Below are 70614 nucleotides of genomic sequence, written 5' to 3'. Positions count from 1 at the left end.
ACACTCCTTTCCTGAGCACACACTACTGACTACAGGTACCTCAGAACGTCGTCTGCTTCATTTTGGTTATCTTAGCACACAGCGGCGATTGTCCGCTCCTTTGTTACAGCGCTCAAATATACAATATTTGCGCAAGAACCTTAGCCGCATTTGATTGAAGTAGCATGACTAATACTCTTTCAATCTCTTTAATCTCTCCATCTTTGAGCCTCAGTCAGTTGCTGGATCCACAATTCTGATAACGTCACAAAACCCTGCAAGCGTCTCCTACCACCGGTTCTAGGCAGGGTTGCAGCACTGCTTCCAATATACGACTTGATATTGTGCAGATCTTGTGACAGCCATGTATCCTGGACCGATCGATATCTCTGCTGAGAATATCGGCGCTCTATTGCTGTGGTGGCAAATCTAGTTTCCTCGCAATTGAATGACGTGATATAAATACGATATTAGAGATAATGCTAGTCACAATTTTTTCCAGAAAGTGCAAGGACACTTGCAAGCAGCACTTGTGTTAGAAGGTACGTCGCCGTACTTGTTGTGTGTTCATATTTGGTGGTGTGTTTTCGTAGGAGTGAAAAAAGCAAGCGCAGACATTAAAATGCCTTTACTAGATTATTAGTCTAGCCATTTTCCCTTCGTATCACTGCCGTTGCGTGTATTCCGAGCAGTCATCATACAACAAGATCTTTGCCTCGATATGTACGCAGAGGACTAAATGTCATACACTGCAGTTCCGGAGGTATATTTGAAGCGCTAAAGAAGACAATTGAACGCATTGCCAAGATGGATGCAGCAAGATTAGTGAAAATTCCACGCTTCTTGAAGCGAAACGCATCCTGCTGCCTCCAAGCGGCATCAACTCGATGATAATGATGAATGATGCAAAAAGACACCTGCAAACTATGTTACCAAATATTAAAGTCTAAAAAGTGCGATTACTCCAAAAATTAGAAAATAACTATATTAGTCGCGCGCACAAATAAAGGCAGTTTACATTTTCTACCTAAAGAAGTGTCATATTTGTAATGATGATGATGATGATGGATTTTAATGGCGCAAGGGCGACTCAGGCCAAAGAGCGCCAAACTCAAGGTTAGCGGTGTACTCATGTTTATGTAATGAGATAGCTGTGATGTTTCCTGAAGGGATAAAAAACAGTGGTGTATAGGGCCTAAAATGTATTTGCTCTGTAATATCACTAAAACAATGGTGTATAGGGCCTAAAATTCATTTGCAATATATAATAGATGTGCGACGTATATGTAGATGTTTTAAAAGATCTCACCCGTCCTCTCAAGGAGGAGCGGGCTGAGACCCACGTCGATAAGAAATTTCATGTAAAAAGCCTACTTGTGATAAAAATTTAAGCACCTGTTTTAAAGGATTTTAAAGGATGTCTTTTATTGTGGGCACGAATCCAAGAGAAGGAAGGTGGTCGCTCTCATAGTAAACAGAAGAATGGGCAAAGCAGTGCTAGGGTACAACCCCAAAAACGACCGAATGATGTCACTTCGGATCCAAGGTCACCCTTTGAACATAACAGTTATCCAAGTCTATGCACCGACCACTACTGCTGAAGAAGCTGACGTTGAGAGATTTTATGCGGACCTACAATGCCTTTTAGACCGCACCCCATCATCAGACGTCGTTTTTCTCACAGGAGACTGGAATGCTAAGGTAGGGAGTGAAGAAATATCCGGAATTACAGGCAAGTTCGGTCTTGGTGAGCCAAATGAAGCTGGGCAGTGGCTAGTAGAGTTTTGTCAAGAAAACAACCTGACCATAGCGAATACTCATTTTCAACAGCACTAGAGGCGCCTGTACACATGGCCTTCACCGGACGGACTGTACAGGAATCAGATCGATTATATTCTTTGCCGGCAGAGATGGAGAAGCGCTATACAAGCAGTAAAAACAAGGCCTGGGGCCGATTGTGGCACCGATCATCAGCTTCTTGTTGCGAAAATTAAGCTTCGATTGAGCAAACCCAGGAAACTAGAAGGCCTTTCAGGTATGATCTGGATCAAATTCCATTAGAATACGCTGTGGAAGTGAGGAATCGATTTCAAGAATTAGATCTAGAAGACAAAGAGCCCGAAGAGACGTGGACTGATGTTCGTGATATAATACAAGAAGTTGCTACTAAGGTAGTTCCAAAGCAAAAGAAATGCAAGAAAGCAAACTGGTTATCTGAAGAGGCTTTGCAAATAGCCGAGGAGAGAAGGATGGCAAAAGTTATGGGGGAAAGAGAAAGATACAAGGTCCTGAATACGGACTTTAAGAAAATAGCAAGGAGAGATAAGAATGCCTTCCTGAACATACAGTGCCAAGCAGTTGAGGACAACAGCCAATTAAGGAACACAAGAGCTCTGTATAAGACAATCAAAGATATCAAATGAAGCTTCTGTGCTAAGCTTGGCGTAATAAAGGACAAACGAGGCAAGGACCTCACTGAAGCCACAGAGATAAAGAAGAGGTGGCAGAAATACACAGAAGAACTGTACAACAAGGACCCGGATGTGCAAACCCAACATAAGACGGTTGTGATTACTGATCTCGAGCCGGGCATCCTGAAGAGTGAAGTTGAATGGGCCTTAGCCAGCCTTGCTAAGAACAAAGCCAGCGGAATTGATGGTATTCCAGCTGAGTTGCTTCAAAACCTCAACCACGACGCTGTTAACACTCTGCATACATTATGTCAGAAGATTTGGACAACCCTGCAGTGGCCACAGGATCGGAGGAGGTCAGTTTACATCCCCATTCCAAAGAAAGGAAGTACCAAAGATTGTTCCAACTACCGCACGATCGCGCTTATTTCGCATGCTAGCAAGGTGATGTTCAAAATCCTCCAAGGTAGGCTGCAGCAGTATGTGGATCGGGAGCTTCCAGACGTGCAAGCTGGGTTTCGCAAGGGCAGAGGAACTAGAGACCAAATTGCCAACCTTCGCTGGATCATGGAAAAAGCAAGACAGTTCCAGAAACCCATCTACTTCTGCTTTAATGATTATGCGAAAGCGTTTGACTGCGTAGATCACAGCAGATTGTGGCAAGCTGTCTAAGAGATGGGAGTTCCAATTCACCTCAACTGTCTCCTCAGGAACCTGTATGAAGGGCAAGAGGCCACAGTCAGAACGGGGCATGGTCTTACTGATTGGTTTCCGATTGAGAAAGGAGTGAGGCAAGGCTGCATACTGTCACCCTGCCTATTTAACCTATATGCAGAGTGCATCATGAGGAAGGCCGGTCTGGACGAGTCTTCAGCTGGAGTGAAGATTGCTGGAAAACGTATCAACAACCTTAGACGTGCGAATGATACCACTTTAATGGCAGAAAGTGAAGTGGAACTCAAGAGACTTCTGATGCGCGTACAAGAAGAGAGTGAGAAGTTTGGGCTTAAACTTAACATTAAAAAGACAAAGATCATGGCGTATTGCCCTATCAAGTCCTGGAGCATCAAGGGACAAGAAGTGGAAGCTGTGACAGATTTTCTCTTCTTGGGCTCGAAGATTACTTCGGAAGGAGACTGCAGCCATGAAATTAGGAGACGCCTGCTTCTGGGAAAGAGAGCAATGGTTAGCCTTCACCGCCTAGTAAAGAGCAGAGACATTAGCCTGCCAACCAAGATCCGTATAACTCGTGCTATGGTCTTTCCTGTTGTGATGTATGGATGCGAGAGTTGGACTGTAAAAAAAGGCTGACCGCTGAATAATTGACGCGTTTGAATTGTGGTGCTGGCGAAGACTCTTGAGAGTTCCTTGGACTGCCAGAAGATCAAATCAGTCGATATTGTCGACCATAAACCCTGACTGAAAGTTAAAGCTCAGCTACTTTGGTCATCTGATGAGAAGAGAGGAGTCGCCGGAGAAAGATTGGATGTTGGGAAAGGTTGAGGGTCGCCGGAGAAGGGTAGGCAGCGAACGCGATGTTTAGATGGCAGCAGATGAAGTTATTTGATGTTAGGAAGATAGTGAATGACCGGAAAGCGCGGCGTGACATGTTCCATAGGGTCACGAAGAGTCGGACACGACTGAACGCCTGAACTGAACTGACTTTAAAGGATTGTCGCCTGTAAAAATGGATGGGTGTGCAGGTATTCGATGATTTGAGGTACAGGCATTTTGGGATTCAAGATGCAATCAGCACACGTGAAAATGCTAGCATGCGCTGATGACATAGCAGTGTTTTGTGCAACTAGAAAGAGCATCTGTGAAGCCACGGGTGTCGCCCAAACAGTTTGTGATCAAACCGGATGTAAGATCAATTGGGAGAAAAGCTCTGGATTTTGGCACGGCGATTGGGACGTGACACCTGAATTCTTCTGTAAGCTGCGATGGTCTGCTCTCCCGACACGATATCTAGGCGTGCCTTTAGAATGTTATCAAGATCCCAACGTGCACTGGATGGAAGAAACATCCAGAGCGAAAGAAAAAGCGGATGCCTGGCAAGGAAGGCAACTCTCAATGTTTTCGCGCGCTTTTATTTGCAATGTTTTTCTTATTTAGAGGCTGTGGTACCTCATGAATGTGTTATGTGTCTCACGAACCTCAATTCAGAAAATGCGCCGCGTTTTTGCTGTTTTTATTTGGGCACCACATGGGAAAAAACCGCCCGGACGAATTTGTTTATTTCTGTTAAAAGGGGCGGGCTTGGCCTTGCACATCTGTTCTTGCGTCAGGTGGTTTCGCCATTTATATTCCTCCGTGATCAAAAAGATACCTTTCTAAGAACTGTGATGCAAGTGCGATTACAGAGGCTGCTCCCTGAATGGATTGTGTCATGTGAAAACATGCCTGGTACTGGGACTGGCTACCTGCGCGAGGTTGTTTTTTCGCGCAAGTTGCTTGAAGTGCGGTTTTCTTTTGGTTACCTTTACAGATTTCCTAGAAGAAATCTGTATAAAGATCTCATTGACGTGATGCTGCCGGTGCCTTTTTACCGGGCATTACACTGTGGAGGCCCAGGGCAGGACGTTTTGAAAAGAGTCAAGAAGATGCCCGTGAGGCCATCTGCTAAAACGTTCCTTTTCAAACTTCACTCTAATACGCTCCCTGTTAAAACCTGGCTGAATGAAAAAGGTATCTTCGTCCCATGGACAACAAATTGCCTGTTGTGCAAAAAAACCGGAAACAATTGAACACGTTTTCTTACAGTGTTGGGATGCTGTCTTTCTAAGGGACGTCCTCCAAAGGACAATTAAAAAGGAGCTTCCATTAACTCCTTACGGTATAAGATTCCTACCAGTGCAGAACGATGATGCACCTTTTGATTTAATTATGCTTCTTGGCCTCCATAGTTTGTGGAAAACACGAATGCAGGTGCGTCATGCAGATATAGATACACGATCTGAGCGTGAAAACTTTATTGAAAGTGCTGTTTATATACGTGAAACTTTCAGGAGGCAGCAGGATCCGCCACAATTGCATTGTCTCTTTGATGAGTTAGTGCACTTGAAAAGATTTTAGCCACCTACGCGTTAGCTCAAGTGTACTTGACGTTTTTTTATCATGCGTATTTTTGTTTTGTGTTTCACGGCAATAAAGAAAAAAAATGTCAGGATGACCGAGTGGTCTAAGGCGGCAGACTTAAGGTTTAGTACCTTACCGGCTATGCGAACTAACCGAGGCTTCTGGTCCACGGATGTGGGCGTGGGTTCGAATCCCACTTCTGACACGTTTATTTTTGCCGTACTTCGAGAACGCAGTGTAGTGCAGCAACTAAAATCTGGCTAAAACAATGTCAGGAGGCCGAGTGGTCTAAGGCGGCAGACTTCAGGTTTAGTACCTTACTCGCTATGCGAACTAACCGAGGCTTCTGGTCCACGGATGTGGGCGTGGGTTCGAATCCCACTTCTGACACGTTTATTTTTGCCGCACTTCGAGAAAGCAGTGTAGTGCAGCAAATAAAATCCGGCTAGAACAATGTCAGGATGGCCGAGTGGTCATTCTACTTCCGGCTACCGTTTGGTGCGGACGCAGGATCATGGGCTCCACCGGAGCGGCGATAGCGGCTCAGGCTGGCCGCGGAAACAGGTCCGACGCAAGTACTGATAGCGAGTATCAGATCGTTTTGCCTCAGCTGCCTACAGGACGTGTCGTTAAACACGCTTTTTTTACACGGAGATGTTAAAGCTAGACCCTTCCGAGTCGAGGATTTCCGCGATGCGCTCGCCGAGACGGACGCGCTCCCCGAGGTTGTCGCCTTGGGGGCGTATGAGGTAAATCACGTATGGGCTGTCACTTTCAAGACCGCTGAAGCCACAAAGCGCATCTGTGCTTTGAAAGAGCTTAACGTTAAGGGGCGACGATGCATTATTTTCGACCCTCAAGACCAGCAAGTCCGCCTCCGACTTCACTGGATCCTCCACGGTGTCGCTGACGAAGATATTCGGACGGCTTTCGCCCCATTCGGCAACGTAACCGAAGTCACCTGTGAACGGTGGCGCGTCTCGGGTGTAAGCGAAAAAGGCTCCACAACACGGTCCGTACTCCTGAAGTTGAAGACAGGGATGAAAATGGATGACCTTCCCCATCAACTGAGGGTAGCAGGCGAGTTGGCCCTCGTCATAGTGCCCGGAAGGCCTATGCAATGTCTACGTTGCCACGGCTCCGGACACGTGCGACGCGAGTGTAAAGTGCCGCGTTGCTCTCGCTGCCGGCGCTTCGGACACGCGGAAGTGGAGTGTGTGCGCACGTACGCGGCGGCAACGGTACCAGCTATGAGAGAGGAGACGCCCGAGGACATGATGGACGTTGCCGAGGCTGAAGAAGCAGCGAAGGGAACCCAAGACAACACGGGAGGTTCCGAAGTGCCAGATAATGGGGCGACATCGCATGGCACGGATAAAGAGGTGTGCGTGGACACCAGCACTCATGAGCCAGCATCAGCTGTATCGGAGTTGTCCTTGAAAGAGGACGTGTTCAGTCAAGGCGACCACAACAGGGACCAGCAATGAGTGTGAGTGCTACCACGGAAGTCCGAGGTCGGCCAACGGGCACCGCTTGTGCGCCAAAGCGTCCGCATGCCGAGGCCGGCAACTGTGCTGACAAAGGGAACCCGAGCAACAACGAGGAGCCACCAGCGAAAGCGACACAGAGCCGACGACCACCGTTCAGGCCCAAACCTAATACCTCGGCAGACAGGAAAACCGCTGAAAAGCCTTCCCCGCAAAAAGTCGGGCCCACCACAAGTGAAGGCGGTGGGACCTCAGGAACTGTCTAGCGGCACGCTAGACGTGAAAGGTAAGCGCCTTGCTCCCGGTGGCCTCCTTATGCATGAAAATGGCGATGAAACAGGCCCTGAGCGTAGCAACGCTTAACGTCCGTGGGTTGGCAGGGAGACGAAAACAAATCCAAGTACAGCGCCTTTTGACAGAGCTAGACATAGACGTGCTAGCGGTTCAAGAAACTAAGGTGGAAGGGGAGGAGGCGACTGGGAGCATGGTGCAGCGTTTCACGTCAAGGTATGATGTGGCTGTTAGTCACGCGGTGGGTGCCTTCTGCTTGTTAGGCGGTTGCCAGGGCTGACAGTGCAGGCCGTGACCTCATCCGCATGTGGAAGGCTCATTGTCTGCGACGTCGTTTTTCACAATAGCGAATGGCGCGTTCTGTGTGTGTATGCACCCAATACTGTTGAAGAAACTTTCAACTTCTTTACAAGCATGCAACGATATTTAAGTTCAAAGAGGGAGCTCGTGGTGATGGGGGATTTTAACTGCGTGTTAAGCGCTAGAGATAAGTCCTCGAACCGTGCCTACAAAGACGCAAGCACTGGCCGTTTGTCCCAGATGATTGGTGAATTTTCGCTGGAAGACGTTGCGGAGTGTTTGGATGGTGCGCGCAGTGTGCTTTACACTCATTTCCAGGGATCCAGTCATGCGCGACTCGATCGGATTTATGTATCGTTGGATGCGATACCAAACTGTCAAAATTATGCCGTTATCGCGATTTCGTTTTCCGGTCACTGTCTTGTGAAGTGCAGTATTGGACCTAGAAATCAAAGCAAACATTTTCTCTGGGAACTCTGGAAGTTAAATTCTAAACTCTTAGATGACAAGATTAAACGTGATACTATATTAGAGATGATAAAAGAAATAGAGAAGCGAACTAACCGTAACATTGGGGAGCAGTGGGAGCTATTTAAACAAGAAATAAAGATGAAAGCGATAGAAAGAGGTAGTTGCATTCGTCATAATGAAAAGCGAGAAGAGGCAGTACTAAGGTCAACACTAAACATGTTAGTTGCTCAGGAAAGCAAACAGCCGGGGGTGTATAAAGATGACATCAAAAATATTAAAAAGAAAATAGAGTTAATGGATGAGGAACGATATTCTGGAGCGATCGTTCGTGCAAGGTTTGAAAGATTGACAGCTGGCGAGGCCCCCACTAAGCGGGCCCTCAGTCTCGAAAAAGCACGCGCTCGTCGAAAGGAAATACTAGAAATAGAATGGAACGGCAGCCGTATGACGGATAAGGATGACATAGCACGTGCGTTCTATGATTACTATCAGCAGCTGTTCGCAATAAGGGACATAGAGTTGGAGAAGTTTAAGGGGGTGTTTGTTTCTTCATTACCCCGACTGAACAACTGCACAAAAGAAAGACTAGAGCAGGTAATTTCCGAGCAAGAAGTAGCACGAGCAATAGAAAACCTAAACCCAGGGAAGTCGCCTGGGCCTGACGGTTTGAGCCCACCTTTCTACTAAGCATTTAAGGAAGAGCTATCCCCGCTGTTGGCAGAAGTTTTTAACGAAGGTTTCCACCTTAAAGTGTAGCCGCCTTCGTTTGCCACGTCACACACTGTTAATACCTAAAACTAATGAAACGGAGAAATTAAGATTTGTGACATCATACAGGCCTCTATCACTAACAAATGTCGATTACAAAATTCTAATGAAAGTTCTTGCGGCCAGGCTGCAGACAGTAATTCAAGAGAGTCGGCACCCATCAGACTTGTGGCATCAAAGGACAGTCCATAACTACTAATATACATAAGGCGAGGTGCGTGCTGGAGTGCTGCGACGCTGTTTGCGCTAGGGTCGCGGTTCTCCAGCTCGACTTGGAAAAGGCTTTTGATTTTGTTTCTCATGACGCTTTGTTTTCTATTTTGGACTATATCAACGTGGGTTCTGTTATCAGAGTGGGCGTGGCCCTGGCGTACCGAAACTGCACCACGAGATTGATTGTCAACAAGGAACTGGGCGATCCAATAAATGTGCAACGCTCGGTGCACCAGGGCTGCCCCCTCAGCCCTCTTCTGTTCTGTATTTATATAGAAACTTTGTGCTTGTCTACTATACGAAGCAAATTTGTCCAGGGCTTCCAACTGCATATGTGCGAGGTGAAACTCTTGGCGTACGCAGATGACGTAGCAGTTTTCTGCTTGGACAAAGAAAGTGTACTCAAGGCTGTTGAGATAGTGAAAGAATTCAGTGCCATCTCAGGAAGCCCAGAAAACTGGGGAAAGTGCTTAGGGTTCTGGTATGGGGAGTGGTCATCGACACCCAATGTTTTTGCCAACGTAACCTGGACCACGACACCGGTGAAGTATTTGGGCGTACCTTGGGAGTGCTATGAAGACAGTGATTCATTCTGGCGTGCCCAGGCTCAAGAGATAGGCGAGAAGGTGGACAAGTGGAAAGGGGCGCCGCTATCTATCTTCGCACGAGCCACTGTGTGCAATCTGTATTTTGTGGCAAAGTGTTGGTATGCCATGCAGGTGCTTCATTGTTCCAGGTTGAATGTGCAAAAGCTTCATCGATGTTTTTCAGTTTTTATTTGGGCATCCAAATGGGAAAGGTGTAGCCGAGATAACTTGTTTCGCCGGGTTCGAGAAGGTGGACTTGGGCTTGCTCATCTATTTGTACGCCAACTGGTTAATCGTTTTATTTTCCTCCGTGACGTCTGAGACTCTTTCTTACGCACTGCGGGCCAAGTAAGGCTCGTGCGGGCAGTGCCCAATTTTGTTGTCTCTACGAGAAGTATTCCAGGGCGAATTTCCAAGTTTTTTAAGAAATAGTTAGCAGTGTCCGAATTTTAACTGCTCGTTTTTTGGTAGAATACTTGAGTACAGTCAAAAAGAAGAAACTGTACAATGATATTTGTGACAACCTTTTTTCTCTTCCTATGTACAGAGCCTTGTACAGCGAGAGTCTAGGTCAAGACATATTAAAGCGCGTGAAAAGAATGCCAGTTTCTCCGGGGGTAAAGACGTTTTTCTTTAGGCTACATATAGGTACATATCGGTGAAAACATTTTTCGAAGACAAGGGTTTTTATCTGCCTTGGGGTTCACAATGCCTAATATGTAAACAACCAGATAAAATAGACCATGTTTTTCTGCACTGCTGGGAGGGGGTTTATTTTTGGGACGTATTACAAAGAACACTTAAAAAAGAATTACCTTTAGATCCACACGGAATCAGGTTCCTGCCGACAGATAATGAAGATGATGTACCCCTAGACACCGTAATGTTGCTAGGATTACACAGTCTTTGGCGGTCCCGAATGGCGGGCTTCCACGTTGACCCTGAAGCTCGCCCTGCAAGGCTCTACTTTCGCGAGTGTATGTACACCTTTGTTGAAATGCACAAAGCGATGAGTGCAGCCCCAGCATGGGTGGTGAAAGTTGAACCATTGGTAGAGTGAAAGAATTTGAACTCGACAACGTCAACCCCAATAGGGTCAACGGCTTTTTTACCTGTGTCATATTTATGTGAACATCACGAGCTGGAGTGTTCAGTCCAATTTGTGTGTCAACCTTGGTTATGTGTATGACAGCCGGCAATAAAAAAAAAGGATGGCCGAGTGGTCTAAGGCGGCAGACTTAATGTTTAGTACCTTACTCGCTACGCGAACTAACCGATTCTTCTGGTCCACGGATGTGGGCGTGGGTTCGAATCCCACTTCTGACACGTTTATTTTTGCCGTACTTCGAGAAAGTAGTGTAGTGCAGCAACTAAAATCCGGCTAGAACAATGTGAGGATGGCCGAGTGGTCATTCTACTTCCGGCCACCGGCGTGTACGGACGCAGAATGATGAGCTCCGGCGGAGCGGCGATTGCGGCCCAGGCTGGCCGCGGTAACAGGCTTGAGGAAAACGACGACAAGGAATATCAGATTATTTTGCCGCATCTGCCCACCGGACGTGTTGTTTTCAACACAGTTTTTTTGCACGGTGACGTACGAGTGCGACCTTTCAGGGTTGAAGATTTCCGGGACGCCCTGGCCAAGATTGGTACGCTCCCAGACGTGGTGGCCTTGGGGGCTTACCAAATAAACCATGTCTGGGCGGTGACTTTGAACAGCATGGAAGCAACCAAGCGGCTGCTAGCATTCAAGGAGCTTCAAGTGAAAGGTCGACGGTGTATCGTCATTGACCCGGAGGACCAACAGGTGAAGCTACGGCTCCACTGGATGTTGCACGGCGTGGCGGATGAGGATATCCGAACAGCTTTTGCGGCGTTCGGTGAGGTGACGGAAGAGACCCGTGAGCGGTGGCGAGTCCAGGGAGTGCACGAAAAGGGCTCAACAACGAGAACCGTGCTTCTGAAGTTGAAGCCTGGGATGAAGATAGAAGATCTGCCTCACCAGATAAGAGTAGCAGGGGAGTTGGCCCTTGTTGTGGTGCCTGGGCGGCCCATGCAGTGCCTGCGCTGCCGCGGGACCGGTCATGTGCGCCGGGAATGTAAGATTCCGCGGTGTGCGACGTGTAAGCGGTTTGGCCACTCGGAGGAAGACTGCGTACGAACGTATGCAGTGGCTACTGCACCAACAGCGAGGGCGGACATGACGGAACACCGAATGGACGTCGCAGAGACGGAGGAGGCCGCAAAAGGGGTCGGAGAGGATGAGAGGATGGCAGCAACGACAGGCATGTTAGTGCCCCCGGGGGGTGGCGACGAGATGCTCGGTGGACCAGACAGGGAAGTGGCACTGCCAAGCAACGGACCGTCGGAGAAAGAAACGGTGAGCGATGCCGAGAGCTCAAAAATTGAACTTCCGGAGTCTGCGGGCAGACGGGGGACCCTCGAAGGGAGCAGCGGCCGAGCGACCAACGTCCAGGGCCCTGCGAAGCGTGCCCACGACGGGAGCGCCAGTGAGACGAATGAGGCAGAGGCAGCTAGCAACGACGAGCCGCCGATAAGAACGCCAATAGGGAGGAGGGCGACCTTCAAACCAAGACCGAATGTCTCGACGGACAGGAGAGCTGCCGAAAAGCCGCCCCCGTCACAAGGTCTGCCAGTCCAACCTCATGGCTCTGGCGTCAACGAAAGCGTCTAGCGCCATGCTAGACGTGAAGGGTAAGCACCAAGCTCTTGGCCTCTTTTCACTCTAAGAAAATGGCTTGTGTACTGTCACTAAAGGTTGCGACCCTTAACGTGAGAGGTCTAGCAGCAAAAAGGAAGCAGAGCCAGGTCCTGCGCCTTTTAAATGAAAATGACATCGATATACTTGGAGTTCAAGAGACAAAAGTCGAGGGTGAACAAGAGACCGAGAGCATGGTGCAACGTTTCACGTCGCGGTTTTACGCAGTTGTCAGCCATGCAGTCGGTAGTTCTGCTGGATGCGTCCTGTTTGTGAAGAAGTTGCCGGGTCTTGTAGTGCAGTCGCATGCTTCTTTTCCGTCGGGTCGGGGTGTGGTCATCGATTTTAGTTTTTGCTCGGCTGAGTGGCGTGCTGTTTGTATATATGCACCTACGGTAGTTGATGAGAGGGCTGCTTTGTTTGATTTTGTTGAAGGGTATTTAAACACGGATAAGCAACTTGTCTTTCTGGGGGATTTCAATTGTGTACTGAGCTCCGGTGACAAAACTAGCCTTCGTACATTTAGGGATCGTAGCACAGAGGTGCTTTCGCGCTTGATTGACGAGTTTGCACTGGAAGACGTTGCAGAGTGTCTCACGAGCGAGCGACGGGTTCAGTATACACATTTTCAGGGTGCTAGCCACGCCCGCCTTGACAGAATTTATGTGGCCGCAGAACTGGCTCCAAAATGCCAGGATTATTATGTTTTGGCGGTAACGTACTCAGATCACTGCATGGTTCAGTGTACAATTGGACCAAGAAAGGGAGGTAGCGGTTTTAATTGGGAATTGTGGAAGTTAAATAATAAACTGCTGAATGACGAGCAATTCACCAGACTAGTAGAAGAAGAAATTGGTAATATTTGTCAGGAGGACACCCACGAACTGGGTCAAGAATGGGAACTGTGTAAGCAACAAATTAAAATCAAAGCTATAGAAAAGGCCAGCTGCATACGATTTCAAGAAAAACAAAATGAAATGCATTTAAGATCTTTGCTAGATAAATTGTTAGCCCTGGAGTGTAACACGCCAGGGTTATACATGGACGACGTTAGAAAAATAAAACAAAGACTTCAACTGAATGACGAAGACCGTTATCGCGGAGCACTGGTGCGTGCGAGAGCGGAAAAATTGGCCATGGATGAGACGCCGACAAAAAGATCGTTGGGAATAGAAAAAGCAAATGCAAGGCGAAATCACGTGGCAGAGGTAGATTGGGCAGGACGCACAGAAACCGATAACGAAGGAATCGCGAAAGCTTTCCGGGAGTATTATGAAGAGCTATTTTCGTCCCGAGAGGTTAATTTGGACCGTTTTAAAGAATCCTTTCTTGACGCGATGCCAAAAATTGATGACGAACAAAAAGAAAGACTGGAGCGGCCAATAAGCGAAAAAGAAGTGCAGCAGGCAATAGAAAATTTAAACCCTGGGAAATCACCCGGGCCTGATGGCCTGAGTGCGGCTTTTTATAAAGCGTTCAAGCAACAGCTATCTCCTTTGTTGTGTGCCTTATTTAATGAAGCGTATGAGCTGAAGGCACTGCCTGCGTCTTTCGGATCGTCGCACACAGTACTTATTCCGAAAACTGACCAACCAGATAAGCTTAGGCAGTTGTCGTCTTACAGGCCCATTGCTCTGACAAACGTTGATTACAAGATTTATATGAAGGTGCTTGCTGGCAGACTACAAACGGTTATATGCGAACTAGTGGGCCCTCACCAAACGTGCGGTATCAAAGGGCGATCCATCTTTCAGAACATTCACAAAGCGAGAAGTGTGCTCGAATGCTGCGATGCAACTCATGCGTGTGTTGCTTTACTGCAGTTGGACTTGGAGAAAGCTTTTGATTGTGTGGCGCATGCTATTCTGTTCAGTATATTAGACCATGTTAATGTCGGCTCTGTTATTCGAGAGGGAGTGGCCTTGGCGTACCGTAACTGCACTACGAGATTAATTGTCAATAAGTCACTGGGGCCCCCCATCAACGTACGACGTTCGGTGCGCCAAGGTTGCCCCCTCAGCCCTCTTTTGTTCGGCATTTATATTGAAACATTGTGTTTAAGCATCCTACAAAACAATGACATTGATGGTTTTCGACTGCAGGAGTCAGAAGTCAAATTGCTGGCTTACGCAGACGACGTTGCGGTGTTTTGTGTGAATAAGGAGAGTATAAAGAGGACAGTGGAGGTGGTAAAACATTTTAGCAAAGTCACAGGGAGTAAAGTTAACTGGGGTAAGTGCCTGGGATTGTGGCACGGAGACAGGCAGCTGACCCCCGACACTTTCGCTAATGTGTCGTGGGTTACAACGCCTGCAAAGTACTTGGGTGTGCCCTTGGAATTTTACAAGGAAAGCGAGCCTTACTGGCTAGAGCAGGTCAGAGAAACCCGTGAAAAAGCGGAGAAATGGAAAAGCGCTCAATTATCAATATTTGCAAGAGCCGCAGTTTGCAACCTGTTTTTAATTAGTAAGTTATGGTATGTAATGCAAGTGTTGCATTGCTCCCGTGTAAATGTGCAAAAATTGCATCGAGTTTTTGCGGTGTTTGTTTGGGCCTCGAGTTGGGAGAGGTGCAGTCGGACAAATTTGTTCCGGCAGGTGAAGCATGGAGGGCTTGGTCTGGGTCATTTGTTTGTGCGACAGATTGTCAACCGGTTTATGTTTTTTAGGGATGCCAGTGATCCATTCCTGCGCACAGTGTGTCAACAAAGACTTGGTCGAGCGTTGTCTGATTTCGTAGTTTATACGCAATGTATGCCGGGATCTCTTTTTGGATTCTTTAGGGAAATTGTTTTGAGCGTGAAATTCTTAAGCGCACGTTTTTCGAAGGAGTATTTAAGTAATGTTAACAGGAGAACATTATACAAGGATGTTTGTGAAGTGGTGTTCCCGGTGCCCTTGTACCGAGCTTTATACTATGGAGGCACAGGAAGTAATGTATTAAAACGCGTAAAGAAAATGCAAGTTGCTACGGGAGCTAAAACTTTTTTCTTTATGCTACATACCGGTACTTTGAGTGTAAAATCATTTATGGAGGAAAAGGGTATTTTCCTACCGTGGGGGGCCCAATGTCTCATCTGCAAACAGCCAGAGACAATAGATCACGTGTTTTTGCATTGCTGGGAGGGGGTATATTTGTGGGATGTTCTGCAAAGGACAATTAAAAAACAGTTGCCACTTGATTCCCATGGCATTAGGTATTTGCCATTGGATAACCACGATGATATGCCGTTAGACCAGGTTATGTTAATGTGCCTCCACAGTATATGGCGCGCACGAATGGCTGGTTATCACTGCGATCCAGATGCACGGCCAGCCCGCATGTATTTCCGTGAAAGTGTGCAGCGATGGCTCGACGTGCTTAAATTGCAACCATGTGCTCCTGAGTGGCTGTCAAAGCTGGAACCTTTGACGGTGCTCAAGGAATTTTAAAATGACAATGCCTGCCCCTCAGTGGGGGATAGGCAACGCGAACTAGCTTTGTGTACATATATTATTCCTTTGTTCCTGTTGTTTTGTTTTCCAGTGCGTTGTATTTGTGTCAAAGTCAGGCAATAAAGAAAAAAAAAAGAGGATGGCCGAGTGGTCTAAGGCGGCAGACTTAAGGTTTAGTACCTTACTCGCTCTGCGAACTAACCGCGGCTTCTGGTCCACGGATGAGGGCGTGGGTTCGAATCCCACTTCTGACACGTTTATTTTTGCCGTACTTCGACAACGCAGTGCAGTGCAGCAACTAAAATCTGGCTAGAACAATGTCAGGATGGCCGAGTGGTCTAAGGCGGCAGACTTAAGGTTTAGTACCTTACTCGCTATGCGAACCGAGGCTTCTGGTCCACGGATGAGGGCGTGGGTTCGAATCCCACTTCTGACACGTTTATTTTTGCCGTACTTCGGGAACGCACTCTAGTGCAGCAACTAAAATCTGGCTAAAACAATGTCAGGATGGCCGAGTGATTCTGCTTCCGGCCACGTCAGGGAATGGACGCAGGATGCAGGGCTCCCCAGGAGCGGCTTCAGCAGCCATGTCAGGCCGCGGTAACAGGACTGCTGAACAGGATAGTACTTATCAAGTTGTTTTGCCTGTACAACCAACAGGTCGGTTTGTTTTGAATACGGTTTTTTGCATGCCGATATCAGGGCCCGCCCTTACCGGGTGGAAGATTTCCGCGGCGCTTTGGCACAGCATTCGCTGATCCCCGATGTTGTTGCGATGGGGGCGTATCGGATGAGCCACGTCTGGGCTGTCACTCTCAAGGATTCTGAAGCGGTGACCAAGCTTGTTAGTGTAGGCGAGTTGTGTGTGAAAAACGGTCGCTTCTTGGTAATTGACCCGGCGAACCAGAATGTGCGGCTGAAACTTCACTGGCTGCTACACAAGGTGCCAGACGAGGATGTTCGTGCTGCCTTTGCGCCGTACGGAAAGGTATCCGAAGTTACACGGGAGCGCTGGCGAGTTAAAGCTATGTTAGAAAAGGGCTCAACTACTAGACTCGTCACTCTGAAGCTGAAAGCAGGCATGAAGCTCGACGACCTGCCGCATCAGCTGAATGTTAGCGGTGAGCTGGCGCTCGTTATTGTGCCAGGCAGACCCCCGCTGTACCTACGCTGCCGGAGTACGGGTCACATCCGCAAAGAGTGCCGGGTTGCTCGCTGCAGAACCTGTCGACGGTTCGGGCATGAAGACAGCCAGTGTGCTCGTACCTACACTAGCATTGCCTGACCTGGGACCAGCGAAGACTCGTTGGAGTTAATAATGGACGAGGTGGACGCGGAGGAGGCTGCCGACATTAGAGGTCAAGTCAACAAAACGGGACGCGCCTTTCATGACTGTTATAACAAAGCATAAGGTGGCGGTGCCCAGTCAAGAGAGTGAAACTCGGCGAGCCTGCAGGATCCGTCACAGGACCATGAAGGCGCGTCAAAGGAAGCATCAGAAGATGTAATCAATTTTTCTGACGCTGAGGAGCATCTCAGCACTGAGCCTTCCTGTACTGATGCCATGGAGGTTGGGCCGCAGACAGCAGCCTTTATTGAAGCGAAACTGCCAGGCGGTGTTTGTAGTGAGCCGCCGCCGAAAACTTCGGGCATCCGAAGAGCAACGTTAAGACCGAAGCCGAACTTCTTGGCCGACACGCGGCAGGCGGGGAAACCGCCTCCGTAGGTTTTGTGGTGTCCTGAACGATTTGTGGGTCGGCTGCCTACCGACCAGCGTCAGGAATATTCTGCAACCAAGCGGGGCGTGTGTGAGCAAAAATGACAGACGGTGCTTGGACTTCGTTTGTATGCAGCCCGACGTTCTGCTGGGAGGACAATACATGCATACATATGCCACTGTTCTTCAGAAGCGGAGGCCACGCAATCATGAAGGTGGGCACCATGCGGATACGGACGTCTCTCGCTAATACATGACTCTCAAGGTTAATTCGCCGTTACACGTAGATACTTTGAATTGCAAAGGGCTGGGAGCGAGAAGGCGACAATGCCAGCTCAGTCGCCTCCTTTTAGATAATGATATAGATGTAGCAGCTGTGCAAGAATCAAAGATTGAGAGCCAAGAAAGCACTGACCGTATGGTGGCTTCTTTCCAAACAAACGTTTATGTGCGTGTATGCCATTCTGTTGGTGTATCGGGTGGATGCCTTTTATTTATACGTAACACGCTGGGAGTAAGTGTAGAGTTCGTTTTTGCCTGTCCAAGTGGTCGGCTTTTGGTTACTGATTTTACCTACTGTAATTTATGCTGGCGTGTGTTGTGTTTGTATGCTCCCAATTCAGAACGCGAACGTGAGTTGTTTTTTGAGTCTATTGAATCGTGGTTGAAGGTCGACAAAATCTTGCTTTTACTTGGTGACTACAACTGTGTGTGCGCAGCTGTGGACCGAGCGGCGAAGTGTAAAGCTTGAAGAGACAGAAGCTCCGAGCAGTTGAATGCACTTGTGCATGAATACGGCCTTGAGGATGTTGGTAGTGTGTTCTCCACTGGAAACCAACCAGAGTTCACGCACTTTCAGTGAGATAGCCATGCTCGATTGGACAGGGTGTATGCCTCGGTTGATCTTGTTTCCCTATGTACTGCATATGAGGTCAAACCTGTGTCTTTCAGCGATCATTGTCTCGTGAGTGCAGTGTTCGGAAGGACAGGAAAGAAATCGCGCTTTAACTGGCACCTATGGAAACTGAATGCCAAACTTCTCGCCGATGAAGAGTTCCTTACGGAAGTTAAGACCGAGTTTGAAAGTCGTCTGGCTATGCGACCAGTAAGTTTTGCAGCGGAATGGGACAGCTTCAAAGAGTGGGTCAAATTGAAATCCATAGAAAAGAGCAGTAAGGTGCGGCATAAAGAGAAATAAAAAGAAAAAGAACTGAATGAACAACTTCAGGTTTATTTGAGCATGGAAAGTACGGTGCCAGGGCATTTCGCCAATAAACTACGAGAGATTAAAATTGAGCTGGAAACAATCGACAGCGAAAGGTACACAGCGGCTGTCATACGTGCAAGGGCTGAAAAACTTTGGACTGGAGAAGTGCCGACAAAACGAATGCTAGCAGACGAAAAAAGATACGCCTGCCAGAAAGATATAAGGAGTATAAGGTATGCCGGCCATATCACTGAAGATGCGAAACATATTCAGCGTGCGGTAACAGAGCACTTCGAAGAACTGCTTAGCGCTAAGCTTGAGACTGTAGGCGGCTTTCAAACAGATTTTCTAAGACTGATGCCTGCACTGGATGACGAAAGTAAAGCGCGCCTAGAAACACCGATAACGTTGCAGGAGATAGAATCTGCAGTAGATGACCTGACACCTGGGAAAGCCCCTGGGCCGGATGGTCTAAGCGCTGCCTTCTTTAAAACTTTTATCATATGCGGCTCAGTTTATGCTCGATGTAATCACTGAAGCTTATGAACGTAATACTGTTCTATTGTCTTTCTCTACATCGCACATTGTGCTAATACCCAAGACAGATGATCCGGAGAAACGACTGTTGGTGGGGTCATATCGACCGATTAGCCTCACCAATGTTGGCTACAAGGTGTACATGAAGGTTTTAGCAAAAAGACTGCAAACCATAATAAAAAAACTGGTTTGGTCTCATCAAACATGCGGCATCAAGGGTCGATCCATTGCCACGAATATACATGTCGCAAGAACCGTACTAGAATGTGTTGATGCACTCAGTGGTCAGATAGCCATGATGCAGTTAGGTTTGGCGAAAGCCTTTGACCGTGTTTCTCACGAAATTCTTTTTTCCATTTTGGAGCATTCTAACCTTGGTGAAGTCATAGTGGAGGGTGTTAAAATGGCTTACGCGAACTGCACGACCCGTATTATAGTGAATGGTGAACTGACTAACAGCATCGCAGTACGTTCATCGGTAAGGCAGGGCTGCCCGCTCTCACCCCTGCTTTTTGCACTGTATTTAGAGCCACTTTGCTTGGCTATCGTTGATAGCGATCGCATTTTAGGGTTCAAGCTGCAATCAGCACACGTAAAAATGCTAGCATATGCTGATGACATAGCAGTGTTTTGTGCAACCAGAAAGAGCATCTGTGAAGTCACGAGTGTCGTCCAAACATTTTGTGATCAAACCGGATGTAAGATCAATTGGGAGAAAAGCTCTGGGTTTTGGCACGGTGATTGGGACGTGGCACCTGACTTCTTCTGTAAGCTGCGATGGTCTGCTCTCCCAACGCGATATCTAGGCGTGCCTTTAGATTGTTATCGAGATCCCAACGTGCACTGGATGGAAGAAACATCCAGAGCGAAAGAAAAAGCGGATGCGTGGCAAGGAAGGCAACTCTCAATGTTTTCGCGCGCTTCTATTTGCAATGTTTTTCTTATTTCGAGGCTGTGGTACCTCATCAATGTGTTGCGTGTCTCACGAACCTCAATTCAGAAAATGCAGTGCGTTTTTGCTGTTTTTATTTGGGCATCCACATGGGAAAAAACCACCCGGACGAATTTGTTTATTTCTGTTAAAAGGGGCGGGCTTGGCCTTGCCCATTTGTTCTTGCGTCAAGTGGTTTCACGATTTATATTCCTGCGTGATCAAAAAGATACCTTTCTAAGATCTGTGATGCAAGTGCGATTGCAGAGGCTGCTCCCTGAATAGATTGTGTCATGTGATAACATGCCTGGTACTGTGACTGGCTACGTGCGCGAGGTTGTTTTTTCGTGCAAGTTGCTTGAAGTGCGGTTTTCTTTTGATTACCTTTACAATGTTCCCAGAAAAAAACTGTATAAAGATCTCATTGACGTGATGCTGCCGGTGCCTTTTTACCGGGCATTCAACTGTGGAGGCCCAGGGCAGGTCGTTTTGAAAAGAGTCAAGAAGATGCCCGTGAGGCCATCTGCTAAAACGTTCCTTTTCAAACTTCACTCTAATACGCTCCCTGTTAAAACCTGGCTGAATGAAAAAGGTATCTTCGTCCCATGGACAACAAATTGCCTGTTGTTCAAAAAAGCGGAAACACTTGAACACGTTTTCTTACTGTCGGGATGCTGTCTTTCTATGGGACGTCCTCGAAAGGACAATTAAAAAGGAACTTCCCCTAACTCCGTAAGGTATCAGATTCCTACCAATGCAGAACGATGATGCCCCTTATGATTTAATTATGCTTCTTGGCCTCCACAGTTTGTGGAAAACACGAATGCAGGTGCGACATGCAGTTATAGGGACACGATCTGCGCGTGAAAACTTTATTGAAAGTGCGGTGCATATACGCGAAACTTTCAGGATGCAGCAGGATCCACCACAATGGCAATGTCTATTTGATGAGTTGGTGCACCTGAAAAGATTTTAGCCGCGTACCCGTTAGCTCAAGTGTAGCTGACGTGTTTTATCATGTGTATTTTGTTTTTGTGTTTCACGGCAATACAGAAAAACAAAGTCAGGATGGCCGAGTGGTCTAAGGCGGCAGACTTAAGGTTTAGTACCTTACTCGCTATGCGAACTAACCGAGGCTTCTGGTCCACGGATGAGGGCGTGGGTTCGAATCCCACTTCTGACACGTTTATTTTTGCCGTACTTCGAGAAAGCAGTGTAGTGCAGCAACTAAAATCTGGCTAGAACAATGTCAGGATGGCCGAGTTTCCGCTTCCGGCCACCGAGTGCGACGGACGTGATTATCATGGGCTCCCAAGGAGCGGATTCAGTGGCCCAGCTGGGCCGTGGTATCAGGAGCACGGAGATGCCTACCAAGGATTATGAGCTGGTTCTACCGCATCTGCCTACAGGTTCGAATATTTTGCACACTGTTTTTTTGCATGGCGACATAAAAGCCAGGCCGTACCGGGTGGAGCACTTCTGAGACTCCCTCGCTCGTCTTTCACTGCTGCCGGAAGTGGTTTCCCTCGGGGCATATCAAATGAATCACGTGTGGGCGGTAAGGTTTAAGGGTGAAGAGGCGAAAGCGAAGATTTTACAAGCCCAAGCTATTGAAGTGAAGGAACACCGCTGCGTGGTCATTGACCATAGTAACCAAGGCATCAGGTTGAAGCTTTTCTGGCTGCTTTACGGCGTGCAAGACGATGATGTGCGAGCAGCGTTGGCGGCTTTTGGAAAAGTGACTGAAATTTCAAGAGACAAGTGGAAAGTGCAAGGGTGTGTCGACAAGGCTTCAACGACACGAACGGTCACGCTGAAGCTAAAAGTGGGCGTGACCATTGAGGACCTGCCGCATCAGCTTCGGGTCGCCGAGGGCGTCGCACTCGCTCACGTCCAAGGCAGAGCCCCGCTTTGCCTCCGGTGCCGCGGGAAAGGTCATATACGGCGTGATTGTCGTGTGCCGCGCTGCTGGCTGTGTCGTCGCTTCGGCCATGACGAGTCACAGTGTGTGCGCACGTATGCCAACGTTGCAGTCCCCGTGCCGAATGAAGTGGCAGGCGAGCACTTGATGGACGCAGCGGACGCCGAGGAAGCGAGCAGTGGAATCACTGAGGAGGCAGAACAGAAGGAGCAATCTTCTGAGAAGACCCCTGACCTCGAAGAACACTGTGAGTCAGTTTTGATAGCTCCGTTGTCGAATGTTGCTGGGACAGAGACACCCTCGAAAGAAAACGGCAATGCCAGTGCCGCAAGCCCAGCTTCGGCTACGCAACACAATGAAGAACAGGGAGACACTGAAGCTGAGATGCCAGCTGCTTCTACATTGCCTGTGAAGCGTGTGCACGAAGACAGTGTCCACGAGGGATCAACCCAAGGAGGAGCGGAAAACGGACAGCCTCCACTGAAGGCGGCCCCCCTTTGCCGGTCGTCCTTCAAGCCAAGACCAAACGTGCCCCCAGACCGGAGAACTGTGTCACCTGTGCCTCCGCCATAGCTGGGGTGGCCTTTTCGGTCGACACGTCACAAGCCCGGTTCATGATCGGGAGTAGCGCTTGGAACGACGGACAGACTCGCCAAAAAGGAAGGTCATCCCATGCAACAGTTAAACCGCAATGCTGTCTTTCTGCAAAAGAGATGAGAGTGATATGTTTCGCGATTTGTAATTTCTTGAGATGGCGACCTATTTATCCACTAGCTTGCGCGTAGCCACGCTAAATGTGAGGGGGCTGTCAACGCGTCGGAGACAACAGCAATTGAACCGCCTTTTGCTGGAAAAAGAAATTGATGTGCTAGCAGTTCAAGAGAGCAAAATAGAAAGCGAACAACAAACAGATAAAATGGCTGAAATATATCGTTCTAGATATAGTGTTTGCGTTTGTCATGCTGTTGGAAGATCGGGGGGGGGGGGGGTGTCATTTTCACCCGAAATTGCATAGAGTGTGTACAGTGTGTTCTCGTGTGAAGTGGACGCGGTTATTGATATGTGATTTCGGTTTTTCTGGATTGGACTGGAGAGCGATCTGCGTTTATGCGCCGACTAGAACGTTTGAGCGCGAAGGATTTTTTCACTATATGAAATCCTTCCTAATGCATGAGAGGCGTGTTCTCCTGCTTGGAGACTTCAACTGTGTCTGTAGACCGGAAGATAGAACAACAGACCGTGTCCTTCGTGACAAGAGTGCAGAGTTACTTATTGACATTGTTAATGAGGCAGAGCTTGAAGATGCTGGCTGTATACCGACGCATGAAGGCCAAGCAATGTTCACGCACTTTGAAGGTAGCTGTCATGCAAGGTTGGACCGAATATATGTTCCTATTGATTGTGTGCCCTTGTGCTCGGAATATCAAACACTTCCCATGAGCTTTAGTGACCACTCCCTCGTAAAGATTACTCTAGGTATGAAAAGTAACGCAACAAAGTTCAATTGGGAGCTATGGAAATTTAATGAAAAACTGCTGCTCGATGAAGAGTTTACCACTAAAGTGAAAGAATATATTACGCATATGTTACAAAATGACTAATTTGATACAAGCATGGGAGCAGTTTAAGTGTGATATAAAGATAGCTGCTATTGACCGAGCATGCACTCTCCGACGTAAAGAAAGAGAACAAGAAAAAGAATGAATGAATGAATGAAGCCTTTATTGAAAGGAAGGGATGGCTCTCGGCCGCTGTTTGGGTTCTTGGGGAGTTAGGAGGGATGGGAGTGTAACTTCTTCGTCTTAACGGTTCTTCAAGCTGTTGCTTGTTGCTTGCCATGCGGCCGATCTTCGGGCTCTAAGTCGACCTCTCTCACACTACTCGAAGCAGGCCGCTCTCACTGCCGTATGTAGCAATGGAGTGTTGTATTTCGGCGCTTGATATAACCTGACCTGCTAATGTGGGCATGTCGTCGTGTGGAATATGCGTAATTTTGTTTCTTCCTTGTGAAAACGATGGACATTGCCATATAAGATGTTCTAGGTCTGCTGTACACTGTTCCTGACAGTGCGTGCAGATGTTGTGTTTGAGTGTTTCGTGTCTTCGGAGAAACCACTTGTCAAGTATGTGCGGTGTGTAAGCAGCGTTTGTTATTACTTTGTTGAGAAATATTTCTTGTGGTCGAGTGAGCTCTTTCGTGTCCTCAAACACCGGCGTTGGTGTCGCCTCATATAATCTAAGCTTACTGTCGTGTTTTATTTTGGTGCGTACATAGTGCATCATCGATCTGCCAGAGGAGCCAGAATCCTGCCTACAGCAACCACTCTAGACAGTGTTTGGCACGATTTTTGCCGGGCTCCACAGTATTTGTTTGAAATCCGGCGAATCATATGCAACATCGGGGTCCTGTTACGTTGCAATGTACGAATCTATTTACGAGGACTGTTGCAACTAGAAATCTGTGCCCCCAAGATTTTTGTCTGCCCATTTGCAGACGTGATGTTGTGTTGTCCAAGATGCAGTGTAATCTGCTTTTTGGCGTTTGTAGAATTCTTGCCGTCTATGCTTATGAGTTGTGTCTTTTCAGGTGAGAGCTGTAGCCCCAATGCTTCCAAGCTGTCAGTGAGGCTGAAGATTGCTGCTTGGAGCTCCGTCTGCATGACTTCATTTGGGTAATCCACTGCTTCTGTCCATATGGTGACATCATCTGCGTAGATGGTGAAGCGGGCCGAAGTGTCTCGCTCGAGCGCTTCTGTTACGCGGGTCATGGCCAAGTTAAAAAGCAAAGGCCCGAGGATAGAGCCCTGGGGCACGCCCCTATCCAAGTAATAGGTTCTGGGGCTCCATCCCGAAGCTTTGCCATGAAGCCTAATAGGTCTACTTTGAAGGAAGCTGCATATCCAATTGTATGCTTTTTGGCTGGGATATCTTTTTGCTAATTCTTGTAGGATTACCTGTTGGTTTACATTGTCGAATGCTTTGCGCATATCAACCGCGAGGATGTAATCTGGTGTCTGTTTGCGAGACCTGCGGTTGATTACCCTGCGGAGCAGCCAAAGGCAATCATGCGTGCCCATATTCGGACGGAATCCAGCCTGGGCTGGATGCAACCCAGGCTGTACGTATTCGATATAATGCTGTATTCTTGCGGCTATCATTCGCTCAATCAATTTGCAGATAGTGGATGTGAGAGCTATTGGCCGTAGGTTCTCTGGTTTTGTGTGGTCCTTCCCTGATTTCGGTATGGGGTATATCAATGATAGCTTTAGTGCATCTGGCACCACTCCTGATTCCCATGAATCGTTTATGATAGTTAAGAGCTGATCTTGGGCTTCGTCGCTAAGATTTCTGAGCTCCTGCCATATTACTCCGTCGTGTCCTGGAGCCGATTTCGGTTTGCCGTGGACTAATGCTGCCAATAGCTCGCCAAATGTAAATGGTTTGGTTTGGTTTGTGGGGTTTAACGTCCCAAAGCGACTCAGGCTATGAGAGACGCCGTAGTGGAGGACTCCGGAAATTTCGACCACCTGGGGTTCTTTAACGTGCACTGACATCGCACAGCACACGGCCACTTTGCTTTTCGCCTCCATCGAAAAGTGGCCGCCGAGGCCTCGGAACAGAGAAAAGAAAACCGAAATTTAACTGCTATTTGTGGAAACTAAACAGCAGTCTCCTTAAAGATGAAAACATGGTAGAATTAGTGAGGGACGCCTTAGCAAAGCTTTACGAGAGTACAAATTGTGACTGGTGCGAGAAATGGGAAAGTCTTAAACAAACCATTAAAATGAAAGCCATAGAAAGAAGTAGCATACTTAATTACGAAAAAAGGAAACAGAGATGAAACTGAAAGTACTAGAGACGCTGTGTAATAAAGATGGCGCGTGCCCAGATTCATTTATAGAAGACATCAGAGGTGAAATAGTGAACATGCTGGAAAGTGAGTCGAAAAATTTTGTACATGTATGGGAGCAGTTCAAATGCGAAAATAAAATGGTTTTTCAAGTTCCATCACTGTGTTGTCAATCGTGATCGCCGGCAATGATGGCGTGGGTATCTCAGAAGCATGCGGGAAGAACGTGTGGATCACCTTTTCCTCGAGTGCAGCTGGGTTCTCGCGCAGGAACAGCTCTGCCAGTGGTGGTGTGCTCTTCTTTTTCCCCAGCAGGCTTCGTAGAATTCCCCACAGCTTTTTAAGGCCGGGTTTGAGTCCGAGCGTCGCACAAGTGCTGCGCCATGAATCTGTGTCGAGCTGTTTTTGGTACTCCTTGATGAGTCGATATTGGCGCTTAAGGCTCATGAGATCCCTGTGGCGCTTTCCTTTATATCTGTATTGTTGCGTAAGGATATTGACCTTTCGCCACAAGTTGGTAAGGTGCCTATCCATGTGTGTGGTAGTGTCGTCACATATTATTGTGTCTCGTGACCATGGCCGTGCTTCCGCAACCATGGCACTGAATTGCGCGAAGTCCATGAAGTTGCCGCCAGTGGCTGTCCGAAACTTTTCCCAGTCAATGGTAACCGTTTGCCTTTTTTCACGAATCTTTTTTCGGTTAAGGGTGATCAAAATTGGTAAGTGGTCGCTTCCCCATGTTGTCTGTTCGACTTCCCATTGCCTGATGAATCCTGGTGTGGCCAACGTCAGGTCTGGTGTCGTATCTCGTTGTCGGGCGTGTACTCCTATGCGCGTTGGTGTGTCCGGGGTGTTGTATATGTATAGACCAGACATTTCTACAGTGTCGTGCAGCATACGTCCCCTTGGGTCAGCTGTGGCGTAGCCCCAAGTCGGGTGCTTAGCATTGAAGTCTCCTCCCACCAGGATGGGGAGGCTTCCTGACAGGGCCAGGACTTTGGCGAGCCACCCGTATGAGTCGGTATTATGACTGCCAGCCAGAGGCCTGTAATAGACGGAGACTGCCACCATGGGCCGCTGCCCAGGAGGACACATTTTAACAGCGATTACTTCTCTGAACTCATTACTTAGATCAGGAATTTGTAATTCGGTTGCTGTGCATTCGTGTCTGACAAGGAGAGCAGCTTGACCCTGTGCATGTTGGTTTCCTCTGTTCTGGTGAAGTATGGTAGGCTGCTGAAATGTACGGTAACCCCGAATAGTGCAAGGTCCCCTTGTTTCTTGCAAGAGGATGACCAGAGGCTTCAATTTTCTGACTTGTTCCCTTAGGGTAGGTCCAGTCTGCGTGAAACTTCTGCAGTTTCATTGTAGACATATTGATCTGATTCTTATTGCGCCTCTGCGGGCTTACGTCTTTTTGGCTCATCGTTCTGGTGTTGGATGCTTTTGTGCAACTCTATAAAAATTGCTTCAATCTGAGTCTGTATCGCGTTTGTTATCGTTTGAAACTCATCCCGCAGGATTTTTTCTAGGCGCTGTGTCTCGCTGTGTCGCTCTTGCCTCATGATGCTCAGCATTTGCGCATACGCCGAATCTTGTGCGGTAAGTGCCTTTGTCGTCTGGTGAGTCTTTGGCGTTTGAGTCAGTGTTGTTTCGGTATGTTGGTGCTTTATGGAGTTTGCAGTTGTTTTACGACTGCACGACCGTCCGGGCCGGCTTTTCGAACGCACGCGTTGCATCTGCCCAGTGGGCGAGGCTGAAGCATGTTGCCGCTGCGTCTGAGATGCATGAACGTCTTGTTCCGGTGGTAGCCTTGCAAGGACTTTCTCCAGCATTTCTCTAATTTGCTGATTTTCTTTTCGCAACTCTTCCAGTTGTTGTTGGTAAACAGGGGGCAGCGCAGTTTCTGTCGACGAGTTCTGTCGCGCCTTGTCTGCCCATGTAACTTCTCCCTTAACTGCATCAGGGTTCTGCTTATTTTCTTTAGGCTCTTTTGGTACACGACTAGGACAAGCCGAATAACTCTTGATCGCATTCTGTGTCTTTAGAGTGCAGCCGTCCGCACTCCTTACAAACCTCTTCTGCTGGACAATACCTAGCAATATGTCCCAGTCCGTGGCAGTTATAGCAGGCAATAATTTTCGGTCTGTACTCGTAGACCCTTGTGATTTCTTAATCAAAAACGAGCCTTTTGGGTAGCTGCTCTGTATCGAAATTTAACAGCAGCATGTTTGTCTTTCCTAGGAGACGCGCGTCAAGAATAGTTGCAGTTTCACATCTTAGGTGGTCCTTGATGTACTCAATGGTTTGACCAGGACGCACCTTGATAACGCCCCGACTTTTTTCCTCGCCTCGTGTTGGCGTTCGTTCAATCGTGACCTCGTACGTGCAGACGCGTCCGTTCACTTTCCCGGCCAGTCGCGTTAATGCGGTGAGCCTATTTGCGTGTTCCTCATCTCTAACAGTGACCTTGACGCGATTTGCTACCACATCGTAGCGGAAAGCAGCCAATCTGCCAATTCCCAACTTTTTGCGGTCATTTCTAACGCCTCTGTAATGGCTTGTTTAGGTATATCATGCACATGTACTCGGTTGAGTGGCCTGATCGAGAGTGGAAAGAGAGGTCGACTTACCCGTTCAAGACGAAGCTGTTCAGGCTTCACTTTCCTTTGAGGTTTCCGTTTCTTGATTAAAGTCCAGTCGCCGTAGTCGCCGACGTTCTCACTTTCGTCTTCAGTGTCCATTTGGTCGCTTGCGTGCTGCTCCTTAGTCTTAGTGAGTCCCACAGAAAGACCACTCTCAGCGTCCGCGTTCGGCAGCTGATGCGTTCCGTCCTCTTCATCGCGCGTTGGGCGTCGGAACGCCTTTTCTTGGAGGCTGCTTTCAGTTTTTTTGGTGCCTACACTTTTTGATGAACCCACAGCTCCCGCACTTGCGCCACTCGGGTGTGAGCGAACCGACGCCGGCTTCGGCATGGTGCGTCCTGACAGCCCGGCCAGGGCAGCAGCTGAGCTGCGTCTGGGTGTTGTTAGGGTTAGCAGTCTGTCGCAGAAAACGTTGTTGCAGGCGGAAAAACGATGACTTCAGATCTACGAAAATCACTCCGCACTCACCGGAGGTACTCACTGGGTCATTGTCCTTTGTCTCGTACACAAAAGAACAATATTTCCGCACACAGTTAAAAAAACATTGAAGAGCCGAGGTGCCACACGGTTGCAACCTGCGGCGATCGCAGCGCCTCCTCTAAGAAAAAGAACTTCGAAGCACACTTGAACACATGCTTAGCATGGAGAGCGTTAAGCCTGGCTTGTTCGCCAAAGATATTAAAAAGATAAAAACCAAACTTTAGGTGATAGACGAAGCGTAGTATCGCGGTGCGGTGATAAGGGCACGCAGCGAAAAATTGTGGCTCGGAGAGACGCCCACGAAAAGGTCACTTAGTGACGAAAAAAGGTACGCAGTGTCAAAAGAGATAAAAGAAATCTGCTATCAGAACGTAGTTACATCGGAAAAAAAACGATTGAACGGGCGTTTGTAGAATTTTACAGCGAATTGTTTAGCCTGAAAACACCAGACATTGAACGCTTCAGAAAAGACTTTCAGTCGCTGATGCCAAGAGTAGAAGACGAAGTGGCGCAGACACTTGAAGAATAGATTACTTCCGAGGAAATTGAGGCCGTTATCGAGGAATTAAATTCCAATAAGTCACCCGGACCAGATGGTCTTGGTGCTGCCATATACAAGGCCTTTCCAACTGAAATGGCTGTTTTACTGGAAAGAGTTATTAGTGAATGCTACGAAAAGAACGTACCTCCTTCGTCTTTTCGAATGTCACATGTTGTACTAATCCCGAAAACAGATGACCCAGTTAAGCTTCAGTCTGTAGCGTCTTACCGTCGTGACTCTAAAATTTACATAAAAGTATTAGGGCGACGACTCCAACGTGTAATTACTTCTCTTGTAGGCCCACATCAGACATGCGGTATAAAAGGAAGGACCATTTTTACTAACATACACGCAGCAAGGAGTGTACTCGAATGTTGTGACGCGATGCATGACCACGTAGCCATGATGCAATTAGACCTCCACAAAGCATTTGATAAAGTGGTACATGAAATTTTGTTCTCTGTTTTAGAGCATGTCAATGCTGGTTTCGTGATTACAAAGGGCGTGAAAATGGTTTACGAGTGCTGTTCAGCGAGACTGGTCGTGAATAAGCATTTAACCGATCGTATACCTGTTCAGTCGTCAGTGAGGCAGGGCTGTCCTCTGTCTCCCCTTTTGTTTCCGCTTTATCTGGAGCCTTTCTGTTTAAGATTGCTAACAAGGCCAAACATACGCGGTTATAGATTTTTTCAAAGTGAATTTCGGGTTTTGGCTTACGCGGACGATATTGCGGTTTTTTGTACTGACCATGAGAGCGTGCAAGAAGTTGTAAAAGAAGCCACTGCTTTTTGCACTGCATGTGGAAGTGAAATTAGTTGGGCAAAGTGTTTAGGATTTTGGCACGGAAACTGGCAATATGCGCCTGAACTGTTCTCCAGTATGCAATGGACAATAACGTCAGGCAATTACCTTGGTGTGCCTCTAAAGCATTACCGTGAAAGCAAGGAATGTTGGGCCGGTGAAGTTGGGCAAGTGAAAACCCAAACAAACAAATGGGGAGGACATAACTTCTCTATGTTCGCAAGAGCTACTGTTTGCAATATGTTCCTAGTTGCAAAAATTTTTTACATGCTGCAAGTGTTATCCATCTCAAGAATCTCTGTTCAAAAACTGCATAGGGTATTTGCCACGTTTGTGTGGGCTTCAGCATGGGAGCGTACCAGTCGATGCAATCTGTTTCATGCGGTGCATAATGGTGGACTGGGATTGCCACATTTATACTTAAAGCAGATTGTAAACAGGTTCTTTTTTTTGCGCGAACAAAGCGATGTTTTTCTTAGAACGGTAATCCAAGTGCGATTGCATGATTCACTGCCGGAATATGTAGTTTCGACTATGTCTACAGGGCCAATGGCTCTAAGTGCTTTTCTTCGTGAAGTTGTCGCGTCCTACCAAATAGGGAAGGCGAGATTTTCAATTGATTATATGTGTACTGTTACGCGAAAACGGCTGTACAAAGATTTATTGGAAACCTTTTTACCTGTGCCTCTTTATCGCGCTGTATATGCTTTGGGTCCGGAGCGGGACGTGTTGAAAAGAGTGAAAAGAATGCCCATCAGATCGTCCGCTAAATCTTTCTTTTTTCAATTGCATACCGGCATCTTCCGGTGAAGCCATGGCTGGAAAGCAAAGGCCTTTTCGTGCCTTGGTCTGCTGACTGTTTAATTTGCAAAAAGGTGGAATCCATAGAGCATATTTTTCTTGATTGTCACGATGCGGTTTTTTTGTGGGACGTGCTACAGCGTACTATTAAAAAGGACTTACCAATAACGCCGTTTGGCATACGCTACATTCATTGCGCCCAGCCATGAGAAGTGCCCAGTGATTTATTAATGGTCTTGTGTATGCACAGTATATGGAAAACGCGGATGGATGTTCGCCATGAGCATGTTGTCGTACACCCAGCCCATCAGTACTTTGTTGAAAGTGTAATGTACACGCGTGATGTTTTCGGAGGGAAATCTGAACCCCCGTAATGGCCGCCAGTCTTGGACAAGCTCATGTCACTTAATCCATTCTATCACAAGAAACCTGTAAGAAAGTGACTTGTGTTTTTAATTCCATGCGACTTTTTATCGTTATTTGTAGTTGCCAAGTGGGTAATAAAGAAAACAGGTGTCGTGGCAGAGCGGTCTAAAAAAAAGAAAAATAAAGGATGGCCGACTGGTCCAAGGCGCCAGACTCAAGGTTTAGTACATTACTCGCTATGCGAACTAACCGAGGCTTCTGGTCCACGAATGTGGGCGTGGGTTCGAATCCCACCTCTGACACGTTTATTTTTGCCGTACTTCGAGAACGCAGTGTAGGGCAGCAACTAAAATCTGGCTGAAACAATGTCAGGATGGCCGAGTGGTCTGAGGCGCCAGACTCAAGGTTTGTTACTTTGCTCGCTATGCGAACTAACCGAGGCTTCTGGTCCACGAATGTGGGCGTGGGTTTGTTTGCCATATACATAGAGACACTATGTGTGAATATTATCCAAAACGAGGCAGTTAAAGGTTTTAAGTTGCAGGCAGCTGAAGTCAAGTTGCTCGCATACGCGGATGACCTAGCGGTCTGTGCTGTGGATCAGCATAGTATACGCGAGGCAGTGCAGTGTGTAGACAGTTTCAGGAAGGCAGCCGGAAGCAAAGTGAACTGGTCAAAGTGTCAGGGATTTTGGAATGGCAATTGGCCATCGACCCCAGAGTTTTTTGGAAATGTGCCCTGGGTAACAACCCTACAAAATACTTAGGAGTTCCATTAAACAGCTACAGGGATAGTGATGCATACTGGAATGGAGAACTGAACGAAATACAGGAAAAAGCAGATAGACGGAAGGGGGCATATTTATCAATTTTTGCAAGAGCGATGGTGTGGAATGTGTTCTTTTTAGGCAAACTCTGGTATGTCATGCAAGTGTTGCACTGTTCCCGGGTAAATGTACAGAAAATACATCGTATTCTAGCTGTGTTTCTTTGGTCATCGAGCTGGGAACCGTGCAAGCGGACGAACTTGTTTCGAAGTGTGAAATACGGTGGTCTCGGGCTGGGACATCTATTTCTCCGCCAGCTTGTCAACAGGTTTTTCTTCTTCCGAGATGTTAGTGACCCTTTCTTAAGAACTGTGTGCCAACTAAGATTGAACCGCGTTTTGCCTGATTTTGTTGTGAGTACCAAGAGTTTACCAGGGAGAATCTTCGGTTATTTTAGAGAAGTGGCTGACAGCGTGAAATTTCTTACAGCGTGTTTTTCGACAGAATTCTTAAGTGAAGTGAAGCGGAAAAAGCTATACGTAGATCTGTGTGATGTTTTTCCAGTGCCAGTGTACAGAGCCATGTACAATGGAGGCAACGGTGGGGACGTTTTGAAAAGAGTTAAAAGAATGCAAGTGCAGCCAGGAATAAAAACTTTCTTCTTCAAATTACATACAGAAACACTACCAGTTAAAAAGTTCTTAGAGGGGAAAGGTTTATTTTTACCATGGGGTACGCACTGCCTAATATGCAAACTGCCCGAAACAATTGATCATGTATTTCTTCACTGTTGGGAGGGGGTGTATCTTTGGGATGTTCTACAAAGAACCATTAAAAAAGAGTTTCCGCTTCATCCGTACGGCATCAGATTTTTGGCCATTCAAAATGAGGATGGTTTCCTGTTGGACCAAGTAATGCTCTGGGGCCTCCATAGTATATGGCGCTCCAGGATGGCGGGTTATTACTGCGACCCAGACGCGCGACCGGCCCGCATGTACTTTAAGGAGAATGTGCACAGATTCGTGCAGGTGGTGAGATCACAATCCTGTAACCCCGATTGGCTACCCAGGATGGAAAATTTGAGCCTGCTCAAAGAATTTTAAACAAGACAAATCCTGTCAAGGAGCTCTGCAGGTTGCTGGTGTCAAGATTGAATGAAGTTTTTTTTGTGTGTGTGCAGTGTTTGTCAAAGTACGGCAATAAAGAAAAAAAAACAGGATGGCCGAGTGGTCTAAGGCGCCAGACTCAAGATTCAGTACCTTACTCGCTATGCGAACTAACCGAGGCTTCTGGTCCACGGATGTGGGCGTGGGTTCGAATCCCGCTTCTGACACGTTTATTTTTGCCGTACTTCGAGAACGCAGTGTAGTGCAGCAACTAAAATCTGGTTAAAACAATGTCAGGATGGCCGAGTGGTCTAAGGCGCCAGACTCAAGGTTTACTACCTTACTCGCTATGCGAACTAACCGAGGCTTCTGGTCCACGGATGTGGGCGTGGGTTCGAATCCCGCTTCTGACACGTTTATTTTTGCCGTAATTCGAGAACGCAGTATAGTGCAGCAACTAAAATTTGGCTAGAACAATGTCTGGATGGCCGAGTGGTGGCGATTCCACTTCCGGACGCGCTAGCGAACGGACGTGTTCAGCATGAGCTCCGTAGGAGCGGCTTCAGCGGCCCACCAGGGCCGCGGTAACAGGATTTCTGACTCTGATGAATCGGAATACCATGTGCTCCTGCCTCAGCTACCAACAGGGCGAGTTGTTTTGAATACCATTTTTTTGCATGCCGATGTACGGGCAAGGCCATACCGGGTTGAAAACTTCCGTGATGCATTGGCGAGCCTGGGCTTGCTGTCTGAAGTTATCGCCCTGGGGGCGTACCAGATGAGTCATGTATGGGCAGTGACCTTCAGAAATGAAGACGGTTTAAAAAGGCTCTTGTCTAGGAAGGAGGTGATGGTGAAAGAACGCCGCTGCCTTGTGGTAGATCCTGCCAATCATGCACTGCACATAAAATTACATTGGATGCTTCACAACGTGCCGGACGATGACATACGAGCGGCGTTTTTGCCGTATGGCAAAGTGACGGAAGTGACCCGGGAACGGTGGCGTGTTCAAGGCGTGCACGACAAAGCATCCTCGACGCGCCTGTTGACTATTATTTTGAAGACAGGTGTGACGGAGGACGACCTACCACATCAGCTCCGTATTGCAGGTGAACTTGCTCTGGTTGTGGTGCCGGGCAGGGCCCCGTTATGCCTGCGCTGTCGCAATACTGGCCACATCCGACGCGAGTGTCGTGTTCCGCGCTGCGCTCTTTGTCATCGTTATGGACACGAAGAGGAACAGTGCGTGAAGACGTACGCTTCTGTAACACATAAAGTGGCAAAGGATGATGTCACCGACCTGCTCATGGACGAAGCAGACGTCGAGGAAACCTCTAAAGGAGCAGGACCGAATAATGAAGATGCAAAGCCTCGAAAGCAAAAGTTTGGAGTACAGCACGAAGCTAAGCCCAGCAATTCTCCAGCTGCCCCGACTTCTAAACTGGAGCCGCCTTCAACACACTGTGAGAGCGATGAAGGATCTTCAGCTTCAAAAGGCAATGATATGGAGGCAAGCGATGATGGCGCAATGGATTCAAACGAGCAGGCACAACTGGTACTGTCACGAAAAGGACGCATGAAGAGGCGGATATCCAGGATGGACAGCAAGGCCAACCGGCTGATGATGAACCCCCGGCAAAAACAACGGGGGGACGTCGGGCGACATTACGCCCAAAACCGAACATCCCGCTTGACCGAAGACCGGCGGCGACGCCCATTTAGTGTACAGAATCGGTGCCGTCGGAGGCGCCTAACCGCTCCTGAGTCAAAATGGATGGATTCAAGGGAACTTCGAGAGGCACCTTCAAGGTACAGTTGAGGACTTTGCCTGATGTTCTTTGTTCGTACCATTTCGTGAGTTTTTACTACACGCACGATGTGGTTGTGGCAGTCATGTGTATAATGACATCACACGATTCTATAAGCATGCTTTAAAATGGCGAAAAACTGCAATTACTCGATAAATGTAGCGACAATTAATGTCAGGGGCTTGTCAACGAGGCGAAGGCAATATCAGCTTAGCCGCCTATGCATGGAAAAAGAGCTTGACTTAATTGCGGTACAAGAGACAAAGGTGGAAAAGCAAGAGCAGACCGATAGTATGGTGTCGCCTTTTAAAACCAATTACAACATCTGTGTATGTCATGCGGTCGGAAAATCTGCTGGCTGTGTTGTGTTGATACGTAAAAGTGTTGGAATTATAGAGGAAATGATTACTGTGTCTGAAACGGGACGCCTTATCGTTTTGGATTTTTCGCTAGCTGAAAAAGGGGTGGCGCTTGATTTGTGTCTATGCTCCCAACAGTGTATGTGAGCGATGTCATTTTTTTGAAGACCTTAAGCAATATATGCAATGTGACAGGTACGTTATTTTGCTTGGAGATTTTAACTGTGTTTGTTGTGCCGAAGATCGGTCTAAACTGGTATATACAAGTGACCGAAGCGCTGACTTGCTTCTATCCTTAGTGGCTGACTATAACATGGAAGATCTAGGTCGCACGATAACGATCGGTGGGCGGCCACAATTCACGCACACCCAGCGAAATAGTCAAGCAAGGCTTGACACAGTTTACGTATCGCTTCCGTTGGTGCCACACTGCAATAGGTATACGGTTATACCTGTTTCATTCTCCGATCATTGCCTTGTGAGTTTCACCATTGGCAATAAGCTAAAGCAGCAGCGATTCATCTGGAACCTCTGGAAGTTCAACGCTAAACTACTCGATGATGAAGCTTTTGTTAACGGAGCCAAGGAAAAACTGGGGTGGCTAATGAATAATGAGCCAGAAAATTACGGATTTGCATGGGAATAATTTAAAACTGAACTCAAAATGGCTGCGATTGAAAGAGGGAGCATCAAGCGTCGAAATGAAATGAAGAAAGAAAAAGAACTTCAATGCCAGCTGGAATTTTTGGTAAACACAGTGAGTTCCGAACCGGAAAAAGTGGCAGCCGAAATAAGAAGAACCAAAGGTGAACTGGAGGTTATAGAAAACGAAAAATACAGGGCAGCTCTAATTCGAGCGCGGAGCGAACGCTTATGGCTTGTGGAAGCACGAAATAAACGATTTCTAAGCGACGAGAAAAGGCATGCATCAAAAAATGAAATCAGACAGATCCGCTATCAAAACGAGGTGACGGGTGAACAAAAATTGACAGAGCAAGCTTTCGTGGATTATTATAGCGAGTTATTTAGCAACGTTACCCGAGTCAGTGACGATTTCATGACGGAGTTTATATCCGATATGCCAAAGATAGAAGATGACGACAAAGAACGGCTGGAGGAAGCGATAAGCGTGCGCGAAATTGAGACTGCTAACGAGGAAACGCCTGCAGGCAAGTCACCGGGACCAGACGGACTTGGAGCCGCATTTTACAAGGCTTTCGCCAATGAGCTGGCATATATACTGCACCGCGTGTTCAATGAGGCCTATAATAAAAGTCAGGTGCCACCATCCTTTAGAGCAGCCCATATCGTTCTGATCCCAAAAACGAATGACCGTGACCAGCTACTGTCAGTAACATCGTACAGGCCTATCAGCCTTACAAATACTGATTACAAAGTATTCATGAATGTACTGGCGAAGAGGGTGCAAAGCGTGATTAAACAGCTTGTCGGGCCGCATCAGACGTGCGGTATCAAAGGGCGAACAATCCTTACCAATACGCACATTGCCAGAAATGTGTTAGAGTGCTGCGATGACATGGATGGTCAAGTTGCTATGCTGCAATTCGACCTGGCGAAAGCATTTGATAGGGTTTCACATGAGATTCTGTTCAGCATATTAAGGCATGTGAATGTTGGCAGCACCATTTTAGATGACGTAATGATGGCCTACAAAGATTGTGCAGCACAGCTTATAATAAATAAATCTCTTACAGAGAGAGTGCCTATACGATCTTCTGTAAGACAAGGATGCCCACTGTCACCCCTATTGCTTGCTATTTATGTTGAACCTTTTTGTTTAGCAGTGATTCGTCAAACAGCCATAATAGGTTTTAAGATACACTCTACAGAGGTAAAATTACTGGCGTACGCTGACAAAATAGCCGTATTCTGTCAAGATCGCTAGAGTGTATTAGGGGCCGTAAATCTTGCTAAGAAGTTCTATAAGCTCACTGGTTCAGAGTTAAACTGGGAAAAAAGTGTTGGCATATGGCATGGCAACTGGGACATTAAGCTAGATAGGTTTGCATGTATGAATTGGATAACCACACCAACGACGTATCTTGGTGTACCACTCGAGCACTATCAGAATCCCGCAGAGTACTGGAGTGAGGCAACGGATAGAATGAGGGAGAAGATAGGAAATTGGCAGGGTCGTGACCTTTCAATGTTTGCGCGTGCTACTGTGTGCAATTTGTTTTTGATAGCTAAAATATGGTACGTGCTGCAGGTGCTGTGTATGAGCCGTGCCAATGTACAGAAAATGCACCGAGTTTTTGCTGTATTTATATGGGGCTCAACTTGGGAGAGAGTCAGCCGCACTAATCTTTTTCGCTCAGTCCGCGATGGAGGCCTGGGCCTATCTCATTTGTTTATTAGGCAGATTGTGTCACGTTTCTTTTTCTATGGGATCAAAGGGACAGTTTTTTGCACACAGTTATGCAAGTTAGACTAGCGAGAGCGCTTCTGAATTCATTGTTACAACCAGTGATATAAGGGGCCGTCGCGTGACTGGCTACTTTCATGAAGTTGTGGTTTCTTTCCGTATGCTGCATGCTCGGTTCTCATTGAATTACCTGTGTTCTGTTACAAAAAAGAAATTGTATGCTGACTTGCTGGAAAACCTACTACCAGCTCCATTGTACAGAGTAATTTACTGTGAAGGCCCAGGAAGGGATGTGTTGAAGAGGGTCAAAAGAATGCCAGTTAGACCTCACATTAAATCCTTCTTTTTTAAGTTACACACGAACACCCTCCCCGTAAAAGCATGGCTACACCAGAAGGGCATATTCGTTCCGTGGACAATTAATTGTCTATTGTGCAAAAAAGAGGAAACAATTGAACACGTTTTCATCGAGTGCTGGGACCCTATCTTCCATTGGGACATATTGCAACGAACTCTAAAGAAACAGCTGCCCATTACACCCTACGGCATCCGGTTTCTCACAGTGAAAAGTGATGAAATTCCCTATGACATGCTTATGCTCCTAGGCCTTCACAGTCTGTGGCAAACAAGAATGGCAGTGCATCACGCAGATCCAAATGTTCTCTCTGTACGCGAAAATTTCATTCAGAGTATGGTATACATGAGAGAAGTGTATCAGGCATTACCCGAACCTCCTGAGTGGATCGATGTATTTGATGAGTTAGTGTGCCTGAAGAAATTTTAATTTGTCTCGCCAGCTCAAGACAGGTTGGCGTGTTTTATCTCTTGTAAACTGTGCATTGTCCGGCAATAAAGAAAAAAAAAGGATGGCCGAGTGGTCTAAGGCGCCAGACTCAAGGTTTAGTACTTTGCTCGCTATGCGAACGAACCGAGGCTTCTTGTCCACGGATGTGAGCGTGGGTTCGAATCCCACTTCTGACACATTCAGTTTTGCCATACTTCGAGAATGCAGTGTAGTGCAGCAACTAAAATCAGGCTAGAACAGTGTCAGGACGGCCGAGTGGTCTAAGGCGCCAGACTCAAGGTTTAGTACTTTGCTCGCCATGCGAACGAACCAATTCTTCTGGTCCACGGATGTGGGCGTGGGTTCGAATCCCACTTCTGAGACATTTATTTTTCCATACTTCGAGAATAAAGCGTAGTGCAGCAACTAAAATCAGGCTAGAGCAGTGTCAGGATGGCCGAGTCGATTCTACTTCCGGCCACCGGCGTGTACGGACGCAGAATCATGAGGTCCGGCGGAGCGGCGATTGCGGCCCAGGCTGGCCGCGGTAACAGGCTTAACGCAAACGATGATAAGGAATATCAGCTCATTTTGCCGCATCTGCCCACCGGACGTGTTGTTTTCAACACAGTTTTTTTGCACGGAGACGTACGCGTGCGACCCTTCAGGGTTGAAGATTTCCGGGACGTCCTGGCCAAGAATGGTACGCTCCCAGACGTGGTGGCCTTGGGGGCTTACCAAATTAACCATGTCTGGGCGGCGACTTTGAGCAGCACTGAAGCAACCAAGCGGCTGGTAGCCTTCAAGGAGCTTCAAGTGAAAGGTCGACGGTGCATCATCATTGACCCGGAGGATCAACAGGTGAAGCTACGGCTCCACTGGATGTTGCATGGCGTGGCGGAAGAGGACATCCGAACTGCTTTTGCGGCTTTCGGTGAGGTGACCGAAGTGACCCGTGAGCGGTGGCGAGTCCAGGGCGTGCACGAAAAGGGCTCCACAACGCGAACCGTGCTCTTGAATTTGAAGCCCGGGATTAAGATAGATGACCTGCCTCACCAGATAAGAGTAGCAGGGGAGTTGGCCCTTGTTGTGGTGCCTGGGCGGCCAATGCAGTGCCTGCGCTGCCGCGGGACCGGTCATGTGCGCCGGGAATGTAAGATTCCGCGTTGCTCGACATGTAAGCGTTTTGGCCACGCCGAGGAAGATTGCGTGTGCACGTATGCAGTCGCTACTGCACCAACAGCGAGGGCAGACATGACTGAGCACCAAATGGATGTGGCAGAGACAGAAGAGGCCGCAAAAGGGGTCGGAGAAGATGAAAAGCTAGCAGCAACGACAGGCATGTTAGTGTCCCCGGGGGGCGGCGACGAGATACTCAGCAGGCCAGACAAGGAAGTCAAGCTACCGAACAACGGACCGTCAGAGGAAGAAAGGGTGAGCGATGCCGAGAGCTCAAAAACTGAACTTCCGGAGTCTGCGGGCCGACAGGAAACCCTTGAAAAAAACAGCGGCCGAGCGACCAACGTCCAAGGCCCTGCGAAGCGTGCCCACGACGAGAGCACAAGTGAGACAAGCAAGGCAGAGGCAGCTAGCAACGACGAGCCGCCGATAAAAACGCCAATAGGGAGGAGGGCGACCTTCAAACCAAGACCGAATGTCTCGGCGGAAAGGAGAGCTGCCGAAAAGCCGCCCCTGTCACAAGGTCTGCCAGTCCAACCTCATGGCTCTGGCGTCAACGAAAGCGTCTAGCGCCATGCTAGACGTGAAAGGTAAGCACCAAGCTCTTGGCCTCTTTTCACTCTAAGAAAATGGCTTATGAACTGTCACTAAAGATTGCGACCCTTAACGTGAGAGGTCTAGCAGCGAAAAGGAAGCAGAGCCAAGTCCTGCGCCTTTTAAATGAAAATGATATCGATATACTTGGAGTTCCAGAGACAAAAGTCGAGGGTGAACAAGAGACCGAGAGCATGGTGCAGCCTTTCACGTCGCGGTGTTACGCAGTTGTCAGCCATGCAGTCGGTACTTCTGCTGGATGCGTCCTGTTTGTGAAGAAGTTGCCGGGTCTTGTAGTGCAGTCGCATGCTTCTTTTCCGTCGTGTCGGGATGTGGTCCTCGATTTTAGTTTTTGCTCGGCGGAGTGGCGTGCTGTTTGTATATTGTAAGGTAACGCGAAGGTCGGACTTGGGGAACCAGGCTTTATTACAGACCTGAAGCCTTGGTCGCACACTGCAGCCAAACACACTCCGCGATGACGATGGGTATCTACAAGAGGGAGCAGGATGAAGATGAAGCAGCACGTTCAGCAGTGTGGAAGATGAAGCGCCACACAATGCTCACACTATTTCGCCCGCGCAGTTCAAGCGGCCAGCCTGGCCGCAATTAGTCCGCAGGAATGCGCCGAACAAAAGGTTTCATACGTGAAACGTGGACAACTTCAGTGCCACGGTAACGACAGTCCGGAGGAGGGTAAACAGGGGAGACGCGATAGTTGACCGGGGAGGTTTTTGCAAGAACTGTGTAAGGTCCAATGTAACGGTGCTGTAACTTGTCACAAAGGCCAGGAGTGCGTAATGGGGTCCAAAGTAACACCTCGTCGCCGGGACGGAACGAAACTTGGCGATGGGTTGCATCATAGCGGTACTTGCGGTCTTCCTGGCTAGCTTCCGTGTTGACGCGAGCAAGCCGGCGTGATTTGGCCACTCGGGAAAGGAACTGGTCAGGAAGAGAGGATGAGGAACTGGCATGTGTAGAAAGAAAAGAGGCGTCAAGAAAGGTAGCGGGAGAACGGCCGTAAACGAGGAAAAACGGGGTGTAACCTGTGGTCCGCTGTACAGCCGTATTGTAGGCGAACGTAACAAAAGGAAGTATTATGTCCCAGTTTCGGTGGTCCTGGTCGACATACATAGACAACATGTCAGAAAGCGTGCGGTGGAACCGCTCAGTCAACCCATTGGTCTGCGGGTGATAGCTGGAGGTCAATTTGTGATGTGTGGTTGAGGCTTCAATAACTTCGGCTACAATCTTCGACAGAAATGTCCGACCACGATCGCTGAGAAGCACTTGAGGGGCCCCATGGCGCAGTACGAGCGATTCCAAAAAGAAGGTCGCGACCTCATGTGCTGAGCCATTAGGCAGGGAAGCGGTCTCAGCGTAGCGTGTTAGGTGGTCGACGGCGGTGACGATCCAGCGATTACCTCGTGCGGACAATGGAAGTGGCCCGTATAAGTCTATGCCAACAACGGCAAAAGGAGTAGCAGGGCAAGGTAGCGGCTGTAGTAGGCCAGCAGGAGGAGAAGTGGACCGTTTGCGGCGCTGACATGGCAGACAAGAGGCGACGTATTTTGCCACACTTGAGGCGAGGCCTGGCCAGAAGAAACGGGCTTTCACGCGGTGGTAAGTTTTATGAAAGCCTAAGTGACCGGCTGTAGCATCATCGTGGAAAGCCGCCAGGATACGGGTGCGAAGCGCTCTCGGAATAACGGGGACCCAACGGGTGCCTTCGGAGCAATAAATATAACGGGAGAGCACGCCGTTGTCAAGTTTGAACTTTTGGAGTTGCCTGCGCATCCTAGCGGTAGGAGGGTGAGAAGCACCGGTGAGAAGGTTGATTAGGGAAATACAGTAGGGATCTGCTCGCTGGTTTGAAATAATGGCGTAGCGATCTGGAGCAGCGGCAAGAGTAGCACAGGTTAAGGTTGGGGCTCTGGACGACATTGGGACGTCGAGGGTGCACGCAGGAAGGCTCGAGGAAGCACTAGGTGGCGATTCTGATAGCGGGCAGCGGGAAAGAGCATCGGCATCTCGATGTTTGCGTCCCGATTTGAATATGACATCAAAGTGGTACTCCTGCAAACGCAGAATCCAACGGCCCAGGCGTCCAGTCAAATTTTTGAGGGTTGATAACCAGCACAGAGCGTGGTGATCGGTAACGATCGTGAAATGGCGGCCGTAGAGGTAGGGGCGGAATTTCTGAACTGCCCAAACGACGGCTAGGCACTCTTGCTCAGTGATGGTGTAGTTGCGTTCCGCTAGTGTTAGAGTTCGACTGGCAAACGCAATTACCTTTTCCCGAGAAGCGGTATCACGTTGCAGAAGTATGGCGCCGATTCCGAGGCTGCTGGCATCGGTGTGAAGAATGGTGGCAGCAGTGTCGTCGAAGTGAGCGAGAACAGGGTCCGAAGTGAGGGCATTCTTTAGGGTTTGGAAAGCTTTTTCGCATTCTTTGGACCAATTGAAAGTAGTACGGTCTGTAAGGAGGCGGTGGAGCGGTGCAGCAATGGTAGCGAAATTTCGAATGAAACGGCGAAAGTACGAAGACAGGCCAAGGAAACTGCGTAGTTCCTTAGTCCGCTGAGGGCGTGCAAAGTTCAAAACTGCAGCAAGCTTGTCAGGGTCGGGTCGAATGCCATCGCGGCTGACGAGGTGGCCCAGAATCTTGATTTCTTTCTTGGCGAAATTACACTTTTTTGTGTTCAGCTGGAGACCGGCGGATGCCAGGCACGTTAATACTTGATCAAGGCGGCATAAATGATCAGAAAAAGTCGCAGAGAAAATAACTATGTCGTCCAGGTAGCACAAGCATGTTTTCCACTTAAGTCCTCTAAGAACAGTGTCAATCATGCGCTCAAACGTAGCGGGGGCATTACAAAGTCCAAAAGGCATGACATTGAATTCGTAAAGCCCATCGGGAGTAGCGAATGCTGTTTTTTCTTTGTCGGCTTCGTGCATCGGTATCTGCCAGTAACCGGAACGCAAATCCAAAGTGGAGAAATATTCGGCGCCCTGAAGACAGTCGAGGGAGTCGTCAATTCGTGGCATAGGGTAAACATCTTTTCGAGTGACTTTGTTAAGTGCGCGGTAATCAACGCAAAAACGCACGGACCCATCCTTTTTTTTGACCAAGACGACCGGAGATGACCAGGGGCTAGCTGATGGCCGAATAATGTCTCGCCGGAGCATATCATTCACATTATCTTCTATGATTTTACGTTCTGATAAGGAAACACGGTAAGGGCGGCGGCTAACAATAGAAGTACCTTCTGTAATAATGCGGTGCTGTGCAGAAGACGTTCGGCCCAAGGTCGGAGAAGTTACATCAAAGGAGGCTTGGTGTTTTCGAAGTAATTCCTGCAAAGCTTGGCGGTGAGTCGCAGGAAGGTCAGGATTGATGGTGCCAAAGAGAACACAGAGAGAAGCATCGGAAGAAGCTGCTGGTGAGGAAGGGGGGGTGGTAAGGGTGGTGAGGGACACCGGGTGAATGTCCAGGACACAAGGAAAACATGTCCCTTTAGTCAGCACAATGGGCTCTGGGGAAGTGTTCGAAGCAGCGACAAGCGCTGTGCCATGCTCAAACCGAACAAGACTTGGTGGTAGCGCGATTCCGCGGGTCAGATGGCGATCAGAAGGCACGATTAGCACATCTCCGTTATCAATGTCAGCAGAAGTAAGCGCGACAAGTTGTCCGCATCCAGGGGGCAACACTGAGTTAGTAGCGGCAAGCAGGCGATAACGGGGCTCGGGATGTTCAGAAGACGGATCGCTCTCGTTCATGTAAATGATCCTGTCGCGACACGAAATGCTGGCTGATGCGGCAGACAGAAAATCCCAGCCTAAAATAATTGGGTGAGCGCACGGTGACATCACGGCAAATTGTACATGGTGGCGGACACCGTCAACAAAAACTCGCACAGTACACTTAGCAGAAGGCCGAATTATTGCACCATTAGCTCCACGGAGTTCAGGTCCATCATAAGGCGTTTTCACTTTTCGCAAGCGGGAGCACAAGTCAGTGTGTATCACAGAAACAGCGGCGCCCGTGTCAACCAAAGCTTCAACAGATAATCCTTCAACCCGCACTAAAATAATATTCCAGGGACGTTCCGGAGGATTTTTGGGATGGCCGAAGAGTGCAGTTTTCCCTCCTAAAACTGCAGTGGTCAGTTTTCCGACAGGCGGGGGGTCGTCAGAGAAGCTTGACGGAGAGGCGAGGCTGAGCGGCGAAAAGGCGAAAGAGAACGGCGTCTTGAAGGCCTGTAACCAGCAGGCGGAGCGGGGCTTTCTGGCGGGGGTGATGAACGTCGGGGATAATCGGGGAATGAACGGTGGTTAGAGCCGGAAAAGCGAGGAGGGTAGTCTGCTTCAAATGATTCGTAGCCGCGGCGTTCATTCTGGAGCCTGCGACGACAGAAGCGGGAAATATGGCCTCGGTACCCGCAGTAATAACACACAGGGCGGGCTGGGCGCCAGTTGGGGTAGTATGTCGGCGCTGCGGCAGGTGGTGCCAATGCAGCGACATGAGCAGTGGTAGGCGCCGGTGGCGTAGGCGCTCCAACTGCGGGCGGCAAGGACGTGATCTGGGCGTACGTTGGCACCTGACAAATGGTAGGAGCGACCGATGTTGGCGGGGAATAGGTCATTGAGGCCAGCTCTTCTTTAACAATGCTACGCAGGCCGGCACTTGAATTATGTGGCTCAGATGCAGGGCGGCACAAATTACTTTGAGCCGAGAGCTCTTCACGAATTAATTCGCGAATAAGCACACGGAGGTCAGCTTCGGCAGTGAAACCAAATGAAGTGGGATCAGGCTGCAGGCGTATTGACTGTAGTTCGTCAAGGCGTTGACAAGTGGATATGATGGCATCGATTGTGGTAGGGTTCTGCACGGCCAGGGCGTTGTAGGCGAGTGGCCCAATACCTTTAAGGACGTGCCGAACCCGCTCGGCCTCTGGCATTGTGTCATTGATGCGCCGACAAAGTGAAAGTACATCTTCTATATAAGAGGTGTAGGTCTCATTAGGCCGCTGAAGTCGGGCTTCTAGCTTCTTCTTGGCGGACTCCGTGCGAACAGTAGGAGCGCAGAAAATCTGGCGTAACTTTTGTTTAAAGGTAGCCCAGTCGGGAATCGTCGACTCATGATTTAGAAACCACGTTTTGGCCACATCCGTCAAATAAAAGGACACATTAATTAATTTAAGAGAATCGTCCCATCGGTTGAAAGCACTGACCCGGTCGTAGCTGTCGAGCCAGTCATCAGCGTCGTCGCCGCGGAGACCGGCGAACATCTGCGGGTCGCGCTGACGGCTACTGACAGTCCAAGTGGCAAGGGGAGCTGGAGTCGAGTTGGTAGCAGCCGGAATAGCGGAGTGGCCCTCTTGTGTCATGACGATGGTGGTCGGGGTCAAACGGCGGCCAGAACGAAGCTCCAGGTGGATGCAGGTGACGAAGCAGCGGGGAAATCAAGGCGCACCTCCACCACGTGTAAGGTAACGCGAAGGTCGGACTTGGGGAACCAGGCTTTATTACAGACCTGAAGCCTTGGTCGCACACTGCAGCCAAACACACTCCGCGATGACGATGGGTATCTACAAGAGGGAGCAGGATGAAGATGAAGCAGCACGTTCAGCAGTGTGGAAGATGAAGCGCCACACAATGCTCACAATATATGCACCTACGGTAGTTGATGAGAGGGCTGCTTTGTTTGATTTTGTTGAAGGGTATTTAAAAACGGAAAAGCAACTTGTCTTCCTGGGAGATTTCAATTGTGTACTGAGCTCCGGTGACAAAACTAGCCATCGTACATTTAGGGATCGTAGCACAGAGGTACTTTCGCGCTTGATTGACGAGTTTGCACTGGAAGACGTTGCAGAGTGTCTCAGGAGCGAGCGACTGGTTCAGTATACTCATTTTCAGGGTGCTAGCCACGCCCGCCTTGACAGGATTTATGTGTCCGCAGAACGTGCCCCAAAATGCCAGGATTATTATGTTTTGGCGGTAACGTACTCAGATCACTGCATGGTTCAGTGTACAATTGGAACAAGAAAGGGAGGTAGCGGTTTTAATTGGGAATTGTGGAAGTTAAATAATAAACTGCTGAATGACGAGCAATTCACCAGAGTAGTAGAAGAAGAAATTGGTAAGATTTGTCAGGAGGACACCCACGAACTGGGTCAAGAATGGTAACTTTGTAAGCAACAAATTAAAATCAAAGCTATAGAAAAATCCACCTGCATACGGTTTCAAGAAAAACAAAATGGCATGCATTTAAGATCTTTGCTAGATAAATTGTTAGCCCTGGAGTGTAACACACCAGGGTTATACATGGACGACGTTAGGAAAATAAAACAGACTTGAACTGAATGACGAAGACAGTTATCGCGGAGCACTGGTGCGTGCGAGAGCGGAAAAATTGGCCATGGATGAGACGCCGACAAAAAGATCGTTGGGAATAGAAAAAGGAAATGCAAGGCGAAATCACGTGGCAGAGGTAGATTGGGCAGGACGCACAGAAACCGATAACGAAGGAATCGCGAAAGCTTTCCGGGAGTGTTATGAAGAGCTATTTTCGTCCCGAGAGGTTAATTTGGACCGTTTTAAAGAATCCTTTCTTGACGCGATGCCAAAAATTGATGACGAACAAAAAGAAAGACTGGAGCGGCCAATAAGCGAAAAAGAAGTGCAGCAGGCAATAGAAAATTTAACCCCGGGGAAATCACCCGGGCCTGATGGCCTGAGTGCGGCTTTTTATAAAGCGTTCAAGGAACAGCTATCTCCTTTGTTGTGTGCCTTATTTAATGAAGCGTACGAACTGAAGGCACTGCCTGCGTCTTTCGGATCGTCGCACACAATACTTATTCCGAAAACTGACCAACCAGATAAGCTTAGGCAGTTGTTGTCTTACAGGCCCATTGCTCCGACAAACGTTGATTACAAGATTTATATGAAGGTGCTTGCTGGCAGACTACAAACGGTTATATGCGAACTAGTGGGCCCTCACCAAACGTGCGGTATCAAAGGGCGATCTTTCTTTCAGAACATTCACAAAACGAGAACTGTGCTCGAATGCTGCGATGCAACTCATGCATGTGTTGCGTTACTGCAGTTGGACTTAGAGAAAGCTTTTGATTGTGTGGCACATACTATTCTGTTCAGTATATTAGACTATGCTAATGTCGGCTCTGTTATTCGAGAGGGAGTGGCCTTGGCGTACCGTAACTGCACTACGAGATTAATTGTCAATAAGTCACTGGGGGCCCCCATCAACGTACGACGTTCGGTGCGCCAAGGTTGCCCCCTCAGCCCTCTTTTGTTCGGCATTTATATTGAAACATTGTGTTTAAGCATCCTACAAAACAATGACATTGATGGTTTTCGACTGCCGGAGTCAGAAGTCAAATTGTTGGCTTACGCAGATGACGTTGCGGTATTTTGTGTGAATAAAGAGAGTATAAAGAGGACAGTGGATGTGGTAAAACATTTTAGCAAAGTCACAGGGAGTAAAGTTAACTGGGGTAAGTGCCTGGGAGTTTGGCACGGAGAATCGCAACTGACCCCCGACAGCTTCGCTAATGTGTCGTGGGTTACAACGCCTGCAAAGTACTTGGGTGTGCCCTTGGAATTTTACAAGGAAAGCGAGCCATATTGGCTAGAGCAGGTCAGAGAAACCCGTGAAAAAGCGGAGAATTGGAAAAGCGCTCAATTATCAATATTTGCAAGACCCGCAGTTTGCAACCTGTTTTTAATTAGTAAGTTATGGTATGTAATGCAAGTGTTGCATTGCTCCCGTGTAAATGTGCAAAAATTGCATCGAGTTTTTGCGGTGTTTGTTTGGGTCTCGAGTTGGGAGAGGTGCATTCGAACAAATTTGTTCCGGCAGGTGAAGCATGGGGGGCTTGGTCTGGGTCATTTCTTTGTGCGACAGATTGTCAACCGGTTTACGTTTTTTAGGGATGCCAGCGATCCATTCCTGCGCACAGTTTGTCAACAAAAACTTGGTCGAGCGTTGGCTGATTTCGTAGTTTATACTCAAGGTATGCCGGGTTCTCTTTTTGGATTCTTTAGGGAAATTGTTGTGAGCGTGAAATTCTTAAGCGCACGTTTTTCGAAAGTGTATTTAAGTAATGTTAACAGGAGAACATTATACAAGGATGTTTGTGAAGTGGTGTTCCCGGTGCTCTTGTACAGAGCTTTATACTATTTAGGCACAGGAAGTAATGTATTAAAACGCGTAAAGAAAATGCAAGTTTCTACGGGAGCTAAAACGTTTTTCTTTATGCTACATACCGGTACTTTGTGTGTAAAATCATTTATGGAGGAAAAGGGCATGTTCCTACCGTGGGGGGCCCAATGTCTCATCTGCAAAAAGCCAGAGACAATAGATCATGTGTTTTTGCATTGCTGGGAGGGAGTATATTTGTGGGATGTTCTGCAAAGGACAGTAAAAAAACAGTTGCCACTTGATTCCCATGGCATTAGGTATTCCATTGGATAACCACGATGATATGCCGTTAGACCAGGTTATGTTAATGTGCCTCCACAGTATATGGCGCGCACGAATGGCTGGTTATCACTGCGATCCAGATGCACGGCCAGCCCGCATGTATTTCCGTGAAAGTGTGCAGCGGTGGCTCGAAGTGCTTAAATTGCAACCATGTGCTCCTGAGTGGCTGTCAAAGCTGGAACCGTTGACGGTGCTCAAGGAATTTTAACATGGCAATGCCTGCCCCTCAGGGGGGTTAGGCAACGCGAACTAGCTTTGTGTACATATATTATTCCTATGTTCATGTTGTTTTGAGTTCCAGTGCGGTGTATTTGTGTCAAAGCCAGGCAATAAAGAAAAAAAAAGTCAGGATGGCCGAGTGGTCTAAGGCGCCAGACTCAAGGTTTAGTACTTTGCTCGCTATGCGATCGAACCGAGCCTTCTGGTCCACGTTTGTGGGCGTGGGTTCGAATCCAACTTCAGCCACATTTATTTTTTGCCATACTTCGAGAATGCAGTGTAGTGCAGCAACTAAAATCAGGCTAGAACAGTGTCAGGATGGCCGAGTGGTCTAAGGCGCCAGACTCAAGGTTTAGTACTTTGCTCGCTATGCGATCGAACCGAGCCTTCTGGTCCACGGATGTGGGCGTGGGTTCGAATCCCACTTCAGACACATTTATTTTTTGCCATACTTCGAGAATGCAGTGTAGTGCAGCAACTAAAATCAGGCTAGAACAGTGTCAGGATGGCCGAGTGGTCTAAGGCGCCAGACTCAAGGTTTAGTACTTTGCTCGCTATGCGATCGAACCGAGCCTTCTGGTCCACGGATGTGGGCGTGGGTTCGAATCCCACTTCAGACACATTTATTTTTTGCCATACTTCGAGAATGCAGTGTAGTGCAGCAACTAAAATCAGGTTAGAACAGTGTCAGGATGGCCGAGTGGTCTAAGGCGCCAGACTCAAGGTTTAGTACTTTGCTCGCTATGCGATCGAACCGAGCCCTCTGGTCCACGGTTGTAGGCGTAGGTTCGAATCCCACTTCTGACACATTTATTTTTGCCATTCTTCGAGAATGCAGTGTAGTGCAGCAACTAAAATCAGGCTAGAACAGTGTCAGGATGGCAAAGTGCATTCTACTTCCGGCCACCGAGCGTGACGGTCGCGGAATCATGAGCTCCAGCGGAGCGGCGACAGCGGCCCTTGCCGGCCGCGGAAACAGGAATCTTAATACGGATAATAAAGACTATGAGTTTATTTTGCCGACGCTGCCTACAGGACGTGTTGTTTTAAACACCGTGTTTTTGCACGGCGATGTGCGCAATAGGCCGTACAAAGTGGAAGATTTTCGCGATGCCCTCGCCAACGTTGGTGCGCTCCCCGATGTTGTGGCGTTGGGGGCGTACCAGATTAACCACGTTTGGGCTGTCACGCTCTGCAGCGCTGAAGCAACGAAGAAGCTGGCTGCGTTGAAACAAGTAGAAGTAAAGGGACGTCGCTGCATCAACATCGACCCAGAGGACCAACAGGTGAAGCTGCGGCTGCACTGGATGTTGCACGGTGTGGCCGACGACGACATCCGGACGGCCTTTGCTGCTTTGGTTAACGTAACCGAGGTGACCCGGGAGCGGTGGCGCGTCCAAGGCGTCAAAGAGAAGGAGTCAACAACGAGAACAGTTCTCCTGAAACTGAAACCCGGTATTAAGACCGATGACCTACCTCACCAGCTGCGAGTCGCCGGTGAGTTGGCACTTGTTGTGGTACCTGGGCGGCCTATGCAGTGCCTGCGCTGCCGTGGTAGCGGTCACGTTAGACGTGATGCAAGGTGCCCCGGTGTTCAAAATGCAGGCGTTACGGCCACGTCGACAGTGAGTGTGTCCGTACATATGCGGTGGCCACGGGGCTCGCATCGAGGAAGGAGATAGCTGAACACCAGATGGACGTATCAGAGGCGGAGGAAGCGGCGAAAGGACTCGAGGAAGTAGGCAAGCCGGAAGCGGCGACTGTCTCTTCTGGGACTTCTAGCAGAAACACAAACGTGTCAAGTGAGGCAGAGAGGCAACCCAACCTGAAGAAAAACACTCGGCAGCGGTCTGGGCTTATACTGAGGAGAACGAAGATGGCTTTTTGGCAGCTACGGAACCCGCGATGATGGCCTCGACGAGCAGCGAGGAGCAACAGCAACAGTGCAATGTTCGTGCGGGCAATGTCTCGGCCAAACGGCCTCACGCCCAGACTGGTGATGGAGAGGACAAAACAACAGCGTCAAGCGTTGAGGAGCCGCCTACGAAAACGGTCCAGTCCCGGCGGTCCTCTCTCAGACCGAAGCCGAACTTTCTGGGGGACAAGCGGGCCAGCGATAAGCCACCGCCGCTGCAAGACCATGCAGCCGCACCGGAGGGCTGCGGCGGAAACAAAGGCGTCTAGCCGGGTGCTAGACGCGAAAGGTGAGCGCAAATGCTCTCGGTCTCTTCACTCTATATTAAAATGGATCCAACCCCTGCTCTGACATTCGGGACGCTTAATGTTAGAGGGTTAGCAACGAAGAAAAAGCAGAGCCAGGTGTTGCGCCTTATAACGGACAGAGACATCGATGTGCTAGCCGTTCAAGAGACCAAAGTCGAGGGAGAGGAAGAGACCGGGAGCATGGTGCAGCGCTTCACGTCGAAGTATTATGCCGTTGTGAGCCATGCAGTCGGAACTTCTGCGTCCTTCTTGTAAAAAAGTTGCCTGGACTTAACGTGCAGATTTATGCTTCCGGAGAGGCAGGGCGATACGTGATTTGTGATTTCGGTTTTGAGAATATAGAATGGCGGGTTATCTTTGTTTATGCACCTAATGAATTGGAGGATAGGTGTTCCTTTTTTGAGAGCCTGAAATATTACTGCACTAGTGAGAAACAGATAGTGCTCATGGGCGATTTCAATTGTGTTCTGGCGGCTCGCGATAAAAGCAGCACCCGAGCCTTCAGGGACAGAAGTACAGACTTATTGTCACGACTGATAAATGAATATGCATTAGATGATGTGGCGGAGTGTTTAGACGGTGAACGTAGTGTGCAATACACCCACTTTCAAGGTATTAGTCATGCTCGCCTCGACAGGATTTACATGTCACTGGACTTAATACCAAAGTGTCAAAAATACCGAGTTTTACCAGTGGCCTTTCCGATCACTGTGCAGTGATATGCACTCTAGGCAAAAGGAAGCGAGCCAGTGGATTTTCATGGGAGCTGTGGAAATTAAATTGTAAACTGCTAAAAGACCAAATTTTCACTGAGTATGTGACGGAAAAAATTACCAAAATAGTAAATGAGTGTCAAAACGAAATCGGGCTCCAGTGGGTACTAGCCAAAGAAGAATTTAAGATGAAGGCCATTGAGCGGTCTAGTTTGCTAAAGCACCAGGAAAGATTACAGGAAAAACAGCTGAGAGATATACTTGAAAAATTGTTGGCGCAGGAATGTAAAACGCCCGGCATAGGTAAGGAAGATATTAAGAAAACAAAGCAAAAGCTTGAATTTATCGAGGAAGACCGATATCCAGGGGCGATAATGAGGGCGAGAGCGGAAGAATTGGTTGCAGGGGAGACGCCCACTAAGCGGGCTTTAGGGATGGAAAAAGCGCACGCTCGACGCAACGAAATTCAGGAGATCGAAGGAGCGGGTGGGGTAGTGACCAATAGCGATCGCATCCATCATGCTTTCTTTGATTACTATCAGGCGTTGTTCGCACAACATGAAGTTGACGTGCACAGATTTAAAGGCGAGTTTCTCGGCGCTATGCCTAGGCTCGATGAATCCCGAAAGGAAAGCTTGGAGAGGCGAATTAGTGAAAAAGAAGTTGAACGAGCAATAGAGAACTTGAACTCGGGAAAGTCTCCTGGCCCAGATGGGTTAAGTGCAGCTTTTTACAAAGCGTTTAAAACGGAATTAACCCCACTTTTGACTTTGCTGTTTAATGATGCCTATGATCGTAAGGAGTTGCCCCCGTCTTACGGTGCGGCCCATACCGTCATCATCCCTAAAACAGATGATCCTATAAAACTCAGACAGGTTACTGCTTATAGGCCGATCTCACTAACGAACGTCGATTATAAAAGATTCATGAAAGTGTTGGCGGCGAGGCTTCAGAGCGTTATTAAAGAAATTGTTGGCCCTCATCAAACATGTGGCATAAAGAACAGGACTATTGCTTACAATATTCATAAGGCAAGGTGTGTGCAGGAGTATAGCGACGTCACTGGGGTACCTGTGGCAATTCTCCAGCTAGATCTTGAAAAAGCATTTGACTGTGTTGCTCATGAGATTTTGTTTTCTATCTTAGATCATATCAATGTAGGTTCTATTATCACTGAGGGTGTGGCCATGGCGTACCGACGCGGCACTACAAAGTTAATTGTTAATAAATCGTTGGGGGCCCCCATTAACGTGGAACGTTCGGTGCGTCAGGGTTGCCCCCTCAGTCCACTCTTGTTTTGTATGTATGTTGAAACTTTGTGCTTGCACATAATACAGAATAATGCTGTTCATGGTTTTCGGCTGCATGAAGCGGAAGTGAAAGTCCTGGCATATGCAGATGATGTAGCAATTTTCTGTGTCACAAAGGATAGCATTAGCAGTGCGGTAGAAGGTGTTAAAAGATTTAGTTTGGTCACGGGAAGCAAGGTGAACTGGGGAAAGTGCGTGGGGTTCTGGCACGGAGAATGGCCGGATACTCCTCACACTTTCGCTAATGTGACCGGGTGTACGACCCCTGTAAAGTACCTTGGAGTCCCGTTGGAATTTTACAGAGATACTGAACAGTATTGCAAGGGGCAGGCACAAGAGACACAAGAAAAATCAGAAAAGTGGAAATGTACTCATTTATCCGTGTTTGCAAGAGCCACTGTGTGTAACCTGTTTTTTATTAGTAAACTGTGGTATGTGATGCAAGTGCTCCACTGCTCGCGAATTAACATACAAAAGGTACACCGAATTTTTGCGGTTTTTGTATGGAACTCAAGCCGTGAAAGGTGCATGCAGACAAACTTGTTCAGACGGGTCAAAGACGGAGGCCTAGGGCTGGGACACTTATTTGTGAGGCAACTGGTAAACAGATTTTTGTTTTTCCGTCATGTTGAAGATCCTTTCCTGCGCACAGTGTGCAAAGTAAGGCTAGGGCGAGCCTTGCCAGAGTATGTAGTTGCAACAAAATGCATGACAGGAGGCATTTTTGGTTATTTCCGAGAGATAGTAACCAGCGTCAGATTCTTAACTACTCGGTTTTCAAAGGAATATTTGAGCAGCGTAACAAGGAAAACGTTGTACAGAGATGTGTGCGATGTTATCTTTCCAGTGCCGTTGTACAGGGCCTTGTACTGTGGAGGCCTCGGCGGTAATGTGTTGCAAAGGGTTAAAAAAATGAATGTATCGCCGGAAGTCAAGAGTTTTTTCTTTAAAGTGCACACTGGAACTTTACCCGTCGAATCTTTTTTGGAGGAAAAAGAGATGTTTTTACCGTGGGGACCAAACTGCTTAATCTGCAAGCAACCGGAGACCATAGACCATGTTTTTTTGCACTGTTGGGAAGGGGTTTATTTTTGGGACGTGCTACAGAGGACCATGAAGAAACAGCTCCCGTTGCATTCACACGGATTTAGGTACTTGCCAACAAAAAATGAGGGTGGGATCCCGTTCGATTTAGTCATGCTGGTGGGCCTCCACAGTATATGGCGCTCTCGTATGGCCGGGTACTACTGTGACTCCGAAGCGCGTCCAGCGCGTATATATTTTCGAGAGAGCATCTGCAAGTTTGTACAAATACAGAAGATACGGAATCCTGTCCCTGAGTGGCTCTCAAGGCTAGAGCCTTTGACAACACTCAGAGAATTTTAATGTGACAAAGCCTGGTCCTCTCTTGGGGATTTCGCTTCTTGTATAACTGTGTACATATTTTTTTTGTCTTTGTTTTGTGAAAGCCGAGGACCGGCAATAAAGAAAAAAAAAAGTCAGGATGGCCCAGTGGTCTAAGGCGCCAGACTCAAGGTTTAGTACTTTGCTCGCTATGCGAACGAACCGAGGCTTCTGTTCCACGGATGTGGGCGTGGGTTCGAATCCCACTTCTGACACATTTATTTTTACCATACTACGAGAATGCAGTGTAGCGCAGCAACTAAGATCAGGCTAGAACAGTGTCAGGATGGCCGAGTGGTCTAAGGCGCAAGACTCAAGGTTTAGTACTTTGCTCGCTATGCGAACGAACCGAGGCTTCTGGTCCACGGATGTGGGCGTGGGTTCGAATCCCACTTCTGACATTTATTTTTGCCATACTTCGAGAATGCAGTATAGTGCAGCAACTAAAATCAGGCTAGAACCGTGTCAGGATGGCCGAGTGGTCTAAGGCGCCAGACTCAAGGTTTAGTATTTTGCTCGCTATGCGAACGAATCGAGGCTTCTGGTCCACGGATGTGGGCGTGGGTTCGAATCCAATTTCTGACACATTTATTTTTGCCATACTTCGAGAATGCAGTGTAGTGCAGCAACTAAAATGAGGCTAGAACCGTGTCAGGATGGCCGAGTGGTCTAAGGCGCGGAGGCCTTGGTCTCGTTCATTTGTTTTTACGCCAGATAGTATCTCGGTTTCTATATCTTCGAGACCAGCAAGACCCGTTTTTGCGAACTGTTTTACAAATAAGAATGTGCAATATGCTACCACAATTCATTGTCACGTCATTTTTAGATCCCTGTACCACGGTCTCTGGTTACTTACGTGAGGTTGTTCTTGCATTCAGAATGCTGAGTGTCCGATTTTCAATGGAATATCTTTCTTCAGTTTCAAGGCGCAAACTGTATACAGACCTTATAGACATTATGCTACCTGTGCCTGTGTACCGTTCTGTATACTATGGAGGCCCAGGACAGGACGTCTTGAAGAGAGTAAAGAGGATGCCAGTTAAGCCTACGACAAAGTCGTTTTTCTTCAAATTACATACCGGGACGCTTCCAGTCAAAGTTTGGCTGGAAAAAAAAAAGGAATATTTGTCCCGTGGACAACCAATTGCCTCCTCTGCAAGAAACCCGAAACAGTTGAGCATGTCTTCATAGACTGCTGGGACCCGATATTTCATTGGGATGTTCTTCAAAGAACAATAAAAAAAGAACTCCCAATAGATCCCTACGGTATACGCTTCCTGCCAGTTGAAAATCAAGAAACCCCATACGATATGATAATGCTCCTTAGCCTCCATAGTATATGGAAGACTAGAGTGCAAGTGCGTCATGCGGACATCAATACGCGACCTGTTAGAGAAAATTTCGTGGAGAGCGTGGCGTATATCCGAGATGTGTACAAAAGCGAGCCTGATCCACCGGAATGGATGAATATACTTGACCAGTTGGTCGGCATCAAGCAATTTTAAATCACATGTGTCAGCCGAAGGATTGGCGACTCTTTTATCATTGATTTTGTGTTTTTTGTACTTGTCATAAGCCTGGTAATAAAGAAAAAAAAAAGAGTGGTCTAAGGCGCCAGACTCAAGGTTTAGTACTTTGCTCGCTATGCGAACGAACCGAGGCTTCTGGACCACGGATGTGGGCGTGGGTTCGAATCCCACTTCTGACGCATTTATTTTTGCCATACTTTGAGAATGCAGTGTAGTGCAGCAACTAAAATCAGGCTAGAACCGTGTCAGGGTGGCCGAGTGGTCGATTCTACTTCCGGCCACCGACGTGTACGGACGCGGAATCATATGCTCCGACGGAGCGGCGTTTGCGGCTTTTAGCGGCCACGGAAACAGGATCTCAGATAGCGAAGACAGCGATTATCAGCTTATTCTGCCTCAGCTGCCAACCGGACGCATCGTTCAGAACACCGTGTTTTTGCACGGCGACGTGCGAGCAAGGCCCTACAGGGTTGAAGATTTGCGAGATGCGCTCTTGACTACAGGCTTACTGCCGGATGTGGTGGCCCTGGGAGCCTACCAGGTTAACCACGTTTGGGCAGTCACCCTTAATGGGGCCGAAGCTACAAAACGGCTGCTTGGCGTGAAAGAGCTAATGGTGAAGAGGCGACGCTGTGTCATCATCGACCCGCAGGAACAGCAGGTGAAGCTGAAGCTTCACTGGCTATTGCATGGAGTGGCGGACGAGGACGTCCGGTCCGCACTTGCGGCATGTGGGACTGTAATAGATGTCAGACGAGAGCGCTGGCGAGTGCAGGCTGTGAGCGACATGGGCTCCACAACAAGGTCAGTGCTTTTGAAGCTGAACAAAGGCATGAAAATAGAAGACCTGCCGCACCAGTTACGGGTCGCTGGTGAACTGGCACTAGTTGTCGCACCTGGTCGCCCGATGCAGTGCCTGCGATGCCATGGCTCGGGCCACGTGAGAAGAGAGTGCAAGGTGCCGCGTTGCTCGATCTGCAGGCGATTTGGGCATGAGGACTCTCAGTGCGTGCGTACCTACGCCGCGGCAACGAGAACGGCGGCGAGTGGTGACACCGAGCACCTCATGGACGAGGCTGAGGCGGAGGACGCTGCGGAGGGGACTGGTGAGATAGCGACCTCTTCGGGAGCAGAAATGCCTCTCCTTAGCGAAGGAGTCCACGATAAAAGCACGGACAGGGCAAGTGAAATGGTGGAAAACCCATCATCGGCAGAGTCCGACATCAACGAAGATGAATCCAGTCAAGCGCGGCAGCCAGCAGCAGTGAAGGGTCAGGAGCTCCCAGGCAATGACAATGTAAGTTCAGTGGGTTCCGGAACTGCAACTAAACGACCCCACGACGCAGCCGGCGATCTCGACGACATGCCGAATGCAAGCAGTGTTGACGAGCCGCCTGTGAAAGCTTTGCAAGGACGGCGGTCGTCTTTCAAGCCGCGGCCAAACTTCGCAGCGGAAAGAAAACCTGTCGACAAACCACCCCCGCCGAAAAGCGAGACCGGCCAGCCGGGCGGCTCCGGAGGCGTTTAGCGGCTTGCTAGACGTTAAAGGTAAGCACCATGCTCCTGGGCCTGCCTCATAATTAGAGCAACAATGGCACCTGAACCGTCTCTAAGTGTAGCCACGTTGAATGTCAGAGGACTAGCGAGCAAACGAAAACAAAGTCAATTGTATCGGCTGATAACAGATTATGACATTGACGTACTAGCTGTTCAGGAGACAAAAGTCGAGGGAGAAGAGGAGACTGGGAGCATGGTGCTGCGTTTTACCTCAAGGTACTACGCTGTGGTTAGCCACGCTGTTGGGTTGTCGGCAGGATGCGTACTCTGTCAAAAAGTTACCGGGTCTTACTGCGCAGAGCATCACATCAGGGTCCTCTGGAAGATTCGTTATTTGTGATTTTAGTTATTGCCAAAGGGAATATCGGGTTATTTGCATATACGCACCAAATGCAGTGGATGAGAGATATAATTTTTTCGCTATGATTCAGCAATATGTGGACATTGAAAAATGCCTCATTATTTTGGGTGACTATAACTGTGTACTGAATTCTACAGACAAAACCAGCGGCACGGTTTTCCGAGATAAGAGCACAGATTTATTAGCCGATATTGTTACCGCATCTGAATTAGTCGACGTGGCCGAAGTCCTAGAGAGTGGACAGGCAGTGAAGTACACTCATTTTCAGGGGACAAGCCACGCACGCCTAGACCGGGTTTATGTAGCACTTGACCTGATCCCAAAATGCCGCACTTACACCGTGCTACCGCTGTGTTTTACTGACCACTGTCTGGTTAAGTGCGTAATAGGAACAAAGAAACAAGTTAGGAAGTTTGCTTGGGATATGTGGAAAATGAACGTTAAGCTTCTCGACGACGAATATTTTGTAGCAAAAGTGACAGAAGAAACAAACAGAATAAATATGAACGATTACTGCAGGGTGGGACAACAGTGGGAACTATGCAAAGAGCAAATCAAAATCACAGCGATTGATAGGGCCAGTTCGATTCGATTTCACGAAAAAATTAAAGAAAACGAACTGCAGAAAACCCTAAAGAGGTTAATAACAGAGGAATGCAAAAAGCCAGGTGTTTTCAAAGATGACATGATATAAAACAGCAATTACAGCTTATCGAAGAAGAGCGTTATCGGGGCGCGCTGGTGCGAGCTAGAACAAATGCACTAAAAGCGGGCGAAGTACCCACGAAGCGGGCTTTAGGTTTGGAAAAAACGAATGGCCAACGAAACCACGTATACGAGATAGAGCGGAACGGCGTTGTGGTGTCAGATAACGACGGCATTGGGCGAGAGTTCTTTGAGCATTATCAGGCGTTATTCGCGTTTCATGAAGTTGACTTAGACGGTTTCAAAAAGATGTTTCTGGGTCAGACGCCGCGACTGGCCGATGAGGTAAAAGAAGTTTTGGAGCGGCCAATAACCGAAAGAGAAGTGTGCCGAGCAATTGAAAACTTGAACGACGGAAAGTCGCCTGGGCCCGATGGCTTGATTGCCGCGTTCTACAAGTTTTTCAAAGATAAGTTGTCTGCAGTGCTTACAGCTGTATTCAATGAGGCATACCAACTGAAAGAATTACCACCGCCATATAGTACATCACATACTGTTCTCATACCAAAAACTGACGATACAGAAAGACTGCGCCTTGTAACGAGTTGCAGGCCCATCTCTTTAACTAATGTTGACTATAAAATATTAATGAAAGTCTTAGCAACTAGGCTCCAGACAGTGATTAAGGACATAGTAGGGTGCCACCAGACATGTGGAATCAAGGGAAGGTCTATAGTAAGCAACATACACAAGATGCGGTGCGTGCTTGAGTGCTGTGATGTCATGCAATCTGGCGTCGCGGTTTTGCAGCTCGACCTAGAGAAGGCCTTTGACTGTGTATCACATGTTATCCTGTTCGCCATTCTTGACCATATTAATTTCAGTTCGGTTATCAGAGAGGGTGTGGCCATGGCGTAGAGGAGTTGCTCAACGCGGCTTATTGTAAACAAGTCACTGGGGGCCCCCATTGCCGTGCAGCGTGCGGTACGCCAAGGCTGCCCCCTCAGCCCACTTTTATTTTGTCTGTACATCGAATCACTATGCTTGACTATTATTAAAAATGATTCTGTTCATGGTTTTAGACTCCAAGCTGCCGAAGTGAAGCTCTTAGCATATGCCGATGACGTCGCAGTGTGTTGTATTGATAAAGAAAGTATTATAGCTGTGGTCGAAGAGGTAAAATGTTTTCGGGACATCACAGGGAGTTTGATCAATTGGGAAAAATGCCTGGGATTTTGGCATGGAGAATGGGCGTCAACCCCAGACACGTTTGCAGGCGTAAGGTGGGTGAAGACCCCAGTGAAGTACCTGGGTGTCCCTCTGCAATTCTACGAAAGCAATGATGACCTCTGGAGAAGCCAGGCGCATGAAATACGTGAGAAAGCAGACAGATGGAAGGGGGTTCCGCTCTCGTTTTTTGCCAAGGCAACTGTGTGTAATCTTTTTTTTTATAAGCAAATTATGGTATCTAATGCAGGTTTTGCATTGCTCGCGGCTAAATGTGCAAAAGCTGCACAGAGTGTTTGCCACCTTTATTTGGGCATCACAGTGGGAAAGGTGCAGCCGAACAAATTTGTTCAGAAAGGTGGAGGACGGCGGTCTTGGTCTTGCGCACCTCTTTGTGCGGCAGCTTATTAACAGGTTTCTGTTTTTCCGGGACACAAAAGACTCTTTCTTACGAACGGTGTGCCAAATGAGATTAAGACGGGCGTTGCCAAACTTTGTGATCGGCACGAATGAAATGCCAGGGCCAATTAAGGGCTTTTTCAAGGAGGTGATGATGAGCGTATGTTTCTTGACAGTACGATTTTCTAACGATTATTTGTCTGCGGTGAAAAGGAAAACACTGTACAAAGATGTGTGCGACACCATACTTCCTGTACCGATGTACAGAGCCATGCACAGTGGAGGGCCGGGCCAGAATGTGTTAAAACGGGTGAAGAAAATGCAGGTGACACCAGGCATGAAGTCCGTTTTTTTAAACTTCATACTGAAACACTTCCTGTCAAAACATTCCTCGAACAACGAGGTTTTTTCTTGCCATGGGGAACTAACTGTCTAATCTGCAAGCTACCCGAGACTATAGATCATGTTTTTCTTCACTGCTGGGAAGGAGTGTATTTCTGGGATGTTCTGCAGAGAACAGTGAAAAAAGATTTCCCTCTAGATCCACACGGGATCAGATATTTGGCGATAGATAACGAAGATGGTTTTCCTTTCGATTTCGTGATGTTGGCTGGCCTCCACTCTGTATGGCGCTCCCGCATGGCCGGCTTCTATTGTGATCCTGACGCGAGGCCTGCACGGTTGTATTTTCGGGAGAGCATTTCCCGTTTCGTTGAGGTGCAGAAGACATTTGAGTGTGTGCCGCAGTGGCTGCCAAGGATGGATGCCTTGGCAGGGCTAAAGGAATTTTAAGTGACAATGTCAGTACAAAACTGACAGCGTTTCCTTTTTGTTCCACCTCTTGCTTGTGTTTGTATATAGTGTATCGTGATGTACTGAGTTGGTTGTCGGAGCCCGGCAATAAAGAAAAAAAAAAGGATGGCCGAGTGGTCTAAGGCGCCAGACTCAAGGTTTAGTACTTTGCTCGCTATGCGAACGAACCGATGCTTCTGGTCCACGGATGTGGGCGTGGGTTCGAACCCCACTTCTGACACATTTATTTTTGCCATACTTCGAGAATGCAGTGTAGTGCAGCAACTAAAATCAGGCAAGAACCGTGTCAGGATAGCCGAGTGGTCTAAGGCGCCAGACTCAAGGTTTAGTACTTTGCTCGCTATGCGAACGAACCGATGCTTCTGGTCCACGGATGTGGGCCTGGGTTCGAATCCAACTTCTGACACATTTATTTTTGCCATACTTCGAGAATGCAGTGTAGTGCAGCAACTAAAATCAGGCTAGAACAGTGTCAGGATGGCCGAGGGATTCTGCTTCCGGCCACGCCAGTGAACGGACGCAGGATGCAGGGCTCCTCAGGAGCGGCTTCAGCGGCCATGTCAGGCCGCGGTAACAGGACTGCTGAACAGGACAATACTTACCAGGTTGTTTTGCCTGCACTGCCAACCGGTCGGTTTGTTTTGAATACCGTTTTTTTGCATGGCGATATCAGGGCCCGCCCGTACCGGGTGGAAGATTTCCGGGATGCTTTGGCGCAACACTCGCTAATCCCCGACGTTATCGCAATGGGGGCGTATCGGATGAGCCACGTCTGGGCCGTCACTTTCAAAGATACTGAAGCGGTGAACAAGATTGTAAGTGTAGGTGAGCTGTGTGTAAAAAACGGTCGCTGCTTGGTGATTGACCCGGCGAACCAGGACGTGCGACTCAAACTTCACTGGCTGCTACACAACGTGCCGGACGAGAATGTTCGTGCTGCATTTGCGCCGTACGGAAAGGTGTCAGAGGTTTCCCGGGAGCGCTGGCGTGTTAAAGGTATGCTAGAAAAGGGCTCCACCACTAGACTCGTCACGCTGAAGCTGAAAGCTGGCTTGAAGCTCGACGACCTGCCGCATCAGTTGAATGTTAGCGGCGAGCTGGCGCTAGTGATTGTGCCAGGCAGACCCCCGTTGTGCCTACGCTGCCGGAGTACGGGTCACATCCGCAAAGAGTGCCGGGTTCCTCGCTGCGGAACCTGTCGACGGTTCGGGCATGAAGACAGCCAGTGTGCACGAACCTACGCTAGCATTGCCGGACCTGGGACAAGCGAAGACTCGTCCGAGTTAATTATGGACGAGGCGGATGCGGAGGAGGCTGCGGACATTAGAGGTCAGTCAACAAAACAGGACGCGCCTTCCATGACGGTTTTAAAGAAGAATAAGGTGACGGTCTCTAATGAACAGAATGAAACTTTGCATGTCTTGAACGTTCCATCCCAGGACCATGAAAGCGCGTCAAAGGAAGCGTCAGAAGACGTAACCAAATTTTCTGATGCTGAGGACCATCTCAGAACAGAGCCTTCCTGTACTGATGCCATGGAGGTTGGGCCGGAGGCAGCAGCCTTAATTGCCGCGAAACGTCCGCACGAGGAAAGCGTCGAGGAGACTCAGCTGCCAGGTGGTGTTTGTGGTGAGCCGCCTCCGAAAACTGCGGGCATCCGAAGAGCAACTTTGCGACCGAAGCCGAACTTCTCGGCCGACACGCGACAGGCGGGGAAACCGCCTCCGTAGGTTTTGTGGTGTCCTGAACGATTTGTGGGTCGGCTGCCTACCGACCAGCGTCAGGAACTTTCTGCAACCAAGAGTGGGGTGTGTGGAAAAAAAAATGAAAGACGGTGCTTGGACTTCGTTTGAATGCAGCCCGATGTTCTGCTGGGAGGACATTACATGCACACATACGCCGCTGTTCTTCAGAAGCGGAGGCCACGCAACCATGAAGGTAGGCACCATGCTGGTACGGGCGTCTCTTTCTAATCCATGATTCTTAAGCTTAATTCGCCGTTACACGTAGCTACTTTGAATGTCAGAGGGCTGGGAGCGAGAAGGCGACAATGCCAGCTCAGTCGCCTCCTTTTGGATAATGATATAGATATAGCAGCTGTGCAAGAGTCAAAGATTGAGAGCCAAGAAAGCACTGACCGTATGGTGGCTTCTTTTCAAGCAAACTTTTGTGTGTGTATGCCATTCTGTTGGTGTATCGGGTGGATGCCTTTTATTTATACGTAACACGCTGGGAGTAAGCGTAGAGTCCGTTTTCGCCTGTCGAAGTGGTCGGCTTTTGGTTACTGATTTTACCTACTGTAATTTATGCTGGCGTGTTGTGTGTGTGTATGCTCCCAATTCAAAATGCGAATGTGAATCGTTTTTTCAGTCTATTGAATTGTGGCTGAAAACTGACAAAATCTTGGTTGTACTTGGTGACTACAACTGTGTGTGCTCAGCTGTGGACCGAGCGGCGAAGTGTAAACCTCGAACAGACAGAAGCTCCGACCTGTTGAATGCACTTGTGCATGAGTATGGCCTTGAGGATGTTGGCAGTGTGTTCTCCACTGGAAACCAGCCAGAGTTCACGAACTTTTAGCGAGATAGCCATGCTAGATTGGACAGGGTGTATGCCTCGGTTGAACTTGTTTCCCTATGTACTGCATATGAGGTCAAACCTGTGTCTTTCAGTGATCATTGTCTCGTGAGTGCAGTGTTTGGTAGGAAAGGAAAGATATCGCGCTTTAACTGGTACCTATGGAAACTGAATGCCAAACTTCTCGCCGATGAAGAGTTCCTTATGGAAGTTAGGACCGAGTTTGAAAATCGTCTTGCTATGCGACCAGTAAGTTTTGCAGCGGAATGGGACAGCTTCAAAGAGTGGATCAAATTGAAATCTATAGAAAAGAGCAGTAAGGTGCGGCATAAAGAGAAAGAAAAAGAAAAAGAACTGAATGAACAACTCCAGTTTCTTTTGAGCATGGAAAGTTCAGTGCCAGGGCATTTCGCCAGTAAAATACGAGAGATAAAAAGTGAGTTGGAAACAATCGACAGTGAAAGATACAAAGCGGCTGTTATACGTGCAAGGGCTGAAAAACTTTGGGCTGGAGAAGTACCGACATAACGAGCGCTAGCAGACGAGAAAAGATACGCCTGCCAGAAAGAAATAAGGAGTATAAGATATGCCGGCCATATCACTGAAGATGCTAAAGATATTCAGCGTGCGGTAGCAGAGCACTTCGAAGAACTGCTTAGAGCTAAGCTTGAGACTGTAGGCGGCTTTCGAACAGATTTTCTAAGACTGATGCCTGCACTGGATGACGAAAGTAAAGCGCGCCTAGAAACACCGGTAACGTTGCAGGAGATACTATCTGCAATAGATGACCTGACACATGGGAAGGCCCCTGGGCCGGATGGTCTAAGCGCCGCATTCTTTAAAACTTTTCAGCAGTATGCGGCTCAGTTTATGCTCTGTGTAATCGCTGAAGCTTATGAACGTAATACTGTTCCATTGTCTTTCTCTACATCGCACATTGTTCTAATACCCAAGACAGATGATCCGGAGAAACGACAGTTAGTGGGGTCATATCGACCGATAAGCCTCACCAATGTTGACTATAAGGTGTACATGAAGGTTTTAGCAAAAAGACTGCAAAGCGTAATAAAAACATTGGTTGGGCCTCATCAAACGTGCGGCATCAAGGGTCGATCCATTGCCACGAATATACATGTGGCAAGAACCGTATTAGAATGCGTTGATGCACTCGGTGGTCAGATAGCCATGATGCAATTAGATTTGGCGAAAGCCTTTGACCGTGTTTCTCACGAAATTCTTTTTTCCATTTTGGAGCATTCTAACTTTAGTGACGTCATAGTGGAGGGTGTTAAAATGGCTTATGCGAACTGCACGACCCGTATTATTGTGAATGGTGAACTGACTGACTGCATCGCAGTACGGTCATCAGTAAGGCAGGGCTGCCCGCTCTCACTCCTGTTTTTTGCACTGTATTTAGAGCCACTTTGCTTGGCTATCATTGATAGCGATCGCATTTTAGGATTCAAGCTGCAATCAGCACACGTGAAAATGCTAGCATACGCTGATGACATTGCAGTCTTTTGTGCAACTAGAAAGAGCATCTGTGAAGTCACTGGTGTCGTCCAAACATTTTGTGGTCAAACCGGATGCAAGATCAATTGGGAGAAAAGCTCTGGGTTTTGGCACGGTGATTGGGACATGACACCTGATTTCTTCTGTAAGCTGCGATGGTCTGCTCTCCCAACACGATATCTAGGCGTGCCTTTAGAATATTATCAAGATCCCAACGTGCACTGGGTGGAAGAAACGTCCAGAGTGAAAGAAAAAGCGGATGCGTGGCAAGGAAGGCAACTGTCAATATTTTCGCGCGCTTCTATTTGTAATGTTTTTCTTATTTCGAGGCTGTGGTACCTCATAAATGTGTTGTGTATCTCACGAACCTCAATTCAGAAAATGCACCGCGTTTTTGCTGTTTTTATTTGGGCATCCACATGGGAAAAAACCGCCCGGAAGAATTTGTTTATTTCTGTTAAAAGGGGCGGGCTTGGCCTTGCACATCTGTTCTTGCGTCAGGTGGTCTCGCGATTTATATTCCTCCGTGATCAAGAAGATACCTTTCTAAGAACTGTGATGCAAGTGCGATTGCAGAGGCTGCTCCCTGAATGGATTGTGTCATGTGAAAACATGCCTGGTACTGTGACTGGCTACCTGCGCGAGGTTGTTTTTTCGTGCAAGTTGCTAGAAGTGCGGTTTTCTTTTAATTATCTTTCCAATGTTACCAGAAAAAAACTGTATAAGGATCTCATTGACGTGATGCTGCCGGTGCCTTTTTACCGGGCATTACACTGTGGAGGCCCAGGGCAGGACGTTTTGAAAAGAGTTAAGAAGATGCCCGTGAGGCCATCTGCTAAAACGTTCCTTTTCAAACTTCACTCCAATACGCTCCCTGTTAAAACCTGGCTGAATGAAAAAGGTATCTTCGTCCCATGGACAACAAATTGCCTGTAGTGCAAAAAACCGGAAACAATTGAACACGTTTTCTTACAGTGTTGGGATGCTGTCTTTCTATGGGACGTCCTCCAAAGGAGAATTAAAAAGGAACTTCCATTAACTGCTTACGGTATAAGATTCCTACCAGTGCGGAACGATGATGCACCTTATGATTTAATTATGCTTCTTGGCCTCCATAGTTTGTGGAAAACACGAATGCAGGTGCGTCATGCAGATATAGATACACGATCTGCGCGTGAAAACTTTATTGAAAGTGCTCTGTATATACACGAAACTTTCAGGATGCAGCAGGATCCGCCACAATGGCATTCTCTGTTTGATGAGTTGGCGCACTTGAAAAGATTTTAGCCGCGTACGCGTTAGCTCAAGTGTAGTTGACGTGTTTTATCATGTGTATTTTTGGTTTGTGTTTCACGGCAATAAAGAAAAAAAAAGAAAAAAAAAAGTCAGGATGGCCGAGTGGTCTAAGGCGCCAGACTCAAGGTTTGGTACTTTGCTCGCTATGCGAACGAACCGAGGCTTCTGGTCCACGGATGTGGGCGTGGGTTCGAATCCCACTTCTGACACATTTTTTTTGCGATACTTCGAGAATGTAGTGTAGCGCAGCAACTAAAATCAGGTTAGAACAGTCGGATTCCACTTCCGGGCGCCGAAACGAACGGACATTTAATAATGTGCTCCATCGGAGCAGTATCAGCGGGCCAGTCTGGCCGCGGAAACAGGTTTTTGTCTGCCGTCGATGAAGATTACCAGGTCATACTGCCAACTTCGCCGACAGAAAGAATTGTGTTGAACACAATTTTTATGCACGCAGATCCAGCGGATAAACCGTATCGCATCAAGGACTTCAGAGATACTTTGGTTCTTCTTGGCGCGCTCCCTGAAGTGCTTGCTTTGGGGCGTATCAGATGAACCATGTCTGGGCCGTTACGCTCAAGAGTGCCGAGACAACGAGAAAACTACTGGCGGCTACTGATGTCAAGGTGAAAAACCGGCCGTGTCTACTGATGGACCCGAATAACCAGGATGTGCGCCTGAAAATCCACTGGGTTTTGCATGGCGTTAGTGACGACGATGTCCGTGCTGCCTTGCTGCCGTACGGAACAGTGACTGACGTGTCCAAAGAGCGTTGGAGAACCTTCGGTGTCGCAGACAAAGGGTCCACTACGAGAACAGTGGCCCTCAAGTTGAAAAGTGGAATTTCAAGGGATGACATTCCGCACCAGCTCAAGATAGCAGGTGAGCCCGCAATTCTTGTTGTTCCGGGAAGGGCGCCGCTCTGTTTGAGGTGCAAGGACACAGGTCATATTAGGCGGGATTTTAATGTGCCGAAATGCAGCCTTTGTCGTCGCTTCGGCCACACGGATGAGCAGTGTGTCAAAACATACGCCAGTGCAACAGGGCCTGCAAGAACCGACGACTTCTCAGAACACCTCATGGACGAGGTGGACGTCGCGGAAGTTACCGGTGCGGAAGATAGTGCGAGAGCAAAGGACTCAAAGAAGAGAACAAACCAGCCCCCTCAACTCGAGGGAAATTCTGAGCGACAAGAAGCCCTGCAACATGAAAAGAGCGCTGCGGGCGAGGCCACCGAAGCAAGTGTTGCTGCTATCGGTGCCAGTGGTAAGTTGACGTCAACGTCTTCAAAGGAACAGGCACCGATGGACACGCGCGAAAGTACAAGTAATATTGCGACTACGAAACGCACGCGCGATGTAAACGACGCAGCGGGCGCCCCCAACAAGACCGATCAAGAGGAACCGCCCCACAAAGCGGCCCCTCTACTTCGGCCATCTTTCAAGCCAAAGCCCACTATTCCGCCTAACCGGAACCCACCAGGGATGCAGCCTTCGCCATGAAGGAGCCCCGAGTACGTAGCTGCTCGGGCCGCTTCTGGGGCTGAAGGATTCCTGATGCGGCCCGGAGCGGCGACAAATGCAGCGTCGCTCTTTTTCAACGCCACCAGCATGAAGCAGTGATGCCACCTTGGAGCATTGTTTTTCAGTCATGTCAGCCTGTACTGCACAGTTTGTCCGCTCCTGACCCCAATGTACCAGGTGAGATCGTGCGGCTCGTTTAATTCATTTTCAGCATGGCGGTTGAACCAGAAGTAGCTGTACGTGTAGCCTCGCTTAATGTGCGAGGGTTGTCAGCCAGGCGAAAACAGTACCAAGTCAGCCGTCTATTGTTAGATAACGAAATAGACATAATGGCCGTACAAGAAATGAATGTGGAGAGCAATGAGCAAACGAGCCGCATGGTCGAACCCTTCTCTGCTCGCTATAATATTTGCGTGTGCCATGCGGTTGGTATCTCGGGTGGCTGTGCGCTGTTCTTGCGCAATTCTTTGGGCATTTTAGTAGAAGCAGTAACTGTGAGTGATAATGGCCAATTCGTCTGCGATTTCTCTTTGACGGGTGTACAGTGGCGTGTCATGTGCGTGTATGCGCCGAACAGAGAGGATGATCGGCGTAGTTTCTTTGAGCGAATCGGTGTCTACTTGAAATGTCCAAAGAGCGTCATTCTACTCGGCGATTTCAACTGTGTCTGCTATGCCGAGGACAGGTCAGGCAAGAGGTCGGTGCGAGACAGAAGTGCTCTCCTACTGAGCACGTTAATGCAAGAATGCGAAATGGAAGATGTTGGTCATGTTTTGGCTTGCAGCTCTTCTCCACACTTTACGCACTTCCAACGTGCAAGTCACGCCAGACTGGATCGTGCCTATGTCTCTTTGGCTGTGCTACCAAGGTGTTCGGATTATAAAGTTAAACATGTTTCATTCAGCGACCATAGCTTAGTGGCTTTTACTATCGGCACAAAGCAGAAAAAATCGAAATTTTGCTGGGACCTATAGAAGTTTAACCTTAAGCTCCTTGATGATGAAGTTTTTGTAAATGAGGTTAAAATGAAGATACAGCGATTGCTTGAAAATGAGCCTTCGAAATCTATCTCGGCGTGGGAAATATTCAAGCAAGAAATTAAAATAGGCGCTATAGAAAGGAGCACCGTCCTGAGACAAGAAGAAAGGAAGAAAGAAAAAGAACTGCAGTGCCAGTTAAGTTTTGTTTTAAGCTTGGAAAATGTGCAGCCCGGAAAATATACCGCACAGATCAGAAAACTGAAGGCGCAGTTAGAATGTGCAGATAAAGAAAAATACATGGGAGCAATAGTACAAGCCCGGGCGGAAAGGTTGCTCATGGGTGAAGCGCCGACGAAACGCTCGATAAGTGATGAAAAGCGATACGCGAAACGAAACGAAATAAGACAGATAAGATACGGAGATACGGTTACTATTGACGGCGAGGAAATAAAAATGGCCTTTTTTGAGCACTATCGCAACCTGATAGGGCGCCAACGGCCAGTGGAAGAAGGTTTCGAACAAGAATTTCTTGCATTAATCCCAGCATTGGACCCAACTGTTACAGCAGGTCTGGAAGCGCCAATAACTGTAAATGAGATTGAAAAAGCTAGTGAGGAACTAAGCCATGGGAAAACACCTGGTCCAGACGGTGTTGGTGCAGCATTGTACAAGTTGTTGAAGAGCGAAATCGCAACCGCCTTGCACCGTGTGATTTTGCAGGCGTATGAAGAAAACTGCATCCCTCCGTCCTTTCGTCAAACACACGTTGTAATGGTTCCAAAAAGTGACGATCCTTTAAAGCTCTTATCTGTAACATCATATCGTCCAATCAGTCTGACTAACGTTGACTATAAAATTTTTATGAAGGTTCTTGGGAGTAGGTTACAGAAGGTCATTAAGGAAATAGTAGGGCATCATCACACGTGTGGTATTAAAGGCCGAACAATAAGTGTAAACATTCATGTAGCTAGAAACATTCTGGAGTGCTGTGACGCTTGGGGTGACCACGTTGCAATGCTCCAGATAGACCTTGAGAAAGCCTTCGACCTTGTTGATCATGGCATACTTTTTCGAATACTAGAACATATTAAAGTTGGGTCTATTTTATTAAATGGAATAAAAATGGCTTACAACGAGTGTTACACTAAGGTAGTTGTAAACAAGCAACTAACGAAAAATATTCCAGTAATGTCATCAGTTAGACAAAGCTGCCCACTATCGCCCTTGCTATTTGCGATTTACCTCGAACCCTTTTGCCAAAAGATGGTTCACTGTGAACGTATACACGGATTCAGACTGATGGCTA

At 48.1% G+C, this 70614-nt stretch overlaps 1 protein-coding gene, 8 non-coding genes and 3 pseudogenes across 9 annotated transcripts; all 12 read left to right on the top strand.

Annotated features, from left to right (window-relative positions):
- The first annotated feature begins 16057 nt into the window (after positions 1-16057).
- Positions 16058-16174, top strand: TRNAL-UAA (transfer RNA leucine (anticodon UAA)). Its single transcript has 2 exons — positions 16058-16095; positions 16129-16174. It is a non-coding gene; the product is annotated as a tRNA-Leu (tRNA).
- Positions 16175-21192: 5018 nt separating this feature from the next.
- TRNAL-UAA (transfer RNA leucine (anticodon UAA)) lies at positions 21193-21313 on the top strand. Its single transcript has 2 exons — positions 21193-21230; positions 21268-21313. It is a non-coding gene; the product is annotated as a tRNA-Leu (tRNA).
- A 12386-nt stretch (positions 21314-33699) lies between these two features.
- On the top strand, positions 33700-33820 carry TRNAL-CAA (transfer RNA leucine (anticodon CAA)). The gene is made up of 2 exons: positions 33700-33737; positions 33775-33820. It is a non-coding gene; the product is annotated as a tRNA-Leu (tRNA).
- Positions 33821-33930: 110 nt separating this feature from the next.
- Positions 33931-35226, top strand: LOC146193602 (uncharacterized). Its single transcript, XM_084600587.1, has one exon. The coding sequence runs from the start codon at positions 33949-33951 to the stop codon at positions 35224-35226; it is 1278 nt and encodes a 425-aa protein (XP_084456713.1). The 5' UTR covers positions 33931-33948.
- A 2355-nt stretch (positions 35227-37581) lies between these two features.
- LOC146193601 (uncharacterized) lies at positions 37582-38803 on the top strand (annotated as a pseudogene).
- A 1195-nt stretch (positions 38804-39998) lies between these two features.
- Positions 39999-51678, top strand: LOC146193597 (uncharacterized; annotated as a pseudogene).
- On the top strand, positions 49552-49672 carry TRNAL-CAA (transfer RNA leucine (anticodon CAA)). Its single transcript has 2 exons — positions 49552-49589; positions 49627-49672. It is a non-coding gene; the product is annotated as a tRNA-Leu (tRNA).
- TRNAL-CAA (transfer RNA leucine (anticodon CAA)) lies at positions 49739-49859 on the top strand. Its single transcript has 2 exons — positions 49739-49776; positions 49814-49859. It is a non-coding gene; the product is annotated as a tRNA-Leu (tRNA).
- Positions 49926-50046, top strand: TRNAL-CAA (transfer RNA leucine (anticodon CAA)). Its single transcript has 2 exons — positions 49926-49963; positions 50001-50046. It is a non-coding gene; the product is annotated as a tRNA-Leu (tRNA).
- A 3491-nt stretch (positions 51679-55169) lies between the features above and the next one.
- Positions 55170-55290, top strand: TRNAL-CAA (transfer RNA leucine (anticodon CAA)). The gene is made up of 2 exons: positions 55170-55207; positions 55245-55290. It is a non-coding gene; the product is annotated as a tRNA-Leu (tRNA).
- Positions 55291-66893: 11603 nt separating this feature from the next.
- On the top strand, positions 66894-67014 carry TRNAL-CAA (transfer RNA leucine (anticodon CAA)). The gene is made up of 2 exons: positions 66894-66931; positions 66969-67014. It is a non-coding gene; the product is annotated as a tRNA-Leu (tRNA).
- A 106-nt stretch (positions 67015-67120) lies between these two features.
- Positions 67121-68307, top strand: LOC146193594 (uncharacterized; annotated as a pseudogene).
- The last annotated feature ends 2307 nt before the right edge of the window (positions 68308-70614 follow it).

The sequence above is a fragment of the Amblyomma maculatum genome, chromosome 4 (genome assembly GCF_055883805.1).
Source record: "Amblyomma maculatum isolate TAMU_Amacu chromosome 4, ASM5588380v1, whole genome shotgun sequence".
In the NCBI taxonomy this organism is placed as follows: domain Eukaryota; kingdom Metazoa; phylum Arthropoda; class Arachnida; order Ixodida; family Ixodidae; genus Amblyomma; species Amblyomma maculatum.
The sequence above is the reverse complement of the archived record's forward strand: the minus strand, read 5'-3'. Positions and strand labels throughout refer to the sequence as shown.

Excerpts from the sequence above, each read along its gene's own strand:
- LOC146193602 (XM_084600587.1), top strand. The coding sequence starts at position 33,949 with ATGAGCTCCGTAGGAGCGGCTTCAGCGGCCCACCAGGGCCGCGGTAAC.